General features: G+C 33.5%; 5 protein-coding genes and 1 pseudogene across 9 annotated transcripts; 1 reads left to right on the forward strand and 5 right to left on the reverse strand.

Annotated features, from left to right (window-relative positions):
• Nucleotides 1-11,975: 11,975 nt before the first annotated feature.
• Nucleotides 11,976-15,228, reverse strand: LOC129891850 (protein trichome birefringence-like 43). The gene is made up of 6 exons (XM_055967330.1): nucleotides 15,127-15,228; nucleotides 14,936-15,000; nucleotides 14,034-14,205; nucleotides 13,245-13,420; nucleotides 12,941-13,099; nucleotides 11,976-12,222 (listed from the first exon to the last, which is right to left on the reverse strand). Exons 1-6 carry the CDS (start codon nucleotides 15,226-15,228, stop codon nucleotides 11,976-11,978), a joined length of 921 nt encoding a protein of 306 aa, XP_055823305.1.
• Nucleotides 15,229-17,401: 2,173 nt separating this feature from the next.
• LOC129892498 (protein trichome birefringence-like 43) lies at nucleotides 17,402-19,863 on the reverse strand. Its single transcript, XM_055968079.1, has 5 exons — nucleotides 19,588-19,863; nucleotides 18,777-18,948; nucleotides 18,238-18,416; nucleotides 17,882-18,040; nucleotides 17,402-17,660 (listed from the first exon to the last, which is right to left on the reverse strand). Exons 1-5 carry the CDS (start codon nucleotides 19,851-19,853, stop codon nucleotides 17,402-17,404), a joined length of 1,035 nt encoding a protein of 344 aa, XP_055824054.1. The 5' UTR covers nucleotides 19,854-19,863.
• Nucleotides 19,864-22,087: 2,224 nt separating this feature from the next.
• Nucleotides 22,088-26,735, reverse strand: LOC129892088 (protein trichome birefringence-like 43). Its single transcript, XM_055967631.1, has 5 exons — nucleotides 26,285-26,735; nucleotides 24,261-24,432; nucleotides 23,212-23,390; nucleotides 22,627-22,785; nucleotides 22,088-22,517 (listed from the first exon to the last, which is right to left on the reverse strand). Exons 1-5 carry the CDS (start codon nucleotides 26,542-26,544, stop codon nucleotides 22,241-22,243), a joined length of 1,047 nt encoding a protein of 348 aa, XP_055823606.1. The 5' UTR covers nucleotides 26,545-26,735; the 3' UTR covers nucleotides 22,088-22,240.
• A 3,125-nt stretch (nucleotides 26,736-29,860) lies between these two features.
• Nucleotides 29,861-54,511, reverse strand: LOC129891774 (F-box/FBD/LRR-repeat protein At1g13570-like). 5 transcript variants are annotated; one of them, XM_055967259.1, is made up of 7 exons: nucleotides 54,226-54,511; nucleotides 53,831-53,901; nucleotides 50,460-50,602; nucleotides 32,900-32,981; nucleotides 30,700-31,526; nucleotides 30,437-30,601; nucleotides 29,861-30,334 (listed from the first exon to the last, which is right to left on the reverse strand). In XM_055967259.1, the coding sequence occupies exons 5-7, from the start codon at nucleotides 31,510-31,512 to the stop codon at nucleotides 30,023-30,025; spliced, it is 1,290 nt and encodes a 429-aa protein (XP_055823234.1). In that variant the 5' UTR covers nucleotides 31,513-31,526; nucleotides 32,900-32,981; nucleotides 50,460-50,602; nucleotides 53,831-53,901; nucleotides 54,226-54,511; the 3' UTR covers nucleotides 29,861-30,022. The 5 variants fall into 5 exon arrangements, with proteins under 5 accessions (XP_055823234.1, XP_055823232.1, XP_055823230.1 ...); XM_055967257.1 differs by lacking the exon at nucleotides 32,900-32,981 and having other exon boundaries at nucleotides 50,460-50,585; XM_055967255.1 differs by lacking the exon at nucleotides 32,900-32,981.
• On the reverse strand, nucleotides 40,214-41,455 carry LOC129891851 (uncharacterized). The gene is made up of 2 exons (XM_055967331.1): nucleotides 40,918-41,455; nucleotides 40,214-40,389 (listed from the first exon to the last, which is right to left on the reverse strand). Exons 1-2 carry the CDS (start codon nucleotides 41,453-41,455, stop codon nucleotides 40,214-40,216), a joined length of 714 nt encoding a protein of 237 aa, XP_055823306.1.
• A 639-nt stretch (nucleotides 54,512-55,150) lies between the features above and the next one.
• LOC129891852 (uncharacterized) lies at nucleotides 55,151-58,505 on the forward strand (annotated as a pseudogene).
• Nucleotides 58,506-58,869: the final 364 nt, after the last annotated feature.

Below are 58,869 nucleotides of genomic sequence, written 5' to 3' on the forward strand. Positions count from 1 at the left end.
TATTTAAGACGTATTTGGTTTCATTAAGATTTAACTGTTAAATTATAAATGATGATAGTGGATAATGGGGTGCAATGATAAAGACGATTAGTAGTAGTAGTGGATAAAATAGTGATGAACTATATGTCATGTCTTAATAAATCTTAAACAGACACATTAATATATAATATTATAATTTTATTATAATCTTAATTATTTAAATCTATTCGAAATCATTAAATGATTGTAAAATTTTAAAAAAACATATGTAATGATTAAGATTTAAATTTAAAAATAAATAATTAAATTTAATGATTAAAATCTAATTATTAAGATTAAGTTATTCATCAAGCGTAAGCGAATGAGCTCTAATGAATTGTTCAAGCTTTCAAAATATTCTTATTTCAAAGAATGTTTTTATCATAAGTAATATTTGAAAAAGTACTTTTAAAGAGTAGTCATTTATATTTGGTTAATTTATTTGAAAAGCATATTTTCAACATTATAATAATAATTTATTCTTGGCTAACGTTCCAAAAGTGCTCAAGAAGAAAAAAAAATACTCTTTTTCGTTTCTGGAAAACATTTTTTGTTGCTACTAAAACATATTTACCCCGCACCCCCACCCTAAAAGTTAGAACAAACACCTAAATTCTCTGGTTAAATAAATATTTGTTAATTATTTTTAGCATTTTTGACTTTCAATAAGTTTGGCCAAACAAATATCAACCTGAAAAGAACACAAATTATTGAAATAAATTCTTCATATTTATTGAATTCTCATTTATTTTTTTACTTGTTAAAATAATATTTAATTTTTCGAAACTATAAAATCTTGCCATGTTTACCCAAATATATCTTCATATTAAAGTAGATGATATATCCTTAAATTTTGCCTTTTAAAGTACTTGTGTGGACTGGAATTATGGTTAAGATGTTAATTTAGACACTGGACTTACAAGTAGATTAATCAGTACTTTTAGATAATGATATTTTATGCAATTATCATATTAATCATGTGCTGTTACTTATATCCATTAATTAATCAATCTTAATATATGTAACGTAAACCACATGCTGATTTTTGTGTCAATGGAGAACCTTGTTGCATGCTTATTTGCTACGTTCCCACGTTCTTGTATACACGGCTTGGCTCGTTCTTTAAGCCCTTCCACCTTCTTAATATTTGATATTTGCATCGATTAATCCTGATTCGTGTTATGTAAGATCCATTTGAGGGAAAACACTTCTTAACATAATTTTTTAAATACTTAAGGCTCAAAGTCAAAATCTCTAATCAAAGATAAATTAAAGAATTTTAGTCATTCCACCACAGTTCTTGTTGGTACCATTAATGGATTTGATTGCGGAGTTTAATGTTTGGCTGTGCCCTCTGTTACACTTACACTTACACATAAGTCCTTCATAATACATATATACTTGATCGATGGACTTTGATTAATATTTAAGTCAATTGTCATTGGCTCTCGATTACCATATGTAGATTCAAAGGCGAATTTAGAATCTTATATTTTATTTATTTATTTTTAGTTTGAGTATCAAATTACTAGGTTCTAATGTCTAAATTAATTTTTAAAAATTATGTTACATGAATTCTTTAAGACAAAATAATATGTTGTTTGATTTTAACTTGACACGAAATTTAAAAAAATAATATTTTTTTTGAATCTTGTGGTCTAACACTAAAGATATATGGAATGTATCAAAGTGTACGTCCTATAATTTTGTAGTATTAAATATGTTAGAAAAAAATTAAAATTAAAGAGTTGCTAAAAAGAGATGAAGACATTTTTTTTTGGAACTAAATGAAAAAAAATAGTAAGACAAACATATTAATGCCCCTGGAAGAGAAAACTGCCAACCAGATTTTGATTTTAAACGACAATAATTTGACGGAAAGAAAATTAAAATGTGAAAGTGAAAGACTATGTATATCGACGGGATGTGAGTCAAAGGTGTTATGTCTTGATACTGATACAAACAACAATAAGATTTATGATAAGAATATTTTAATGACAGAGTCAGGATTTTTAATAAGAGAATTTAAAATTTGAAAAAGTAGACACGCAAATTAGCTGAAGGGAGTTCGAAATTTACTATTTATATATAAAAAATTATTTTAATCATGTATAAATAGTATAATTTTTTAACGAAAAATATTCGGATGAACTCCTAGCCACAATGTGGCCCCGCCCCTCGTTGTGGTGCAGTGGTGAAACAGTTTCACCCTTAACTAAAAATCTGAAATTCAAGCCTTAGGTATGAAGAATATTATATTGAAAGCGTCATGCGATCTTTAATCTAAATATTAAAGTTTCAATGTGATAATTGAACATCGAATAAAATACCAAATAAAAATACAAATTGTCAACCGTTACTTTTAATGCTAAGTTGCCAAAACAATAATAGCCTTTAATAATTGGAGAAAGAATATTATGTGAAAGAATCGGTCAAACTCATTATAAGACGCATAAGTTTACGCGTTATGAAATAGTACGTTCATGTCAATTTTCTACTCATTACTGATGAGGAAATCCGCTAGCAAATATATACCATAATTTGATTTAGTATAAAATTTTAAAAATCTTTTAAATCTTTTTTATGATCTTAAGTATATCAAGATAATATTTATATTATTATAATTTAAAAAAAAATTATAATCTAAAACATATCATAATATCTATATTAGGGTGAAGCTAGAATTCAATGCACGGATTTGATCAAATCAATTAATTTTAGTTTAAATTTTGTATTTGTATTAAGAAGCTCATTAAATATTATAAAATTAAATTTAGAACCCGATAATATCATTTAATATTGCTATCCTAAAATTTAGAACCCATAAAATAAAAATCATGGCTCCACTTTTAATTTGTGTAGTTATAAAAATTTCTCATTAAACAAATATAAAAATATATTTTTTTTTTAAAAAAAGTCAAATAAAGTCGAACCAATAAAGTATTAGAATCTCTTCTAACATTATATTAATGTTGATTATGACATACATTGATTTTAAATATCGGTTTTACTTTTTGCTAATTTGGTCCAATTTTAAGTGGTCACATTAAGAAATTAAGAATGAAAATTTACATAAATGTACTACATTAAGAAAATATTTACTATTTATAGCAATAATATTTTTTTTACAGAATATTTATAATACAATTTTAATACATATTAGCGAGAATAATTTATAAAACTATATAATACAAGTTTTATTCATGAATAATTTATTTATCACATACTTTAATACACTTATAATACATTGTGTCAATTTCTTACCAAACAAGTATAATATATTTTAAAACACTTATAATACATTTATATTGCATGCATAATTCACTTTTAATACATAGTAGATATATCATAATATTGCTATATATTGCTATAAATGGTAATAAATAAAAAGTATCGCTAAAATCAGTAATTATTTATTTAAAAATATTTTTCCTAGTAATTTTTCCAATTAAGAATGTACTTATTGGTATTTTATATATATAAAATCGAACACTCTCAGATAAAGTAAAAATTAGGACGGACAATCAACTAACTTACTAAGATACTCATTTACGTACTAGTTAGAGCACTCCCCCCAAACCCACCCACCCCACCCCACCCCCAACATTACTGTACCTCTGCTCCAATTAAGCCATATTAAGTCGAAAAGATATAAATCGTAACTTATAGTCAAATAGACCTTATAACTAATGGTATTAAATGATTTTTTTAATCCTTATATCAAAACCTTAAAGAACAGTTAATATGAATTGGAAGTACTACGCTTCTGTCACAGTTTATTTGTTGTTCCATTTAACATGTATTATGGTAAATTTTGTTGAAGATAAAGGGAAGCTCAAGATATAGAATAGATTGAATAATTTGGTCCAGTCAATTTACAACTGGAGTTAGAGTCACACTAGGACTAAACTACTTATTTCGACTAGGCTACTACTTCTTGTACTAGATGAAGTCGACTAGGATTAGATTATTACGATTAGGAGTAGGACTCAAATTATAGCTAGTTTAGGACTCTACAATTCACTCCTATAAAAGGAGCATGTACTCTATAGTTTTAATTATCAGTACAATCCTTGATTTCTCTCATTCTTTTATTGAAATTTCTACGGATTTAAATCAGGAAGCACTTAATTTAAACGCGGCAATAAAATATTACATAATAACTTGGAATTATATTTTTTTCTCAAAATAAATTTAATAAACCAAAGGTTTTTTGTAAAAAAAAATATATGATGTTGTTAGACTGTCAAAAACACAATGTAACAACTAATTAATTTGATATAGAAAAATCGTGAGATAATAGAATATTGGTGAAAAGGGAATTAATGTCAAGATTGTTAATAAAAATAAATTTATAACTTATATGTAACCAGAAATTCCTTTTTAATACTAGAGAAACATTGGATAGAACATTCTATGGAGTGAAGAAAAGAAAACTAAAGCACTAAATTGATACATATGATTAAGACGCTATTTGGAGAAGCTATATATGTTTGTTGCTTTGTTAGTAAATAAATATTAGTTTAAGGAATTGTATATATTTTGTTTATGGAATAACAACATTATTAGAAAGCATAAACAATGCATTATTATTTTTTGGGGTATCCAGCTATTTATTTATCCAGCTGCACTTCTTTACTTGATCAAGAGAAAATTAACAGCCAAAATCAAATATAGTAAAAGTTCTAGTCGGATCATTATTTTAAGTAAGGCACCCATTAAGATCGTGCAGGATCGGCGATAAGTATGCTTCTATTCTCTATTAGAAATTTTAAATTCGATCTTTATACATAAGTATAGACGTACAAGAGAACATTTTAGCCTTTTTCTGAAAAGAAATTTTTGACGCTAATCAATTTAATTGTACTTAAGCATCAAGCAAATACCTGATACCAAGTGAAAAATAAAAAATATATATTAATTTAACTAACTAGAGCTAAAAAATTTCATTAAAATCATAAAAAGTGAACAAATTAATGTTATTTTCTTGAGAGATATTGGTACTTAAAAAGAAAAATATAGAAGTAGGATCCAAAGAATCACTTGATGATGATATCCTCTTCCATCTCAATTTACATATTATCACTAGCTAAGTCAGGGACATGTATTGTCCGCTTTTGGCCAAAGTCCGTATGTATTTATTAGGCTACGAGTGCACATATATACCATGTGAACTTGAGTTAAGCCTTATAAAGCTCATCATTTTCCTCTTTCACTCTGATGTAATGTGAAGGGGAGACTTGGAGTAACTGGTAAAGTTGTTGCCATGTGATCAGGAGGTCACAGGTTCAAATCTTAGAAACAGCCTCTGACAGAAATGCAAGGTAAGACTGCGTATAATAGACCCTTGTGGTCAGGTCCTTCCTCGGACTCCGCGCATAGCGGAAGCTTTAGTGCATCGAACTGCCCCTTTTACTCCGATATAATGTCATGTGCATTTTATATCCAAAACCTTATCAAACTAGCTAGAAACTTATCAATTATGCTTGACTTACCCTTGTCATCAGTCCGCCCTCCATCAAGAACGTCATACTCACACATATTTTGCAGAAGTCAAAAAAAGAGGCTGCTTGCCAGCAACCTGGCTCTGATACCAAATACAGAAGTCAAAAAAAGGGGTTGCCTGCCAGCAACCTTTTTTGACATTGTTTGCTGAAAATGCATATGCCTTTTTTAACATTGTTTGCTGCCAACAACTCTTACACGTTTTTGAAAACGCGTATATGCGTTTTCTTTCTCCTATATATAGAAGGCCTCTTGCCCTCATTCCAAATCATCCCAGAAAGAGAGAGTAAAAATACAAAGAGAGTTATACACCAAGATAAATATTGTAGTCTTGAGTGTCCTCTTTAGTAGTTGTTCCTTTTACAAGAGAGAAGTGTTGATTGTTGTTTTCTCCTTGAATTTGAGAACAGTGTACTCCATATTTTATAGTGAGATCTTTCTACCCCGTGGTTTTTCTCTTCTATCAATTAGAGGGGTTTTCACGTAAAATTCTCGTGTCCAATTTATTTTTATTATTTTTATCATATCAAACTTTAGTTGTGGTGCTTCGTCCCCCCAACAGTGGTATCAGAGCCCTTGGTTATTCTGTCTATTTTATGCGAAGATACTATTCGTGAATAGTAAATTTTCATGAATAGTAAAATTCGGTGAATAGTACTATTCACGTGAATAGTAAATTTCGTGACGGTACAGTTTGTCACGATTGTTCACAAAAATATTCAGAAATAATCTAGAAGGGTGTGAAGCAAATAACAATGGCGAGTACAACAAAGTTTGACGTTGAAAAGTTCAATGGGACTAATTTCTCATTGTGGAAAATGAAAATAAAAGCGATATTGAGAAAAGACAATTGCTTAGCTGCAATTGAAGGCAGGCCCACAGACTTTGTAGATGACAACAAGTGGAACGATATAGACAGCAACGCAGTTGCTGATCTACACTTGGCACTAGCTGATCAAGTGTTGTCTAGTGTAGTGGAAAAGCGGACGGCGAAGGAAATATAGGATACTCTTACAGGGTTGTATAAGGCCAAGTCTTTGCATAATAAAATCTTCTTTAAAAGAAGATTGTATACTCTTCGAATGACAGAGTCCATGTCAGTTACTGAACATATCAATACTTTGAATACTCTGTTTTCGCAACTTACAACAATGAGTTGCAAAATAGAAGGGACTGAACGTGCGGAGCTTCTACTTCAAAGTCTGCCTGATTCGTATGATCAATTCATCATCAACCTGATGAACAATACTGATAGTCTAGTTTTCGATGAAATTGCAGCCACTGTCTTGGAAGAAGAAAATCGGCGCAAAAATAAGAAAGACAGACAAGCAAGTTCGCAACAAGCTGAAGCTTTGATGATGGTGAGAGGAAGACCAACGGAACGTGGCCCCAGTGGGAGTCACAATCATGACAAATCTCAATCAAGAAGTAAGAAGAATATCAAGTGCTACAACTGTGGCAAGAAAGGGCACTACAAGAAAGATTGTCGGTTCAAGAAGAAGAGTGAACACCCTGAGCCATCAAATGCTCAAGGGAATATTGCATGTACCTCAGATAATGGCGATATTTTATGTAGTGAGGCAATATCAAAAAATGAAGGCATAAAATGTTTCGCTGATGTCTGGATCATGGACACAAGAGAAACATGGCACATGACTTCCAGGAGAGAATGGTTCCATCAATATAATCCTATCTCAGAAGGGTCTGTGTTCATGGAAAATGATCATGCTTTGGATGTTATTGGTATTGGGTCCATCAAAATAAAGATGTATGATGGCACGGTTCACACCATCCAGGAGGTACGATATGTAAAAGACTTGAAGAAGAATCTATTGTCTTTAGGACAACTAGATGATAATAGATGTTCGTATAAGACTCATGGTGGAGTCATGAGAATATCCAAAGGAGCGCTTGTAGTGATGAAAGCAGAAAAACCTGCTGCAAATCTATATGTGCTTAAAGATGAAACACACCAAGAAGGAGAAGCATCAACCGCGTCCGCAAGTTCATTTGAAAAATCAAAGATGATGTGGCATCATAAACTTGGCCATATGTCGGAACGAGGTTTGAAGATTCTTGCTGAGCAACAACTTCTTCCAGGGCTCAAAAAGGTTTCACTACCCTTTTGTGAGCATTGTGTTACCAGTAAGCAAAATAGACTGAAGTTTAGCAGTTCCTCTGCTAAAAGCAAGAAAATACTAGATCTGGTTCACTCTGATGTCTGGCAAGCACCGGTGGAGTCTCTAGGAGGAGCAAAATATTTCGTGTCATTTATCGACAATTACTCCAGGAAAAGTTGGGTGTATCCAATCAAAAGGAAGTCAGATATTTTTTTAGTTTTCAAAGAATTCAAAGCGCGGGTGGAACTTGAATCTGAGAAAAAGATCAAGTGTTTGAGGACAGATAATGGAGGAGAATACACTGGTGATGAATTTAATAACTTCTGTAAACAAGAAGGTATTAAACAACAGTTCACGGTGGCATATACTCCACAACAAAATGGAGTAGCAGAGCGGATGAACAGAACCTTGTTGGAACGGACAAGAGCTATGTTGGCAACTGCAGGGTTGGAAAAACCATTCTGGGCCGAAGCAGTCAAAACCGCCTGTTATGTGATCAATCGGTCACCATCAACCGCAATTGATCTGAAAACGCCAATGGAGATGTGGACAGGAAAACCAGCTAATTATTCTCGCTTACATATATTCGGAAGTCCTACTTATGTTATGTACAAAACCCAAGAAAAATCAAAATTGGATTCAAAATCTAGAGAATGCATTTTTTTAGGGTATGCTGATGGAGTCAAGGGGTATCGCTTGTGGGATCCCACAGCCCGCAAGGTGGTAATCAGCAAGGATGTTGTATTTGTTGAAAATAAGATACAAGCAAAAGAAGGTAGCACTTCAAAAGAAAAATCAGAGACTACTACAGTTGAAGTTGAAAAAATAGAAGAAGTTTCAATTTCTTCTGAAGTAGCACCAGAACACGAAGAACAAGGGCAAGCAGAGATCGAAACTCCAAAAGTTTGATGGTCAACTAGGGAGAGAAGAGAACCAGCTTGGCACTCAGATTATTCTATGGAGAGTAATATTGCATACTGTCTACTAACAGAAGATGGAGAGCCTTCAACTTTTCACGAGTCTATGAAAGGCCAAGAATCATCTCTGTGGGTGGCAGCAATGCAAGAAAAAATTGAAGCTCTTCATAAAAATAAAATATGGGATCTTATTCAATTACCACAAGGAAGGAAGGCCATTGGAAATAAATGGGTCTACAATATCAAACGCAATGGTAATGATCAAGTGGAGAAGTATCGTGCAAGATTGGTGGTGAAAGGATTCGCTCAGAAAGAAGGTATAGACTTCAATGAGATATTTTCTCCGGTGGTTCGACTCACAACAATTCGAGTGGTCCTGGCGATGTGTGCTACATTTGACTTGTACTTGGAGCAGTTAGATGTCAAAACTACATTTTTTTCATGGAGAGCTTGAAGAAGAAATTTATATGCTCCAACCAGAAGGTTTTGAAGAATAGGAAAAAGAGAACTTGGTTTGCAGGTTGAACAAATCTCTATATGGTCTCAAACAGGCGCCGAGATGTTAGTATAAGAGATTTGATTCCTTCATTATAAGCCTTGGATACAACAGACATAGTTCAGATCCTTGTGTTTATTACAAGAGATTTAGTGATGAAGATTTTATTATTTTGCTGTTGTATGTTGACGACATATTGGTAGCAGGCCCCAACAAAGATCATCTCACAAATTTAAAGGCACAGTTGGCTAGGGAGTTTGAAATGAAGGACTTGGGACCAACAAATAAGATTCTAGGGATGCAAATTCACCGAGACAGAAATAATAGGAAGATTTGGCTTTCTCAAAAGAACTACTTGAAGAAAATCTTGAGACACTTCAAGATGCAAGACTGTAAGTCAATTTCTACCCCACTTCCTATTAATTTCAAGTTATCCTTAAGTATGAGTCCTAGCAATGAAGCAGAGAGGATGGAGATGTCTCGAGTACCGTATGCATCAGCAGTGGGAAATTTAATGTTCGCCATGGTATGTACAAGACCTGACATTGCACAAGCAGTGGGAGTGGTTAGTCGATACATGGCTAATCCTGGTAGAGAGCATTGGAATACTGTTAAGAGGATCCTGAGATACATCAAGGGTACCTCAGATGTTACAATGTGTTATGGAGGATCAGACTTTACTGTTAAAGGTTATGTTGATTCAGATTATGTAGGTGATCTTGATAAAAGCAAGTCCACCACAGGTTATGTGTTTACTCTTGCTGGAGGAGCTGTAAGCTGAGTTTCAAAACTGTAATCTATCGTGGCTACATCTACGACGAAAGCAGAATATATAGCAGCTACACAAGCTAGCAAAGAGGCAATATGGATGCAGATGTTACTGGGGGAGCTCGGGCACAAATAAGAGAAGATTGCTCTGTTTTGTGACAGTCAGAGCGCTTTGCATCTTGCAAAGAATCCGACATTTCATTCAAGGACAAAGCACATACGAGTTCAGTATCACTTTGTTCGTGAGAAGGTGGAAGAAGGCAGTGTGGACATTCAGAAAATTCACACGAATGACAACCTAGCAGATATGTTTACAAAGCCGATCAACAGTAATAAGTTCATATGGTGTCGATCTTCTATTGGCCTAGCAGAAACGTAACCTTGCAGTAGTTGGGTAGAAAGGATGGTGTGAAGAGTTAATTGATTCTCAATTAAATCTTCAAGTGGGAGAATGTAGAAGTCAAAAAAAGGGGCTGTCTGCTAGCAACCTGGCTCTGATACCAAATGCAGAAGTCAAAAAAAGGGGTTGCCTGCCAGCAATCTTTTTTGACATTGTTTGCTGAAAACGCGTATGCCTTTTTTGACATTGTTTGCTGCCAACAACTCTTACACGTTTTTGAAAATGCGTATACGCGTTTTGTTTCTCCTATATATAGAAGGTCTCTTGCCCTCATTCCAAATCATCCCAGAAAGAGAGAGTAAGAATACAAAGAGAGTTATATACCAAGATAAATATTGTAGTCTTGAGTGTCCTCTTTAGTAGTTGTTCCTTTTACAAGAGAGAAGTGTTAATTGTTGTTTTCTCCTTGAATTTGAGAACAGTGTACTCCATATTTTATAGTGAGATCTTTCTACCCCGTGGTTTTTTCCTTCTATCAATTAGAGGGGTTTCCACGTAAAATTCTCGTGTCCAATTTATTTTCATTATTTTTATCATATCAAACTTTAGTTGTGGTGCTTCCTCCCCCAACATATTTAAGTTTCATGTATGCTCTAATTAACTAAAATCAAATAAAACTAAACGAAGAGAATAAATAGTTGAAAAAATTAGAAGCATATTCAAATTGATAATTCTCTAGAATGAGAACAAATATTAAAACTAAGAAGTTAAATTGCGACATTCAGTTTTCTTTCTTCATTTCCATGATTAAATATTTGCATGGGGAATATTATAAATGTTGCAAAGACGGCGCTGTTACTGACAAAAAAAAAACGCGCTTATAATTGCGAAAAGAAAAATTAGAGACAAGAAGGTTGGTACGAGAACGCGTTTGTCATAAAGTAATCTTGTTAATTAATTTAATTTTTAATTAATTAGTCAATTATTATAAAATATATTTCTATTTTTTGATTTATAAATCTATGAAAACGTTTTTCTCGATAGACGAAGATCTATCAAAACAATCTCTATCTCCACATATCTTATTTTTATCAAACTCAACTAGTAAAATCTCACTGATTATGTTGTTATATATTATAGTATTGATAAAGATTAAGATTCTATAGCATTCTAATAAAATAATAAGAGGTTAATTAAAAATTGTTCAATTTTAAAAACGATTGAGATACTGATAGAGACGACACTGATAAAGAAAACATTTTTTGAATTTATTAGCTGGCAAAAAATATAATGGCACTTTAAACTTGTCTACTTAGTTGACGTTGACCATCACTTCATAATAAATAAAATACAAATAAATAAATCTAGAAGGGGTCAAAATCAGATTCAAACTCTCCACTCAAATTGAGTTCAGATCTTTTTAAGGAAACAAATGAGAGGGTTAATTCTTCATTTTTTTAAGCACAAAATAAAGAAGAAAAAAGAATATTATTAGTACTAATTATAGAGTTTCATGTTAGCATACTATAGTTCTGTTTAAGAGTGGCAAATGGACGAGTTAAACTAAATTTAAATGAGTTAACAATAAAAGCATTTTATCAATTCAAATAATACCTTGTTGACATCGAAAAAATTTAACTTATAGTATTTTATTTTTGATAGGAAGTTAGCTCTTCGGGTCTCATTCATAACTTACTGATCGGACTAATTCAGATAGATATTTGTCGTTTATGGTCCACTATGGAACTAAAACTTTATGTGCATTTTCATGCGAAGTGTAAATTAAAATTAGAAAATGAAATGTATTAAAATTATGAAATAAGAAAATGATAAAGGAGTTGATTCCATGCATCAGGGACCCCAGGTAGACACCAATGGATACAATCCATGCTATTACTATAGATGGATTGATGACCGTCTGATCTGAACTGTGACAACCTCGTTATGTTGATCAGACGGACGAATAATTTTGACATAGTTTTCAAAACTTTTTCCAGCTCTATTTCTCCTGGATGTATATTTCCTGGACTTTTTGCTGGTCTTGTTTTTCCTTTACACCTGAATATTAAAAAAAAAAAAAAGATTTCAATTTCATGATATTAATATAATTACCATCTAAATGAAACAATAAATTAAGAGAGAATAGAAATTTTGGTTTCTATTGGTGAATTTTGCTTTTGTACATGTAATATACCTCTTTGTCTCAATTTACGTAATTGTATTTAACTGAGTGTCAAGTTGAGTTGTTTTTTTTTCTTCTAAAACTTGTGGTCTGGAACAAGCTATAGAAATTTTTGTAGCTATAGATCATCTCATTATTGGTAAAATGAGCAGTTTAAAATTAAATTGTTACTACTAAATATAGAAAAAAATATCAACTTTTTTTTAGATTGATAACAAGAAAAGTGTCACTTAAATTGCGACATGAAAAATATATATACCTCAACGTATTTAACTTTCAATTAAAAATATGTATTTTTGGACCCATCAGGTAGAAATATGTTACTTTGACTATTTATAATACTATATGACTGTCAAATTTGAAGTATCAATGCAAACTTATCGTAACACATGAGTAATTAAGTGTTGGATTGATTAATGATTATAGTTAATTTGTGAATATTCATAAACAAAGAATCAAAGGTGAACAATTCAACTAATTGAAAGTTTAATATGCTTAATTAGATATCGAGGACTAAACTTAGAACATATCAATAACCGAGGAACCAAAAATGCTATTAACCCACAAATTAAAAGGGAAAAAAATGATACTTACCCCTCATGATCAGGGGAAACTCCTTGAAAAAAGACTCTTGTTTTTGTGGAATTAAGATTAGAATCAGCCCATTTGGCCCATGTATTTAATCCTTTTTTGTAAAGTTCCATTCTATCCATATCTTTATACGTAATATTCCCTTCTTGAATCACATTCCAACTGAAAAAATAAAAATAAAAAATCATCTTGCATTAAATGGATAATAATTAATTAGTAGGACACATAATAATAATAAATATACTATATATTACATTAAAAAAAAGTTATGAAAAATGCTACTGTATATCATATGTATATATCTCACGTTTGTTTTTTCCCTTTGCGATCCCACCAATGCCATGTATTAAAAACCAACACATCCATTTCTTTCCAAATATTTCCAGAACTGATTGAATCAATCTTGAGTACCCTTGAGCCTTTTTGAGTGACAGTATCAACAATGAGTGGATTCCCAAGGTACAATAACCAAATATTGTATTCCTATAATAATATTGCAAGAGAATATGTTATGTAAAAAACAAAAAAAAAAAGTGGACAAAACATGAACATGTATAAAGAGGATTTAAGTTATATACGCTGACAATGAAAATAATTGTTATATTCTATTTGTGTATTTTAACATGTTATATGTAATTTGTGTTATTTTTTAAGTTGCTAATATCAATTTTTATGGACAAGTACATGTAATTATCTTTCAGGATAGTATCACTTTTATTCCATAATAAGTTATTGGTAAATTTTGCTTATGATATATGACTTAATTATTGACATATTTTTACCTTTAATTAATTAAAATGTGCGCATATGATCCTTTCATGTAGAAAAAAATGTGATATTACTGTCATGCCTGGAGTAATAATACAAACTTAACATAATAATTAAGTAGTATAAGTGGAGAAACGGTTAACAAGTACAGTAAATTTGTTAATATTTACAAGCAACCGAATTAAACGTTCACAATTCAATTAATTGAATATTTAATGTGTTAATTAGTCAGATATTATAAGGATCAAGTGCTTGTTTAGCATAACTTATTTAAAACAGTTTATAAATTAATTCTACGAAGTTAAACTTGAAAAATAATATGACTTACCAAGAGGGTGAATGTATAAAGCTTTCCAATTTTTTCTATACTATACTTGGCTTGTGGCAGTGCAACATGAAGGATGCATACAAGAGAAAACCATTGATTTTGACCAAGTGAATCCCCAACAAACAAGATCCGTTTCCCTTTGTATTTCAACACCAATTCCGTTCCATTGAATCTATAAGAATTAGAATATACAAAAGGAAAAAAAAAGATTAATGATTAATTCAAGAATATTGAAATCTTTAATTTAGGGTGTATTTGGTATGAAGGAAAAGATTTTTCTATAATATATTTTCTAAAAAAATAAGTAGTTTTATTTTTTGTTTTTTGGTATTTGATAAATAAATAGAAAGTATTATCTCAAAAGTTGTTATATATAATTTGACAAACATTAAGAGGGTGGAAGTGAGTTGGGGTTGTGGGAGCGGGATACTAGTGGGTTGGCTAGCACAGATACAAAATTAAGATTCGAAGCCTATGAATTCAGATTTCAGTCTTGAATTCTAATTATTAAATAATTTGTACAAATTTTAAATAATTTTTTTTAAAAAACAAATACATGGTTCTGCCGAACCCTTTCCTACATGCTAGCTCCGCCCCAGGCTAGAAGTGGATACTAGTGGAGGTATCAGGGTGGTAAGTGGGGCCAGGGGGAATGGGTATAGTGGTGGGGTGGAGGAAGACAATTAACATGAAATATCAATTATGAAATTTATTTTTTCTTTTTTTATCAGGAAAACTATTTTCTTAAATTTTTTTAAGAAAAATATTTTTCAAAACATTTTGATCAATAAACCAATGAAAAAATTGATTGTTTTTCCCGAAAATCATTTTCCTCCATACTAAAGACACCCTTAGTGGCCAATGAAACATTAATAAACAAACTAATTTAAAAAATGAATTACCTTGGCAAATTACATCCAAATGGCTGCCATCTATACTTGAAATAATCTTTATCAAGGCGTCCATTCTTTTGACAATCAAATGAATTCTCAATAAAAGGACAAGTTGATGAATTATAAAGAGAATATGATTCATCAAGAACCCAACTCCCTTTGTAAATATCACACCCCTTATTTGTTCCTACTAAACTTACCTCATTGAAGATGTTGGTTTTTGAATTCAAGAAAAGAGAAAGTGCATAGATGGTTAAAAATGTTGATACAATGGCAATGACAGATACAGAGTAACAAACCATGAGAAAAAAAGTTCAATTCTTTTAATTGTATAAATATTTTGATGTACCAATGAAGGAGTTCTGGTCTTTTGTATGTGTGCAATATATATAGTTGAAGATGAAATTCATTAGATGAATTTATGAAATGGATTCATGCATGTGTTCATTTTTATGTTGCATAAGTACTGATCATGATGATTAGTAGCTTATAGAAAATATTAATTTTCCTCTATATTATATTGTATTATATTGTGTTGTTAGATTAAATACGATGTTTGTTTTGATTGTTACTTAAGTTTTATAGTATATCGTGTCATTAAATTCATCGTTACGTAACGATCGATTTGATGTGATCAAATCGTTACGTTAGTTTATTTCTTCTCGTAATAATCCTATTTTATCATTTACTATACCTTTTTATGTAACTCTATCTCATACTCTACTTTTCTTATTGATTTGTCCTTCAAATTGCTTATGTATGACATTATGTAACGGATGACAAACGATATACAATCTCTCTAAATATTGTATTCATCGAAACAATACAATATAATGCAACACAACACAATATAATACATTATGAAATGATCTGTAACGACCATCCAAATAAGTATAAGCTAAACATTTTTCGTGTAAAATTTTACATGCTGATTTTTTGCTTTATCTATCAATTCAACGGATATTGACTACTTGATTTGGAAGCTACTAAACTTGTGTCATTAATTTCCAGTTCCACTCTTTGATTCAATAATATATGCTAATTATTGCTAATAAATTTTGGTTACTTTCTTCCCCTATCTTCATTCAACTTAAATTAGTTCATGCAAGGGTCTCGATTTCCATAGTTTAAAAATTAAGGTTCTAAAAGTTTCCATCGAAATACACAAGAAAAAATAATCATTTTTTAACATACGGAGAAGAAATTTGATTGGCAGTTCTGAAAGTATGGTGTATCTAATTTGCCAGGGCGAATTTAGAAGTTTGCTTATAGGTTCACGTGAAATTCAGTAATTTTCCTCTGAACGTTATATATATTGAAAAATCTACTAAATATCTATAAAGATTTAATTAAGTCGATGCAGGAAATCATAAATTTTAAAATTTGAATTCGCTTTTGTAGTTTGCAAGATTCCAATTCAAGTTTCAAAAAAGGGGAAATTTCATAGATAACTACTATAATAAACTTAGAGCCCGTTTGGATTGACTTAAAAAAAGTAACTTTTATGTATGAAGTGCTTTTAGAACTTTGAAGTGCTGAAAGTTATTTTTATAAATAAGCAGTTGAGTGTTTGGATAAAAGTGCTTATGATGTGAATTTTAGGGTTAAAAGAATAAAAAAAGGTAGTTTGGGAATTTAGTTAAAATACAAGGGATATAAAAGTAATTTCCATGGTCAAAGAAAATGACTTTAAGCACTTTGGAAAAAAAAAGTTAGGAATCCTAACTTTTCATTTTTGACTGACTTTAAGAACTTTATGGCTTAAAGTCAGCATTAGGCAAACACGTCCAAAAGCTAAAAGGGGGCTTTAAGTTGATTTTGACCAACTTAAAGCCAATCCAAACAGGCTCTTAGTTAGGCTCCTTAGCTATAGTTTGCATATTTATGGGTTGTAGGCTTGTAGCTATAGTTTAAGTTGTCTCATTTGTATAATTCACGGGTTTGTATAATCCGCGCGTTTGTATAATTCGCGGATAATTGAGCTATTTTTGTATAAACTTGAAATAACGAATTTATACAAACACAAACATCTGAACTTTAAAAAATTATATAAATTATATTTTATAAAATTACATTATACAAAAGTCATACAAATTTCAAATTATACAAACTTGAACCGTAATTTATGCTAAATGTTAGTAGTGAATTGTAAATTAGCTAAATTATAACTATGTAGACTAATTAACTAACGTATGTTTGCTTATTCGCCCAATTTTTCCTTCAAAAATCTCAAAACAGTTTGATGGGATTAGATAGTCATAGAGATGGGGGAATCATACTGTTGGACTTTGGCCCAATACTCTGAAATCATTAGTCGTGAAGTTTGGAAAGTTCAACTATATATTGGGCCAATTGTACCAACTTCATCTTATAATGCTGTTATGGGTTTTTCTTGGACGCAATAAACATTTTTCTCTATTTGAAATGCATGACAAGTAAAAGTGAACGAAAAGAATAATATAATTGGTGATTGATCTATATTTGATCAAGAATTGCACTTAATAGTACATTCCAAGTATCAGCAACACCAGCCACACACCAATGTGTGCAATCCATACTTTTGTGTCCACCAAATCCATAAACTGATGGATGACCATCTAATCTATACTGTGACAACTTTGTTACATTCAACAAATAAACTGATTTATTCATCCCTCTCAATACTTTCTCTAGCACAATTTCTCCAGGATGTGATCCGTGTGTACTCTCCGATGGTTTCGTTGCTCCGACACAACTGATTTATAGTAAAACAGTACTGTCAGTATATAAAACTTAAACACATATTTCTTATGTTTTAATTTGCTTAACGTAAATTATATTCTCTCTGTCTCAATTTATGTAGTATAGTTCAAATTTCGAGAGTCAGAGACATAAAATCTTTAATTTTTTTTAGTCTCAAAATCCAAAATATGTCATGTAAATTGAGACATAATAAGATTTGTGTTTAAAACTCACTTGTCATGGTCAGGAGATACTCCTTGGAAAAATATTTTGGTTTTTGTGGTGTCTACTTCAGTGTCCACCCATTTTGCCCAAGTATTCAATGCTTTCTCATATAGAATTAAACGAGTTGCGTCTTTGTATGTACACTTGCCATCTTGAACAAAACCCCAACTGCAAAAGCAACTATAATCAAAAGATTTTTTTATGTACTGACATTGTAAAAAAATTATTTATAAATTCATGTCACTTATAAGATAATGTTGAATAAATTTAATTTTATGACAAATATATATAGGTAATATGATTGATATAATAACTAATTAACCTGTTATCACATGTTAAAATACAAGCGATCGAAGAGTACTTACGGTTGTTTTCTACCGGTGTGAAACCACCAATGCCAAGTATTAAAGACGAGGACGTCCATTTCATTCCATTGAGCAGCTGCACTGAGAGAATCGAGCTCTAAAACTCGGGTTCCATTGTTATCTTTGAAAATGTCTATCAGAAAAACATCTCGAAATACTAAGTAGGAAGTGTTGTATTTCTGTGTAGAATAGGATACAAAAGTTTATTTATATACCATGGAAAGACCCATTTTGAATATGTATTTCAAGAATCAAACATTTGTTTGTTTATATACTAGACAAACAAATGAAATATGCTTGTTAAGTCTTTATTTATAAACATGACTATATTAAATAAACAAAATATTGAAAGAACTGTTTTTTTTTAAGGATTAATTCGAGTTGATACGTGGTTCAAATTTACCCAGGCTCTTAAATGGATTAATTTGCGCTATGTTTCAAATGACCTGTTAGTAAATATATCCTCAACCTAATTTATAAAGTTTAAATAAGTCGGTTTATATTTTCATAGGCTAAATTTAACGTTACAAAGAAAGTACCGGAAATGTGAAGAAAGAAGTGGCTCCATTCCTCTGGGAGATATGTTTAGCTTGTGGGTCAGCTGCATGAAGCATACAAGTTAGAGATTGCCATTGATCCAGACTTAGTGAATCTCCTACAAACATCATCCTCTTCCCCTTTAATTTGAGTTGAAAGTCAGTAGCATTGAACCTATATACAAATGAACACGTGACATTAAGGCACTGCAACAAAGGAAAATGATTTTTTCTAATAAAAGTAAGGAGAATAAGTTTTATGGTCGATATTTTATAAACGTGTCAAATAAGTGAGTTAAATTGAATTTGGACGGATCAAAATTGTCTGAGTTAATAAATGAGTGGTTATTGACCCCAATCAAAAGCTACTTGGACTGAAATGAACTAAAATACAGATCTTCTCTCGCCCCTTTACCCCCAACCAAACACTACCCTCACTCCCCGCCCTACGTCCCACCAAAAATTACCCCTCTTATCCCACCTTTGTCCTACCCGGCCCCCACCACCAAGCCCACCTCGACCTAGTCCACAACCACCCTTTTCTCATAAAATTCAAAACTTGAGAAGTAAGGGAATATCGATGGCCTTTGTTGTAGTGTTTTCCTTGGTTATATATAAATGTTTGAGACAAAATTTTTTGCTTACTCCCCAACATAAAAAAAATTGTAAGAAAAGACCATTTATTTTTCAGAAAAACTCAACACACCCTAATTAAGTGTTTCAACAAAAATAAATTAAAAAACAGCTAATTAAGTACATAAACAGAAAACATAAACTAAAAACGAGAACAACATAGATTAAAAAAAAAAAGTACCTAGGTAAATTGCACCCATTGGGCTGCCATCTATATTTGAGATAATCTCCATCTGGCCTTCCATTCCTTAAACAGTCAAATTGTTTTTCAATAAATGGACAAACAGATGAATTATAAAGAGGATAATCATCATCATAAACCCAATTCCCTTTGAATAGATCACAACCGCTCAATCCCAAATTGTTCACATCATTGATCAACTTTCCATCTACATTGTTCAACATGAAAACAAGAAATAATAATGCTAGAGAAAAACTATCCATCATTATAAGACAAGCCCCCCCAAAAAAGTTTCTTTTTGTTTGTGTCTATGTGAAACTTGGAAGGGTCCTATATATAAATATTTTTTAAAAAAATCAATGAGAAAAAGAGTAATAGTTTTCTTTAATTACTAGCCATTAAAAATATCCAAGAAGTCCAAATAATTTATCAAAGTCAAGAGATCAATTCAGACGGAATTAAGTTCCTAAGAGTCAAACTTGTCTTAATTAGATAATGTGAAACAATCTAAAGCTTTGATTAGAATTGAAGAGGAATAAATTGTGTCCATCTAATTTCTTTTACAGTTGTATATAAGAGTTAATTCTAAAAGCTTCTCCTCACGTGTCTAACATGTTGGAGGATAAAATTTATTAGGTTGGTTATTTAGCATATGTCGTAAGGTAAATTTTACCCAAATCTCATAGTGTTAAGAGCTAATTACATTATATTCCAACTTTTTTTAAATTATAAAAATTCCTTAAAATTTGTGGATTTCCAATACATCACCTCCATTCTCGATATATAGTTCCCCGATACATTACCTTAATTACTGTTACACTAAAAAGAAAAAAAAAGAAAATCAAATTAGAATCCCATAAAACACGCAATCACATTTTATCACATCTAATCAATCTCTACCAAAGCGTAACGATTTCAAAAAATTCAAAATTCACCATTGTTCAAGTAGATCGTCCAACATAATTTCAATTTCGATTAAAAAATTTTAAATTTTTTGAAGATACATCATGAATATATCGATTTTACTGAGACATTCAGGAGTTTGAGCGTCTAAAGTAAATTACGAATGACACAAAAGTGATGAAATCATTGTTGGGGACAATATTTCATTTATGAATCTGAAATCAGCAGTTGCAGGTGAATTAGAAATTGATGAATTGAAGGGAAAAATAGACATCAGATACATCGTAGAAGGTAATTCTGATACATAATTAAATACACCTAACACACCTAATACAAAGCTGATACATGAATTCTGATACATAACTATATGTATTATGTTAGATTTGTATTAGGTGTGTTTAGGTATGTATTCGATACATAACAGTGGGTGCTCTATGTATCAGGTACTAAAATATAATGAAAGTTGCCACACATAACTATAACAAGATTCATACTTATTTAGGTTTTGAAATAATTGGGGTTGTGTATCAACAATAACATTTGTACCAGATACATTATACACAAACAAAATGGTAATGTATATGATAATTGAAACATAAACATGATAAATAAATAAACACACAAATATCAATCAGATACATGAGAAATTTGAACCTTGGGTAAAGAAGGTTATTATAGTAACATCCTCGACTTTTTTCCCCCTTTTTTCTTTGAAGCTTTTGCAACTGGTGATTTCGCAGTTGAACAAGCATCCTTCCACAATTTTGAATCTATTTTCAGCAAAACCATCAATATTCGAATCAAACTCACAAGAACAATATCTACCATTTGAGGATCTAATTGAGTAAGGCCAATACTAAACGATGATAATGAATCCATATGTATTGTTAAATTGAGTTGAAGATCAGTAAATTGAAATTATTTTGATTCAAAATTCTGATATATTGAAAACAAAAAAGATGGTGAAGAAATTCTTCTACCTTTTTTAGAATTTGAAGTTGATGAAGTTAGGCGTGATTTTGGGAAAGTTAAGCGATGTGTATGGATAATTTGAGGGATGTATCTAAGGTTAGGAAAGAGAGTGAGGAAAAAAAGGATTTTTATAATTTTTTTAAATGGTAGAAAATTTTAGAGATTATGATAATTTAAGTTATGTACTATCTATTAAGTATATGTAGCAAGACAAGTGTAAATAGATATTTTTATTTCCATTTATTTTTGCATATACTTATACAAATACTGAATTTTGGTTCAATAAAATCATCAAAAAAAAAATTACCCAAATATTTTTTCTGCATTCTTTCATCATATCAGAACAATAGCTCGATCTATTTCATAGCCTTTCAATACAAATGATCTATAGTACAAAATGTTTGTACCTTAATGTAACCTTAATGTAGAAAGAACTATCAATTTCAGTACAAGGTACAAAATAATGTAGCAGAATATTTCCCAAAATTTAAGAGATTGTGAGATGAATTAGATTCTCTTAATGCCATTATATGCTGTATATGAGGGAATTTCTAATGAACCTAAATGATGTATAATATTCACTAACAAATATTGTTACACATGCCCTACTGTCAATCAAGAAGCATAAAATATAAAGAGATCTTTCATTTCTATGCCAAAGAACACAGTGCCACCTTCGTTATATATAATATAATAATTAACATATGATAATTGTATTAATGGACCATCACTAGATATGAAAATAGTAAAAATAAATGATTATTAATCTTTTGATTAATTATCCAAGAAGTGCACTTAAGAGTAAATTCCAAGTATCAACAACACCAGCCAAACACCAATGTGTACAATCCAAGTCCCTATGTCCACCATGCCCATAAACTGAAGGATGACCATCTGCTCTATACTGTGACAAATTTGTTATGTTCAATAAATAAACTGATTTATTCATGCCTTTCAATACTTTCTCTAGTACCAATTCTTCTTCATGAACTCCTATTGTGTTCTTCAATGGTAGCGTTACGCCTTGACACATGTTTGAACCTGAGCTCTCAGGGCTAATTTTGCAATTAAGTATCAATTGTCAGTGTATAAAACTTAGACGCGTATATATATTATTTCATGATAAATATCATAGTAATTAGTATAAATATTTTTTGAACTTACTTGTCATGGTCCGGAGAAATTCCTTGGAAAAATATTTTGGTTTTTGTGGTGTCTACTTCAGAATCTACCCATTTTGCCCATGTATTGAGTGCTTTCTCATATAGAATTAAACGAGGTGCATCTTTGTATGTAGAGTTGACATCTTGAACAAAATCCCAACTGCAATAGTAATCATAAAAATAATTTGTATGTAGAGGTGTATCTTTTTATTTTTTAATTTCTCATGTGTTACATTAAGTTAGCTTATGTTGTTACTCCATATTTGATATAGTAATACAATATAATAATAATGTAAGTATGTATAACATATAATTCACTTAAAAGGACCAAAAAGGCATATTTTAATTTCATAAAAAAAAATCAAAATTTATCAATAACTGAGGGACCAAAAATATAATATTATTATCCCAAATTCTTCAAGGATCTAACTTACATATAGTAACTGTATCATGTAACATTTAGCTAGTACTTGCTTTATATTTAGGTTATCAATCTTATTTATTAGGAAATATAGTTATTTTTTAGACGATCTGAATTATCTAAAAGCTTGAGAATCGTAAATGTGTGAGAGGAGGGAGAACTTACGGTTGTTTCCTTCCAGTATGAAGCCACCAATGCCAAGAATCAAATATGAGAACATCCATTTCTTTCCATTGAGATGCTGAACTGAGAGAATCCAGCTCTAAAATTCGACTCCCATTGTTCTCCGTTCTAATGTCTACCAGAAAAGCATTTCGGTACATCAAATACGACGTGTTGTACTTCTGCGACGACGTTTTCAAGATTTAAAATATACGTATAATTAGTGAAAAGGTTATAAATATGGCTTAGAAAAAAATCAACCAATATTAAGAATTGAACTAAAGTTTTAATCAAGAAAAAGAAGGAAACAACTTTTCAATTTAGAAAGTGCTACATATTTGATCTCAGTTTCAAAATACTCTCTCCGTCTTATTTTAGTTGTCAGGTATATTAAAAATAGTTGTCCTAAATTAGTTGTCAATTTAAATAATCAAGCAACAATTAATCACTTTTTTCTTCTCTACTCTTAGTAATTAAGTCATTTTGAAATGTGAAAAAAGTTATTACTACAATTCTACTCTATTACGTACTACAGTTTTCAGAAAGGCCATTTTAAAGTTACAAGACTACTTCTTGTTAAACTTTTGGTATTCCTTACCTATCATTTAATACTTAACACATCAATCAATGATATTTAATGTATATATTTAGCAATCCATTAATAGAGACTAATTCGCGTAATGATTGAAGAATATTTTTATCAGGGTTATATTAGTCAAATTGCATCTCTTATTAATTTTTCTTAAGGATTGTGCAATACCTTATCCTGAAAACTAAAATGGGACGGAAGGAGCATTTTTCATGTTTCACTCTCGGGAGTCAATTTGATTAATTATCAGAGCTGATTAAATTAATTCAATAGTTTAAAATAAAATTTTTTGATATTCAAAAAACTACAAGAAAAATACTATAAGTTCTTCTCATATCATATAGTGAAAACATGCATCTTAAATTAGTGTTAGTCAAAATTTATGTAATTTAACTTTCGTAAAATGTGACAAATATTTTGAGACGGAAGGAGTAATATTTTAAGAAGAAATAATATAATGTACCGGGAAAGTGAAGATAGAAGTGCCTCCAATCCTTTTGGAAATATATTTAGCTTGTGGATCAGCAGCATGAAGCATACAAGTTAGAGATTGCCATTGATTTAGGCTTATTGAATCTCCAACAAACATTATCTGCTTCCCCTTTAATTTCTTTTGAAATTCTGTAGCATTAAACCTACCAAAAAGAAATAACAAATTAATTAAGGACATACATACATATATTTAATTTAAGATCGGACGACAAGATTACGAAAAGTGAAGTTGTGTTTGAACACGAATTTCACATGAAAAAAGAAAAAACAAAACTTTGTAAGTGAAAAAAGAAATTGTTCAAACTTGAGAAACTTATTTTAAAAAAATTAACCAAAAAAATTGTTCTAATTTATAACCAAACAATATTTTTTGAAGAAAATAAATAAATAAAAGATTCTATGTTCAAATAGTCATATTACAAATTTCTAATAAGATCAAAGACTTCTAACAAAGTGCATCTTTTCCCCCAAGGAAAATTGGATGTTCTGTTCATTTGACATTTAAAAAATAAATCTTTTTTCCTTCTTAATTTCATTATCTTAATAAACAAATAATTAATTAAATCAAATAAAGCACAGACAATTGCACATGATAAGCCAGCTTGGAAAATCTTAAACTATATTAGAGTGTTGGATTTGCATACGTTGTTTTCTAGCTTTTGTCCAAAAGTCTTCTATCTGCCCAAGCCATTATATATGTGGCATGTGAAATGTGATGATTTCAGAATTTTTATCTAATAAAGAGAATCCCAAACTTGGAAATAAAGTCTCTTTAAAGTCTAAAGTCTAAAGTCTCATAACAAACTAGCCAGAAAATACAAACTAAAGAAAAAACCAAAAATAGAATGTCCACAAGTCTCATGATTTTTCTCAATTAAGAAATTATTTACTTATGATTAATCTTAGAAAAATGAGAGAAACTTTTTCAATAATAGTATTGGAAAGAAGACGTTTGACCATGATTTTTGTTTTCTAGAGTTCACGCATTTGGCTATAAAGTTTCAAAATTCAACTTGAAATTAAATTTCAGAATTTTCAAGATTTTGAAAAATAATAAAAAAAATGTTTTCATTTTTTTCATTCTAAATTGCTCACAAAAAATCAAAAATAATTCTAATATGTAATTATAATCAAACACAACTTCAATTTTCTAACATCGTGGGTAAGATGTATCTCTCGAGCATCCCATCCAACAATTAACTAAAAGCATGCACGTTATTATCCAATTAGCTGGCAATGATCCCCCAAAATTGATGACACCAAACACATTTGGTCCTACAATCTTGTGACTTTTCTTTTTAAAAAAATAATCTTTAAAATACATTTAAAAACAAATACTAGCAACATACCTCTATTTCATATTAACTGAATTTTTATTTTTTTTTCACGTGAATTTTTCAAAATTCAAGATAAATGTTTGAATTTTTTTTTATTCTTGTCCTTCATTTACATTTTTAGGTGATAAGTTCAAGAAAATTAATTGCATTTTATTTTGAATTATTTCTATTTTCAAGAATAATTTGACAATTACTAAAAGAGAAAAAATAGAAACTGATTTTCAATTTATGTCCTAATTTTTTTTTCACAAATTTAATTAATATGAAATAAAAAAAGTACGTCCTAATGGAGTAAGTAAAAAAATAAACACAAAACGGAGTAATTAATATTTTTTTCTCTTTTTTTTTTTTAAAAAAAATAATCAAGAAAGGCAAACAAACAGTCACGGGTTAAAACTTAATACGTTTCCACTCTAACATTGGAAGTTGTGCAGACAGCTACGTAGAAAACAAAGGCAATACATAAAACATAACCCCCTTCCCCCCTACACAAACCCTTCACTCTCCGATCTCATTTTAACTGTCGTTTTAGTTAAAAAAATTCTCATACCAACACTATACAATAATAACACAGTCAAGTGAAGTCTAAAAAAAATAAAAATATAAGTATATAGACCTTATAAGAAATGAAACCTATAATTGAAGAACACAAGGGTACCTGGGTAAATTGCACTCATTGGGCTGCCATCTATATTTAAGATAATCTTTATCTACCCTTCCATTCTTCAAACAATCAAATTGTTTTTCAATAAATGGACAAATAGATGAATTATAAAGAGGATAATCATCATCATAAACCCAATTCCCTTTGAATAGATCACAGCCATTGATTTCCAATTGGTTCACATCATTGATCATGAATTTCCCATATACATTATTGCTCAACAATATGGAAAGAAGAAGCAATAGAGAAAACATGGTTTTCTTTTTCTTATTCTTGAATTATTTCTGCTTACTTTTAAAAAAATGCGAGGAGAAAATAATATATGAAGTGAAGTGAAGGATATATATAAATGGGGTGATAGATTTTGAGAATATTATATATTAATTGCAATAATTAATGGGAAAGAGAAGAAAAGAGAGAATTAAAGAAACGCTGAGAATGTGATAAAGAAATTTAAGTATGAAAAAGAACGGTTCACGTGTTAATTAGAGTGACACTTTTACCAACCTATGGAATGGTTCGAGATTAAAGATATCTCGGATTTGAGTCTCTTAGAATAAAAATATTTTATTAGTAAAGTTATTCCTAGAAATGATTCTTATAATGTGTGAATTGAAATTCAATCGAGACTCAATATGAATATCGAAATAAAAAATCAAAAAGAAAAGAAAGAAATGATACTTTTGATCCAAATTAACACCTAATTTAGCACATAGACTAGTAGGTTTTTTGATGGAAAAAAAAGGGTAGCAGTTTTGTTTATTAATAACCAATTAAGAATATGTAACAAAGAAAGATGATGGGTAAAGGCGAAAAGAGTATGGAGTGAATTTAAAACTATTGTATCTAATTATTATGTAATTGGGTTGGAGATTATGTAAACAGAAAGTGCATGATATATGATGGACTATGATTTGTTAATAATTCTAATTATTGGAAGATTGAATTAGTTTTAAAAAATCCTTTCAAACACCAAAATATTTTGTGTAAGAACTTCAATAAGTTGTAAATCCTTTTGTTGTCTAATTAATTACCATATCTCAAATAATTGTGAAGTGTTTTTTTTCCCAATATATATTTCTACTACACGGAATTAAAGTACTTCTACAAATTACACTCGCATGTAAAAACACTCATTAGAGACTTGGGTGTGTTTGGTATTAATGAAAATGCTTTACAAGAAAACATTTTTATTAGAAAATATTTTTTCTCAAAAGTAAGTGATTTTCTTTTTTATTTTATGTTGGTTGGTAATTAGTTAAAAAAATAATTATCCCAAGAGCATTTAGGTATAATTTAGAAAATACTAGAACGCCAGATCAGACTCCCCCCTTTAACACGCACTGGCCTTTATCCTAACCCGACAAGAAATCCAATTTGAACCCAACATCGACCTGAGACACCACCTTGACTCGTGACCTGACCCCTGACCTCGACCTCAACCTCGATTTAAATTTGATCCTTGATCAAACTTTGTCCCAACGCTAACTCCGGAACCAAAAACTTACCCTAGCACCCGACTTGAGACCTAACGTTGACTCAAGACTTGAACCTAACCCTGATCCGAAATGATATCGTAGACCCGATTACTAGACAAAATTCGACTTTGAGCCCGAGATGGGGTTAGGATCGGGTGTATTTTCTGAGTCAGGATCAAGGTCGAGAGTCAGGTCTTGGATCAAGCTCGAAATTAGGATCTAATAGGAATTTGTTCCCATGTTCGGGTCGAGAGTCTTGTCCCATGTTAGAGTTGTGAGTCTGTCAGGGTCAGGGTCTTCTAGTCCTGGATTTGGGTCGAAAGTCGAATTTCGAGTCAGAATTGGAGTCGAATCTCAGGTCAGAATGAGAAGTCAGATCTTGAGTTGGATAGCAAAGTTGAAAAAGAGTTTAAATTACATGTTTTGTCATCAAGATAATTTTTAGAAGAGTTAAGATTTAAATGTTTTTAAAAAAATTAAACAAGAGAAATGAAAAACTTGCTTTTTATTCTTTGGTCAAAGTCACATGCCTTGTTTGGCTTCACATCCGCGACCGCAATCTGTCACATTCACCTTCTTGGTTAAATTTTAGCGGAATGATTCTAAAGATTTCCTAAATTTGGTCCGTTTAGTTCAAAGTTTTTTAATTATTAAGATAAATGAAACATTGTATATATAGTAATTAATCGTTAAATATTTTTTTTTTGTAAATTGATTTTTCAATTTTTTCATCCCCACACATCTAAAGAGAGTATCGTCACTTTCTTTGCCATATCAACGTCTAAGAGGTAGAGGCTATCAAATAGCCAAGCCCATATCATAATTAATACTACTGATAATTAAAAATGATAAATTTATATATAATTTTGTAAAGTAAAGAAGATGAAGGGTGAATATATATGGAGTAGAAAGGAAGTTTGTTTCGTTTTGAAATGACATTTTTATAATTAATGGCATGATGAGTCTTTTCTCAAACGAAAATGTCATAGATGAGTTAAACTTTTAACAGATAGCATAGATGAATCTTTTCTCAATGTTCGATGACATATTTGAGTTTTTTTCCCTTTCATATATGCAAACAAAATTTTCAAGATCCTTGGGGGCATATTAGAAGAGATGGGATTAGTCATGAAGATACATACGGCAAGATATGAGTGACTTTTGTGATGGACAAGATACATGAAGTGACACTGACATGGTTCAGATATGTGAAAAAGAGAAACACAAATACTCTAGTTAGGAGAGGCGAGAAGTTGATGATAATAGATTTAAGAAGAGGCAGAGATAAATCGATAAAGAATTATAGAGAAATGATATATTAGATATGACAGAACATACTTTCAGCTCATTGAGGACACAACCCTTGCTAGGAGAGAATAAAAGTCGAGAGTTGGAGTGACAATTCGTAGAAAATCCAACGATTTCTCTCTTTTCATTGGTAGATGATGGTTTTAGCCTAGAGAAACTATATGCTCCCTTACTAGTATTATTACTATTATATTAACATTATCTTATATTCTTTAAATTTATTATTATTTGTTATTTCTTTTATTTTGATTATTTTTATTAATTTTGATGTAAGTATTTTTTCTGTCTTCAACATTTTCATCATAACTTGTTTTACTCCCGTAACTTGAATAACTTTATTGTTCCAACAAAAAAAAAGTGACTTTGATAAAAAAATTAAACCGACTTTGATAGAATATCCCTGTAAATTGAATGACTTTATAGTTCTAAAAAAATAAAATTAACTTTGATGAAACATACCCATAAACTCAGCCCATCCAAGAAATTAACTCGTTATTGTTAAGTACTATTCCAGTACTCTAAAACCCCCAACAATGTCCAACTATTTACCTGATAGTTTGCTACAAGATATTCTGAGTGGAACAGCAAACGCAAACTCTAAATTCTTTGCACCCATGAACAAAGGCTTGTGTACAAAACTTCCCCTCATTCTAATGCATTTACTAATTTGACTGTTTGGCTAAGTCGTTAGTATGTCAATTTGTGGACTGATTCAGTTTCTCAGTCCCTCCAAAACTGAAGAAACAAAAACTTTGTGATAACTCATTCATGAACAGGAAGTAAATGTAGAAATCCTTCAACATGTAATTCCAGCAAACTAATCAAAACATCCATCCAAGTTATGCTTATGTTCCAAAATAGACGTTACAGCAAGGCAAAACAGAGAGCTATAATACCACATGAATGTTTCTTTCTCGCTTTTCAATTAAATCTTCTAGGCCAAAGATCAAGATCTGCTTAAATCTTTGAAGACTATTTCAGCTTCAGGTGACGCACGCGGAAAATTTGAGATCTCACTGAATATTTCTTCTCTTGTGTCAAGAGGTTCCTGATCTAGAAACTCTCGATTGATTAGCATTCTCTCTAACACGGGGGAGTTGGCTAACAAATGCTTGATAAACTGCAATTCAGACGTTCTTCCTATAAAGCATTCTAGCTTAACTTCCCCAAGGTGATCAAATGTCAGGTTTGACAAACTTTTGAGATCAAGGGATTCTTCGGTATCACTATCACTATCGCTATCATCATCATCAACAAACTAAGAACGATAACAAGAAGTCAACTCCCAGATATATGAGGATCCAAAAAGTACGACAAAAATCCACTAAATAAGAAAGAAAAGAGTCAAAGCACTAGAAACCTGCATTTCGAGATATTCCAAATATGGGAAGCTTCTTATCAAGCAAAGAGCATATGAGAGCTTATATGATTCCACCAGCAAAATGTCAGTCAGGCAAAATCGTTTGACATTGTTAAGATTAAAGGGAAGCCTTGTTGGTGCTTCATATCCTTCTCCAGCAACGAACTAAGAAAAAAATACATAAATTCAACATTAAGTCGGCCCAAAATATAATCCATCCCCTAAACTGCATAACAACAACGAAGTCATGGAGCAACATTTACCCCCAAATCACAGATGTCAAAGCTGAGGTGCTCGAGAGCAAAACAAGACTCAAAAATCTTTGCAAAATCAAGATTCTCTGCCTGCACACTGTCACCTACCAGAGATACGTTTACCAGACGAGGGACATTCTTTAGGCAGACAGAACTTATATCACCTATGAAACTGAACAATCTCAGCATAGGGGCATTAATTTCAATCCTGTCTAAATCTTTTGAGATAGACAGCAGCAATTGCTCAAGCAAGGGGCAATGAGATATTAAACTTTCCAGCAATTCAGAAGAAATTGAGATTCCACATAGTTCCAGGCTGATTAACTTATCAAATCCTTGAAAGGAAGATAAATGATCTATCGAGCAATAATGAAGATCTAGATGTCTCAGCTGCGAACATGTGAAAAGTGAAGAAGGCAATTTGTATAGCTTTCTAACTGGAAGGTGAAGAACAAGATGTTGAATGTGATTCCTGAGGAAAAATACGAAGTTGTCAATCTCAGGACAACTTTCTAGACGAACAACATCGAGGGTAAACTCAGTAATGGGTCCTTCATGAAGAGTCAAAAGCTGGTAGATGATCTCCCTAAATCTAACTGTAGGGTTTAGTAAATGCTTTGTTGTTTTCCAAAGAGATCTATCAAGAGTTAACCCTGTAAGTCTACACCAGTGATATCTCCATTCCTTTGATAAAACACTTGTCCTCACAGCATCTTTACAAGGCAAAAGCATCAGAATGACATCGATTACATTATGGGGAAGGTTGCTAAGGACGTCAGGCATTAAACTTCGGCAATGCTCTATTCCCTTAGGAGGCATCATAGACCACTAAGAACCTGTATAAAATAAACAACAATACGAGGTAAGGAATCTCCAAGTTACATGGACAATACTGAAATAATTTCCAAACTATTTGAACGGAACTACTATTCACACTGTCAAATCAAACACAAGACCACAAGGATCACTTATAACAATAATAACCAAGAACCTGCAGAAAATTAATAATAATATGAACTATCTGGATAAGATAAAAAGATGCATCGTAATTGAAATCATCAACTGCCTCCTATTAATATAAATGTTATATTTAACTTGACTTGAGATACCAAGTGGCATACAAAGAAGTTTTAGTAAGTGGAATATTTAAAGAAGTGAATATGCACAACAAATCATCATAACACATCATAGAAGAACACACAATTCAAATTATACTCGAGAAACTATCTAGGATAGAAATGACTTAATTGACCATAAAAAAAAACAGATAAACCCCAAATTATTACATAGAAAAAGGTAGGGGTGTGGCCATTCCGGACCCTGCGCTTTGTGCATCAGGCTTCCTTTTGTTCCATAGAACTCACCCCACAGAGAAAAACAATGGATGTTTTCAACTCATAAAATCTGCTCATTTAAGTATTAAAACAAACATAAGAAGCAGTTTTTTTGCTACATATCAATCAGTAGCTTTAATATACAAATTTGCAAACCCTAAAGAATATATATAACCTAAGCATAACACTAATCCCAAAAGGAAAAATAATGATTTTTTCTACCTCCACGAGATAGTGGTAAGATCTACGTACACTTTACCCTCCCCAAACTCTACTTAGTGGGATTTCACTGGATATGTTGTTGAGTATTTCAGTTGTAAGGCACTATTTGGACACTTCAAGTTTTCAATCTCAATCTAGGGTAAAAAATTTGTCTTTCAACTCTTTAGAGGGAGAGGGAGATTGGGGGAATGCATTATGTATTCGTAGAAAAAGGGCATACTTGGACAAATACAAAGTTCACCATGCGCCCAAAGATATTCAGATTCTAATATCTTTCACTTTTGACTGTCTAGGCAAATACAATAACCATTACACCAAAAACCAATTCTTATTTCTTTTTCAATTTTTCTCTCCGTGTTACTACTTTACAGACTATAGAATCGCAAGCACACCATAATTTAGAGAAAAGAAGAAAGGGAGGTATTTTAGTCTGTCTGGAGACATCTGGTTAAAAATTGATGTGACGTTTGAACAAAAAAGTGTTCTTCTATTTTTCCTATATAAATATTGCTTCTATTTTAGCAGCAGCACTTTGAAAGTGTTGTAAACCAGTTATATCATAGGGCTTATACCATTTTAATGGGATCTACAAAACAAGCTCCCAAAATCATATCTAAACAAATAAAATTTAAAAAGAGCTAACGAAAATAAACCTTCAAGAGTCTCGATTTAGTGCAGATGATTAATCAAAATGCTCAAATATTGCTCCAACCAAATTCAATACCTCCGCATAATCTAAAGAGGGAATAAGGATAAAAAAAACATCATGATATTACTGCCCACTTTAAAAAGAAAACTAAGATAGGAACATTCAATTAAGAACATTCATACTAAATGAGTCATATCTCATCATTTAGACAACTGAAAACTCCAAAGTGTTTGCATCTTTCAAATCAAGAAGTTCATTGAACAAACAAGCTATTAGTCAATACTCTAGGTGTTTTTTTTGCATTCCAAACTATATGAACAGAACTTCTATTCACATTGTCAAATCAACAGAAGAACAGAAGGAGCACTTATAACAATAATCACCAAGAACCTGCAGAAAATTAATAATAATAGAAAGCATGGAATCCCCAAACTATCTGGCATTGCAATTGAAATCAACCATCTCCTACTAATATATCTGCTATTACGGATAATTTAACTTGACTTGAGATACTAAGTGGCGTACACAAAAGTTTAAGTGTTGTCAATAATTAAAGATGTGAACAAGTGCAACAAATCATTTGAACACATCATATAAGAAAACAAAATTCAAATCATACACAAGAAACCATCCAGGATCAAATAGACGTAATTGACAATAAATATTATATAACCTCAAATTGTTTCAATGAATAGACTGCCAGACTCTGCGCTTTATGCATTGGCTTTCTTTTGTTTCATAGAACTCAACCCACAATGAGAAATAATGGATATTTTCAAGTAGTTCCAATTTGCTTCTACTAAGATTATTAACACATAAAATCTGCTCATTTTAAGTAATAAATTAAACATAACAAGCTGTTTTTTGCTAGATTTAGAACACCAAATTAGTATATTTACTAGTATTAATATTTGCAAACCCTAAAGAACCTATATAACTGCAGCATCACACTAACCCCAAAAGAAAAGGCAAGGATTTCTTCTAAATGATAGTAAATTTCAAATACCATTTATAAGTGCTTTTGTAGGGCGCTATTTGGATTCTTCAAGTCTTCAATCTCAATCTAGTGTAAGAATTTGGCTTTCAACTCTTAAGAGGGAGAGAGAAACAGGAGAAATACAGTATTTGATGGATCAAAGGGTAACTTCAGCTATACAGCAGAAAGGGCTAACTAAACTGTTAGGTTTGGATTATGAGGTGCAGTACAAAAAGGGAGCTGAAAATAAGGTTGCAGTTGCATTTTCTAGACAACAGGAAGAAGTTCCAGATGTGGAAGCTCATAACACTGGCCACTTTGGAACTATCAGTGTCTCTATTCCAATATGGATGCAAGAAGTGCTGCAAGCTAATGATCAAAATGCACTGGACATCATAGCTCATATCTCAATAGATAACTCTGGTCCTAGTATATGGCATTTTTTTCTCTTCTGGAGTTTTGAGAAGGGTAAAATCTACATTGGAGCGACTGGTAATTTGAGAGAACAGCTAGTGGACAAATTTCATAGTTCCACAGTGGGGGGTCACTCAGGTCAGTTGGGCACCCTAAAGAGGCTATTTCTATTGTTTTACTGGCATGTTATGAAAATGATGGTGGTACAATTTGTGGCTAGTTGTGATGTTTGTCAAAGGAACAAAGATGAGAATGTAGCTTATTGGGGCACCTCCAGCTCCTTCCTATTCCTAATCAGGCATGGAGCCACATTAGTATGGATTTCATAGAGGGGAAGGATGTTATCCTTGTTTTGGTGGATAGGTTTACCAAATATGCTCATTTCATAGCATTATTACACCCTTTTTCTGCAGCTGATGTAGCAGAGGTATTTTGGAACAGGATCCATAGCCTACATGGTCTGCCTGAGTCTATTGTGACTGACAGAGATAGGATCTTCCTTAGCAACTTCTGGCAATCCCTATTCAGGTTGTTGGGGATTCAACTTCATTAAGTACTGCTTATCACCCTCAAAGTGATGGGCAAACTGAGAGGGTCAACAGATGTGTGGAAAATTACATGTCTACTATGAAATGTTCCATCCTTACTAATAGTGGTCCAGTGGGATTTTTTTCTCCCATGAGAGGGATTCAGACAGAGGGGTCCTCTCTCTCCATTTCTCTTCATCCTTGCTCTGGAGGGTCTTAGTTTCATGCTTGAGAAAGCCAAACAGAGACGGTGGTTGGAGGGTTTTAGGGCAGGAATCAACAGTGAGACTCCTGTGTCCATCTCACACCTATCATTTGCAGATGACACTTATTTTTTGTGGTGTTGAAAAACCTCAAGTTCTCTACCTTTACCTCACCCTCATGATTTTTGAAGTATTGTCTGGCCTTCATATTAACATGTTGAAAGTGTTATTTATCTTGTAAATGTGGTGCCAAATTTGGTGGAGCTAGCTGATATTATGGGGTGCAGTATTGGCAATTTCCCAACAATCTATTTGCGACTACCTTTGAGAGCCAAACACAAAGCAACTGAAATATGGAATGGGGTTATTGAGAAATGTGTGAAAAGACTAGCTACATGGCAAAAGCGGTACCTTTCTCTAGGAGGAAGATTGACTCTAATAAACAGTGTTTTGGATAGCATCTCAACAGATTCATGCCTCTCTTCCCAATCCCCGACAAAGTCTTGAAGCGTCTAGATAAAATCACGAGAGACTTTTCATGGGAAGGCAACTGTGAATCTCACAAATTACACTTTGTGAAGTGGCCTTGGTGTCAAAGATCTTGCTATACAGAGCAAGTGTATGCTTATGAAGTAGCATTGGAGGTTCATTCAGAAGGAAGCTAGTTTGTGGAAAAAAGTAATTGTGGCTAAGCATGGCAGTAACACTCAATGGTGTACAAAACAATCCACACTTACCTAGGGAACTGGATTATAAAAGGCCATTTAATACCTTGTGGGGTGACTTTTTCAAACAAACTCACTTTGAGGTAGGGAATGGGAACCATATCAAATTCTGGCTAGACAAGTGGATAGGAGATTCCACTTTGAAAGAAGCCTTCCTAATTATTCTATTGCTCAGCACAGGGATGACAACTCGTGGAATCTGAACCTAAGAAGAAATTTGCAAGATTGGGAACTTGAAGAGTTATTGAATCTACTCAAAAGCTTGAAGAACTGCAACATTAACGTTCAGAGCAGTGATAAGTTAAAATGGAGCTTCAACAAAAAGGGGTTTATACATAGTCAAGGTAGGATATGAACAATTGTGCTCCAATAAGATGATTGATCTATGGCCCTGGAAATTAGTCTGGAAGCCTAAACTCCCCCCCTCCCCCCCCCAAAGTCTCATGTTTTACTTGGACAGCCTTAAAAGAAGTATGCCTCACTCAAAAAAATCTTATGGGAAGAAGATTTCAACTGGTTAATAGGTGTTACATGTGTCTCATAACATCAGAAAGCATCAACCACCTTTGCAACACACTTTTGGAACATGTTCCTAGCCCTTTTTGGTATAAACTGGTCTATGCCCTACAATATCAGAGATGCTTACACTAGTTGGAGCTCTATGGAAGTTGGAAATCCATCAGAAAATCTGGATCATGACCCGAACCTGTATTTTTGGTGTATTTGGAATGAAAGAAACAGGAGATTTTTTGATGGAGTTTCAACTCCAAATTGTAAGCTTAACGTTAGTTGTTTGGTTAACCTTTTTAGCTGGGCTAACTCTTCCCCGGTAAATAACTTAGATCACTACTTAGATTTTGTCAGCTCCTTGGCTCTATAAATTTTTGTTCTTACTGAGCTAGCAACCAACTGATGTGTTTATCAAGGGTATCAACAATCGGGACTTTCCATACACTAGTTTGCAGTGGCTTTTAACATAGTTTGTACTGTACAGACATGGTTGGGTTTTACAATATGTTAATATAGAGACTTTACAAACGGGTAGCTTAAACAGTTTGTTAATATATAGACTTTGTTGGCTTTTAACATATTAAAGGAGTGAAAAGAATGAAAGAGAGAAAAGAAAGAAAAAAAGAAAAAAAAAGGTAAGTTTCTCGACAAAAGAGAGGTGTCATGTCACCTTGACTGTAATGACCTCTTTATATATATATATATATATATATTTATTTATTTTTATTTTATTTTTGATGATTGTGGTGTTCGGGCCAGCTTTCGCGCACCTCGACTAATTCGCGGGATACTTACCACCTCCCACCAACAACAGGTACGTCCACCAAGGCTATGACAGATAGGAAGAATCACCTAGTGTTTTTATGTCTCTGTTGGAAATTGAACCTGAGACCTCATTGTTCTCAACCATTTCATTGACCACTAGGCCACACCCTTGAGTGCAACTCTCTCTCTATATATAATTAGCAACTTAAATTATAAAAGATAAACCTAATGTAGAAACTTAACTGAATTCACCTTTGCAAATCAAAAAACATGACACCATTGGATTTTTCTTTTGTTTGGTGTAAAAGAAGGCGGCCCACAGTCCAATTTCCCGTAAAGGTAATTAAAGACAACCTATACAAATTGTTAGAACACGAATGAGTATATACAATCCTATTTAGAGTAGGAATAGAAATAAAAATATTAATAAGAATAGAAATAGTAAATAATATCCTACTTGGTAAAGGATTGTATTATAGTGTCTATAAATAGGGTCTGTATAATAATGTAGATATACAATTCAATAATACTTTTCCCCCATATTTCTCACATGGTATCAGAGCCTCTACGATCCTGGTAGAGAATCAAAGAGCTTCCGCTGCCGGCGGGCAGCTATTACCCATATATGCCGCCCATCTGACAATGATTATGTAAGCAAAAGTAAACCCCGTATATCTTTCTGGTGAATATTTTCTCATATCTGATTTGTGTAGCACCGTGCATCATTTTGGTGACTACTTTTTCATATCTTATTTGTGTAGCACTGTGCCATCTTTCCGGTGACTACTTTCTCATATCCGATTTGTGTAGCATAGTGCCGTTTTTCTGGTGACTATTTCATATCTGATTTGCGTAGCACTGTGCCATCTTTTCGGTGACTACTTTCTTATTTGTGTAGAGTCGTGCCATCATTTCCACCCTACACACATAATTTTTATTTTCTAATAGGGTCGTGCCATCATTCCAATCCTACCCATATCATTCTCTTTCTCAGTAGGGTCATGTCATCATTCCGACCCTATTCATATAATTTTATTTCTCAGATTGTGACAACTTTCAACCATCAAATCTAATAATCCAGCCCATGAGCATGTTCCGGCTAATTTTGCGACGACTTTCTTGTTTAAGATCTACTCATCTCTTGATTTCGAGATGTTCCATATATTTTATACCATATTTCAAGCACTTTCCAGTGACCATTGCATTGTTTCCCAGAGATCTGAGTTTTCCTACAGTGTTTTCTTTCTGTTTCAGTTTTACTTTTGCCAAAAAAAAGAAGGTATAATCAGATATTTGGGCTGGATTACAGTGATATTCTCTCCCATGGCTAAAAAAATATATGTCCACCTTTTTCTATCTATAGTTGTCGTTCTCCCTTGGCCTTTTATTCAATTGAACATTAAGAATGTTTTTCTCCACAATGATCTCTTGGAAGAAGTCTATATAGAGCAACCACCTGATTTTGTTGCTCGAGGAGAGTTTGGTAGCCTTGTATGTCGATTGTGTAAGTCACTCTATGGTTTGAAACAGTCTTCTCAATCTTGGTTTGGGAAGTTCAACACTGCAATTCAGGAATTTATCACTCTGTATTTTATCGACATTATGCCCCAAATCCAGTATTTCATGAAAAGACCAATCACATTAAGATTGATTGACATTATGCATCAAATACAGTATTTCATGAGAAGACTAAGCACATTGAGATTGACTAGCAATTTTGTGAAGTCGAGTAATCAACTTGCAGATATCTCACTAAGCCCCCCATCGTCCTCGTATTAATTATATTTGTAACAAGCTAGGGATATATGACTTGTATGCACTATCTTGAGGGCGAGTGTAAGAATAGGAATGGATATATACAATCCTACTTAGAATAGGAATAGAAAAAGGAATATTAATAGGAAGAGAAATAGTAAATAGTATCCTACTTGGTAAAGAATTATATTGTAGTGTCTATAAATAGGATCTGTATAATAATGTAGATACACAATTCAATAATATTTTCCCTCCATATTTCTCACACAAATGAAAATAACTGTCTTAAATAAAATCTCCCTATATATTAAAGCCACGCATAGAAAAGGCAATACCTCTTGATAGTCATCAATTGTATTTTTCTTTTATAACTTTTTTGACATTTTTTATTTTCTCATTTTATTTTCTAATTAAAGAACTAACCTATTTATGAAGTTTCATTAAATTTTGTAACAACCATACTAATTCATTGTGTAAGTTAAAATATTAATTAGTAATTATTGTACATACTGATCTGCAACCAAATCAGTAATAAAATGAAAAATAATGGAGAAATATCACAAGAATACTTTGGAATTTTGTACTATTCATTGCTCATGTATGCCTCTTAGCTATGGGGAATTTTTATTTCCTTCTTCTGAGAGGAGAGGATTTCTCTTTGTGTATGTTTCTGTCTTTATTAATTGACATTTTGGTGCTTTTTTCCCCTTTTATTAATATTATGTTGACAAAAAAGAAAAGAAAATTGCATTTGCTTTTTTAAAAAACTGGTAACTTTAGTCTATATATCCACAGGTGTACTACAACAGAAGTGTAGTTCCCCTTCAAAAGTGTTACAACTTACAAAGGAATACAACCTTAATATGAACTGCTGCCTATAAACAATCTAGCACATCAAAGATGTCTTCTGTCCTAGTTAATATATCTTGTTTACACCAAAAATAAAGAAGAGCTAAGCAATTCAGTTTGATCTTCAAGCTAAGCAATTCAGTTTGATCTTCTGCAAGTTGTTCTGCACATTCTCAAAACTCTTTTTGTTTCTCTCTTTCCAAATTGTCCACCAACATGCTGGGACAAGTTTCTATCTCTTCTCCTTATGTGAAGCATTGCCATCTCTATTCCAGCTGCTTAGAACTCATCTAATGCTCCCTGTTTTCACCCATCTTATCCCCTTTAGACAGATGAACATTCTCCATAATTGTTCTATCCATGTACAATGCAAAAAAAGATGGTTAATTGTCTCTACATGCTCTCCACATAAGGTACATCTAGAGGTCAACTGAAGGCCTCTTTTGTTTAAATTTTCATGAGTCCAAACTGCTTCTTTTGTCAACAACCACATGAAGCAATTTACTTTGTAGGGTGCCTTTCGTTTCCAGATCATCTTCCATGGCCAATCTGTCTCCTGTCCTGCATTCTTGTTGAGTTCCTTATAAATAGAATTTACTCAGAATTGACGTCATTCTTCCAAATCAGCAAGTCCTTTTCAGCGAGGTTGCTAAATGAGCCTACTGAATGTTGAAAATCTGCCACTTTGTCTGTCTCCCAGTCATGAAGGTTCCTCCTTAGGAACAAATTCCATCCTTGTCCAGTCCACATGTAGCCACAGTGGCCTGTTGCTATTGACATAAAATAAACAATTCAGGATGCAATTGTTTCATAGGGACTGCCCCATTCCATTTGTCCTCCCAAAAGGATGTCTTTAAACCATCTCCCACTTCTACCCTGGTTCTATGATAGAGTACTGGCTATAAATTTCTGATTGCCCTCTAAACAGTGCATTTATATGGAGTACTTACCGTTTTCGTCATCCACTTATCTTCCATACCATATTTTGTTGTCATGACCTCTTTCCAGAGCATGTTGTCTTCATTTGCAAACTTCCACAACCGTTTCATCACTAGGCTCTGATTTTGTTTCCTCAGGTTTCTAATCCTGTACTCTTACTCAACCAGTTCCTCCCATTTAACTAGATGGAACTTCTTCTATTTTCACTGCCTTGCCAAAGGAAATTCCTTCCAAGGTGCATCAATGTTATTAGATACATTGGCCGGCATAGGAAAGACAGACTCACAGACATCATATAAGAGGGTAATGCATCCATCACACTGTTGATTAAAGTCAATCTTCCTCCCAAGGACAAATACTGGCTCTTCCAGTTAGTCTCTTTTCACATTTCTCCAGGACCTTATTCCATATGCCTTTGGATTTGCTTTTAGCTCCCAAAGGCATGCCTAGAAAAGTAGTTGAAAGCTCCCCAACCTTGCCTCTTAGTTTACTGAACAAATCATCTATATTAAGCACACTGTTGATAGGATAGATGAAGCTTTTTCCCCAGTTTATGTGGAGATCAGAGACAACTTCAAAAATGACAAAAATAACCCTCAATATCAGAATTTGTTTTGCCACCACAGTGTCATCTGCATATTGTAGATGAGTTATCTCCAAATTAGATAGGTCTCCTGCTTGGAACCCCTTGATCCACCCCTTCCCCTTTGCTGTATTAATAATGTTACTCACTCCTTCCATAGCTAAGATGAACAAAAATGGGGAAAGAGGGTCTCCCTGTCTCAGGCCTCTCTGAGAAGAGAAGAAGCCAGTGGGTACTCTATTAACGAGTATAGAGAACCTGACAGTGCCAATACAATGCCTTATCCATCTAATCCACCTGGCCCCAAACCCCATTTTTTCCCACACTTGGATGAGAAAGTCCCAGTACAGAAAGTTATAAGCTTTCTGTATATCCAACTTGCATACAATTCCTGGCTTATTGCTCCTCTGTCTGGACTATATACATTCATTGTCTATCAAAACAACATCCATCTTTGGCCTGCCCTTGATAAAGGTCGTCTGATGTCTATCCACTAGATTATGTATCACCTTCTTAAGTCTTTCTGCTAGGAGCTTTGCAATGATCTTGTCTGTTACACCCCGTACTTTGGTACCTTGGAACGCTTCTTAAGCTTCTTAAGTTTCTGGGAAGGCTCTTAAGTTTCTTAGAAGTCGTCATGTGAGTCGGATAATCTATAACGCTATCAAATAATCCTAAGGAAAGGAGAAGGAGATACTCCATAAGAGAGAAGATTGGAAATAGGGTTATAAGAATCCGGAAGAAGTTGGAGGTTAAGTAGTGAGTCGTAGGACTCGACTTACTTGTGAAAGCTATTACTTGGGACATTTTACATACTAAGCTACTTGAGTACACGTCGAGCTTAAGTAGCAAGGAATACATAGGCTCTTGAAGTGAGACGAGATTACAAGCTCACGAAAGAGAAATAAGGAAACGACGCGCCTACTCGAAGCAAGTAGGTGATGCACCTACTTAGGGTCAAGTAGGTCACACACCTACTTGAGGTGGACCCCACTGCCACGTGGCAGCATATGGGAGGCTGCATGGCGTGAGGTGGCACCCTAGGGGGCTGCCACGTGTCACCTCCTAAGAAAGGGTATATATGTGTGTTAGGATGAGTAATCTCTCATTTCAGCATCTATTCCTTAGCCAAATTTTGAGAGAAAACTAGAGGAGCTAGAGAGACTAGCTACGGGTTCCCTCCAATTCAAGGTAAGGCCCCGATTCTCGCTCCATAAATTAATTATTTAAGGTATCCTACGGTGATATAGCGGTGTTTAACAACGTAAAATCTCATTTTGGGGCAGCAAGGAAGAGATACAAACAGTCCGTTAATTTTCAGCATGTTAAGAGAACTTCCGAGACAAGTTTTAGCAAGTTTTAACAAGGTATGGCTTGGTTCTCTCCTCCCACGTTTTGGTAAGGGTTTGGACATGATATGAAGGTGTTAATAATGTAAAGTTATGGTTTGGAGAAGCACAAAATGGATAGCAAACAGCCACAACATTTCAGCCGCAATTACGGAACTTCCGAGGTGAGTTTTGGCAAGCTTTGGCCAATTTCGGGTAAGGTAAGACATTTTCCTTCAATTTGGGGTTTATGGTGTTATGAAGTGTGTTACATGTTGTGTAAGTGGCTGAAATATGAAAATCCCATAAATATACTTGACGTTCGAAACAAACTAAATTGGAGTCGCTATAGTTAAATTGTAGTCGAAGCAAGGTGTTGTGCTTGTGGTGTGCTGCTGCAGGTGTGTGGTGGTGTGTTGCAGGGCCTAAAAGTATTCTAAAAGAGGTGTGGGGGCTGCTGGTTTCAGCCACACGACCCCTCGTTTCGTACAATTAAAGGTTTTGCGAAATAAGGACTAGAAACCCTATTTTGGTATCGTAATTTTCAGCAAGTGGTTTGGAGCTTATGTTGTGTAATGTTTCCATGTTTTAGTTGTATATGAGCTGCAGGTTGTTGTTGTTGGTTGGCTGTAGTGATTAGGGATCTAATTGGAAATTCGGATAGGGCATGTTATAGGGGAGGTGTTGCCTGATTTCCGTTAACTCCTTAACTAACTAAGGAACTAGTCGAGAAGGCGAGCGAGGAGATGAGTTTTATGAATACTCGTATGTAACTTAAGACGCTGGAAAGTCGAGGGTTGTTGATGCTCGTATTTCTTTCATGTTAAATAGGTTCAAGAGACGACGAGGCGAACATGTTAAGAGTAATCCGTAAGAGGTATGTAAAGCTAAAGTTTCCTTCTTTTAGCATGTTTTTGGCATAAGTATGTAAGGCTTATACTTTCTTTTGGCATGTCTTCGGCATAAGTGTATTAAGCTTATTCTATCTCTTGGCATGTTTTGGGCACAAATATGTAAAGCTAATCTTCCTTGTTGACATGGTTTTTATGAAGCAAGTATATGACTTTTATATGATTCCAAGGAAGTTCCTGTTCGTAGAGCCGCTAGGATGGCCAACTTCTTGATTTTTCAAAAGATATTTGTTATGCCTTGATATGTGTATATGATTCCCAAAAGTTCTATTTTGATATAACCCATAGTAACTTTCAAAAGGTACTTGATATGACTCTTGTCTAGATTTTGAATGATAGCTCATTTTGATTATTCCATCGAGTCTCAAATATGATTTAAATTGCATATAGTTTCTCAATACTCCACTCGTGGATGCCTCAATGCTTCCTTCACTGAGCCCGGGCCAGGATTTGCTATCATGCGTACTTCTCTGCATTGTTCGCCATGCCCCGACGTGAGGGGGCAGGTACGACCTGTACATGGGATTTGTGGAGTTATGATGTGCCATGTACACATATGATATGATATGACCATCTGATATGATATGATCAGTTACGAAGCTATTCCCTATTCTGGAGTTATGATGTGCTGTGGCGCCGGTGACGGGGCGGCGACCACGGTTTGTTCACTGAGTCCCATAATGGGGCCGAATATTGCATATATTTTTCTGCATACCAAATTTTTGGTTATGATAAGCATTTTGATATTTCTGGATACTTTGCTCATTTTTGCACATTCTGCTCTGGTAATGACTTTACTTATTACAGTCCATGCTTTACATACTTGGTACATTTTCCGTACTGACCCCCTTTCTTTGGGGGGGCTGTGTTACATGCCCGCAGGTACAGACGCTCGGTTTGCTGATCCGCTCGCCTAGGACATCCACCCTGTTGGTTGGCAGTGCTCCTTTGTTCGGAGCCCTATTTTGGCACTAACTTTTCTGTTGTATATCTATACGTAATGGTTAAGGGTACAACGGGGCCCTGTTCCGTCATATGATTATGCTATCGTTTTGTAGAGGTCTGTAGACTTGTGTGGTGGGTTCTGTATATGTGTTTTGGGCTTGTGTTCAGCGATGGCCTTAACGGCCTCCGTGTGCTACATCTATTTTTGTGCGCCCTTTAGCGACCCCTTTTTCGATTTCTACTTTTGTTTATTCTACTAACACGCTAAGTGGGGCTAAGGGTACGTATGGGTGCCCAACTCGGGCACCAGTCACGGCCTACGGAGTTGGGTCGTGACATTGTCCCCCCCTCCTAATAAGACTAATGGGGCTAAAGTCTTTTAGTTCCTCAGCACCCACCTTCTTTGGCATCAAGGCTACATACTCTTTTCAAAGAAACATCTCTCATGAAAGTTTTGAATTGCTCCAACCAAGTCTGAGTTGATGACATCCTAACATTGCTTGAAGGATTCCATTGAATAACCATCTGGTTCATTTAATGTTTCTAGGATTTCTTGAGGTTCAAAAGAAGCCTCCAACATGGACTATTCTCTGCATTGATCAGCAATTCACCATTTTCACCATTTCTAATTGGTGTTCTCCACCTCTCTGTTTCTGCATACAAGTTCTCATAAAAGTCCACTATTTCCTTTTTGATCTCCTCTGGATCCTTATTCATCACCTCTCCCACTTTTAGCCAGTCTATTGTATTTGCTCTCCTGTGTGCATTTGCAATTTTGTGGAAGAACTTGGTATTTCTATTCCCTTCTCTAAGCCATGTTACCCTGGACCTTTGTCTAAAAGTTGTCTCTTCTTTCTTTGCAATTTCTTCAAATTCATTAATGAGTGTCATTTTGGATACTATTTCCTCTTCTTTCATATTCTATGCTCTTGAATTTCCTCCAAGTCTGCCAATTGTGCCATCACAATCTATTTCTGAATCCGCAAGTTTCCCTGAGTAGATTTACTCCACTCTTTTAGTTTAGTCTTCAATGCCTTCGACTTGGAAACCAGTACAAAATCAGGGCTGCCAATGCTAGGAAAAGACTCCCACCAGGTCTTGATCTTCTCTTTGAATCCTTCTATTTGAAGCCACCAATTCTCAAATTTGAAGTAAGAATTGGAAGCTTTCCAGTCACCACACAGTAGCATGATAGGGGAGTGATCTGATGTAATCCTCTACAAGACTGTTTGTTTGACATTGCTGAAGCAATTATCCAGTTCTATCAATCTGGCTGCAATATCTTGCCTATCCCTTTTTTCCATGTATATTTACCCCCTTGTAGTTCCAAGTCCCTCAACTCCATGTCCTCTATGAACTCAGAGAAATCTGTCATTGATTTATTAATTCTGGGGCATCTCTTCTTCTCTGATCGATATCTAGTGGTGTTGAAGTCCCCATATAAGACCCAAGGCCCTGAGCATAGACCCCTAGCAGCACCTAGCTCACCCCAAGTATCCTCTCTTTCCACTCTACTATTTGGGTCATAGCCTCCTGTTAAGTGCCAATTCAGGTCTTGGCTCTTCCCAGTGAATCTAAAAGAGACAGAATACATCCTCACACTGCTTTCTACACCTTCCCAGATCCTTTTATCCGACATAATCACTATACCCCTCTATTTCCACTAGCATCCAGTTGTACAAAATTAACCCATCTACTTCCCCATACATCCTTTATTATGTCAGTGATATCCCCTCTCAACTTAGTTTCTTAGAGACAAACAATGTCAGCCTTCTAAGATCCCTGACTCTTCCCCTCTTTCTACTACAGTTTAACCCTCTCATATTCCAGGATATGATTTTCAGATTTATTGATCCTTTATAGGTCGATATCCCCCCTTACTTCTAGACCTATAACTCCAGAACTTATTGTCAATTTCTAGCCTTCTCAATTTTGTTGATCCCCTCTTCTTCACTGTGACTTACATATCTCTGTTGTGTTGCTTATTGTTGTCTATCTTCATAAAGAGCTCCTTTGCCTTCTTCTCACACCCTTTAAAGTCCACCACAAATCTTGTACTTAGCTTGAATATATACTCTTGAATCCATTCTGTAATGTTATCTAGTAGTTCATTCTCCTATGCTGCTCATTCTCAATGGGATTGGTTCTTCTACGATGTGATTCACTACATCAAATCGATTGTTTGCTTGCACGACTGAAAGCTCGCCCTCATCACCTTGTGTCGACCCTATTGTTGTTGATTTATCTGTAGGATTGTCAATTTGGTCACTCAAATTACCTTTCTCCCCTTAGAACATCTCCATCGCTGAACTTATAGTATTTAGTTGATAGATGTTAGCTTGAATTTCTATTTCCATCGTTATGTCCTCCTCCTGCGTTTTTTTAATTGTGTCTTGGGCTATGGAAATATTTGGGATCTTTTACCCAGCCAGCCACAGCCCATAATTCCCCTTCATTAAACCTCCACTTGTCCCTTTATTTGAATTTTCCTTACTTTCTGGTGCATCCATGTGACTGGTCTCTCCAAAAGTTGTGTCTTTCATCAAAGTATGTCTTTGATTAACCACTGGTCCAAAAGCCCTGACCTCTATTTTTTCTCTCTACTCTAAAGGTGTCGGAGCTTCTACCCATATCGGGATTGTGAAACCTATGCCTCCGCCAGCCACTTCTATCTCCAGCAGAATCGACTTTCCGTCTCCTTTCCTTAATTCTTGCCCAGTGCAGATAGTTCTTCAGAGAAGTTTCCTCCTCTGTCTCACAGTAACCACCACACTGATCTCAGATCTATTTGAAGGTGTTTTGTGACCAGACATAATGGTAACCCTAGAATTCTTATCCACATCCAATCATTGGTGATTTCTTCTGGCCAACATCCCGTGGCTGCGCTCCACCATTCAAGTATCAGATTCATCTTCCGGATCCAAGTTCCATTCAGTATGTGTTCGGCGATTTTCTTGGAAGGGAGTTTGAAGAGAAACATGTCATTCACCGCAAATAGATTGATGTTGCCTGCTACATTCCAGGTGTTGCTAGCCCATCTTCTGACGTCATTTAGAGCGGGGGTTTCCTGTGCTGAGAATCTTCCCACAAGGCACCTACTCAAGAGAGACTTTTCCGAGACGGTGGTGTCTCCAGTGATGCTAATGTTGCTCTTTTTTGTCAGTAAATGAGCCTTCTTTGATGCCTCTGTTTCCATCTGTTTGAGTTGCAGACTTCTTTGAAAGACGCTGTTAGCTTGCTTGTTGTTGCTATTCGGTGTGGTTGTTCCTCCTCTGTTGTAGATATGAATTTTGCTATTTTGTGTGCTATATTACTCCATCCTTCTTTGTAATAGCATTCCGATGTAATAATTATGGACTTTTTCTGACCTTGAAGTGCAATGAAACTAATGTATCTCCCATTTTCGTGATCTTTTGTCTTCCATATTGTGAGCTCTTTCCCCTGTGTTTTTGAAGCGTCAATAAAGAGTGATACCAACCATTTTAGAGTTATGTGATTGACTCTAACTCTCCTCATTAAATTCCTGCTGCGCTCGATCCACTCGTACCATGTTTCTGCTCCTGAATGACATTTAGTGGTCTCATACGATTTGAAACCAGCATTATAGTAAATGATGTTTCCCCCTAGTGCATTAACTCCGGTCATCTCCCGGAAAAGGACCCCCCAAAAAAGAAAGAAAAACAAAAGCTGGCTAAAGACAGTCTAAAAAAAAATTTCCTCAAAAAATATCATACGAAGTCATAGCTGGTAGCTCCAGAACTCATGAATTAATCCACAACAACAACAACAACGATCTCTCTTTTTGCGAATCTCGGGATGATGATAATCTCACATGGTAATCATTAGAAGATGAAATTCTATGGGCGTTCTAAAATGCAGGAAATTTTAGTTGTATGACTCTCCCATATGCATCAGCAGGTTTCAAACGCATCTACGATTGCAAAACAGACAATCATCGCTGGTATTTTCCTCATAAGAAGCATGCATTACTATGAGTAAGGAGCAAGTTTTCCACCTCTTAAAATTTCTTGGTAATGTTTAAATATCATAAAGAAAATTGCATTTGTTGCACAATACTTTATAAACTAAACTCAAAGATTCTAGCTGCTAGACTGCAAAAGGTCTAGATTATTATAAGGTAATGCTCAAGATGGTTTTATTCCTCAAAGGAAGATTGGTGACAACATTATATTAGCTCATGAGTTGGTGCATACTTATTCCAGGAAATATATATCCCCAATATGCATGATTAAAGTAGACCTTCAAAATCATGAATTAGATTTCCTAGACAATTTATTGGTTGGGTCCTTGAATGTGTGAAAATAGTGAATTATACTATTTTGGTTAATGGAGAATCATCGACTAAGGCAAGGAGACCCATAACTCCTTTTCTATTTGCCATAGGTCTGGAATATCAGAGCAAAAGTCTGAATCAGCTAACACAAGGCAAAGAGTTCCACTTTCATCCTAAATGTTCTAGAATGAGGATAACACATCTATGCTTTGCATATGACATACTATTGTTCTCCAGAGGAGAACTACTATCTGCCAAGGCATTTCAACACTGTTTCCAGCAATTCTCTTCAGCTTCTGGACTCCAAGCTAACATTGCTAAGAGTTCATTATATTGTGAAGGGGTGAATTAATCTGAGAGAGACAGAATGCTATAGTATCTGGGCTATTCCTATGGAGAACTACATTTCAAATACTTGGGGATACCACTTTCTACTAAATAGCTTTCAGATACTTGAGGATACTACCTAGAATTGGAGGACTGGATCTTACAAATCTACTAATTTGGAATCAAACAGCTATAGGAAAAACTTGTTGGGAGAATAGTCATAAACATGACAAATTATGGATCAAATGGATCCATGAGTATTATCTCAAAGGTCAACCTTTTAAAGTTGTTCTTGTACCACAACAAGCTTGTTGGATGGCAAGGAAGGTATTTGAAGCAAGGACTACACTAGCTCTTATAAGGAGTGCTAATCAGACAGACATATTACTCACTGCTAGGTGATACGCCCAACGCACCTTGGAAGTGCCTTATGTTCAAGAACGGTGCAAGGCCCAAACCAAAGTTCACCAAGTGGCTTCGACTTCAAGAGAAACTGATGACTGCTGATACATTAAGTAAATGTTCACTATGCACAGGATGGGTCTCATGATCATTTATTTAGAGAATGTGTAATTGGAAACCAACTGTGGAGCAGATGAAAGCAATGGATTCAGGCTCAACCCCATGGAGTAACTGGACAGAATCAATACACTCAGGAGAGCTAAGCGGAAGTCACAAAAGGCTCAGATATTAAGGATGTTATATGCTGAGTATATTCATGGCATTTGGATAGAGAGAAATATGAAAATCTTTGAGCAGAAAAGCAGAGAATGGGGAAGTCTAGCCACAGAAATTGCTATTGTTTCATATAAAAACAAATTAAAAAAGATCTAACAAAATAAAACTTCAATAGTCTCTCCTTTACTGCTGATGAATAATCAAAATGCTCAAATATTGATCCGACAAAATTCAAAAAAACACCTTGATATTACAGCCTATTTTTAAAAAAACTAATAGGAACATTCAATTAAGAACACTCATACTAAATGAGTCGGATCTCATCATTTGGGCAACTGAAAACTCCAAAGTGTTTGCACTTATCAAATCAAGAAGTTTATTGAATAAACACATACGAACAAACAAACGAATATCTTATGTGCATAAAAATTTAGATGAAAAACTCAGTAAGTGAACCCATTCAAGATTAATCAAATCTCACAAAAATGGACAAAACAAATAAAACATGAAGACTTTATCAAAACAAATAAAACATGAAGACTTTATCACTACAAATCAAGAACATTGGATAACAGAGATACAATTTTTTAATTAAAGTAATTATAGTATGTTTCACGAATATTGAACAATGCGTATTAGAGCAAACACAATATTGTAGCAGCAAAAATATTGTGATGCAAAAAGATTACATAAAGCATTATAAAAAAAGATAAAATAAAAGCAATAAGGAAAGAAAGGTTTATGTGGCAATACTAGGCTCATACTACTTCTAAAGATGAGCAAAAAAGATTTGGCATTTTTCCACGTTAAGTATGTGAAGAAACCTATGTAGTACCTGGAAATATTTAGGCATCAACAGTGGAAGGCCATTCCAGTTCGGTAGCATCGTAAGCTTCCTCAGTAGTCACCTGAGCTTTGTTCTTGACCTTCCTCGGGGAGTCGTCCCCATGCCATTGGAGAACTGCAGGTTAGCCGCATCTAACGTACGCCAATAGAGAAAAGGGGCAAGAAAAAAAATCCTTGTTAGGATTATCTGGGGAAGGGAAAAGCTTTGGGTGCCAATGGAGAATGATCTCTAGTGGAGAACCACGGCTAGGACCCAATTTTTTTACAATAGCCCGCAACTTTTACCCAAAAATATAAATCCTTTTAATTTTAACCTAACGATTTATTTAATTTTTGCCACATGCTTGATGGAAGCAGTGGGGCCACTATTGATCCTTCTGGCGATGCATCTGATTCTGAAGAGGCAACAGAGTTACAGTCTCAATGTTCCACTATGATGATGTTACAGGATTGCAACACTTTTGGAATTAAAGGATGAACCAATTGAGGGAGAAAAGATTATGCACTTAATTGACAAGAAGTTTGTTGAGCAATTAGAAGCTGGTTTTTTTTTGCTAGATTTAGAACATCAAATCAATAGCTTTACTAGTAAAAAATTTGCAAACCGTAAAGAAACTATATAACTGCAGCATAACACTAACCCCTAAGAAAAAGTAATGATTTATTTCTAAATGGTAGTATATTTCAAATACCTTTTATGAATGCTTCAGTTATAGGGCACTATTTGGACTCTTCAAGTCTCAATCTAAGGTAAGCAATTTGTCTTTCAACTCTTCAGAGGGAGAGATGAATTGGGGAAGTGCATTATATATTTGTAGAGAAAGTGGTTTTATACTTTGCCAAATACATAAGCGCCCTTTAAACAAAAACTCTAGTTTTCATTTTGATACCTCAACTAAGACATGTTCCTATTTGACATTCCAAGTTTTATGTATTTGGCCAAGTACAAAATCACTTTCTCTACAAATATATATTGAACTTCCTCAATATTTCTCTCCCTCTAAAGTGTTCAAAGCCAAATTGCTTACCCTACATTGAGATTGAAAACTTGAAGAGTTCAAATTGCCCAACAGAAGCTAGCACTTATAAAAAGTATTTGGAATTTATAACCATTTAAAAAAAGATCGTTCTTTTTCTTTTTGGGGTTAGTGTTATGCAGCAAACTGCGGTTATATAGGCTTTTTACACTACAACATAAGAGACATTTAGTACCAATAGATTTTCCTTTAGCGGCAATATTTATTGTTGCTAAATAAGTTAATGTCATTGCATTCAAAATCGTTAAAGCATTTAACAACATTTATATAGAGGTTTGTTATAAATACTCATATTTATTATTGCCGCAAAATACTTTATTTGTTGTAATGTTAAGGTTTGCAAATTTTAATACTAGTAAAGGTATTGATTTGACATTCTAAATCTAGCAAAAAACAACTTCTTATGTATAATTTGTTACTTAAAATGAGCAGCTTTTATGTGTTGACTATCTTAGTGGAAGCAAACAGGAACTACTTGAAAATATCCATTGTTTTTCTTTGTGGGTTGAGTTCTATGAAACAAAGGGAAACGCGATGCACAAAATGCAGGGTCCAGGGAAGAGTTGTACCCTAAGGGGTGTGATGTAACAAGCTATTCCATAAAACAATTTGAGGTCTATCCAATATTTATGCCCAATTATGTCATTCTGATCCTCGATGGTTTCTTGAGTATGATTTGAATTGTGTTTTCTTGTATGATGTGCTAAAATGATTTGTTTCACTTATTCACTTCTTTAAGTATTGACACCACTTACTGAACTTCTGTGTAACATTTGGTATCTCAAGTCAAGTCAAGTTAAATATTAATATAACATAGATATCAATAGGAGATAGTTGATGGTTTCAATTAAAATGCACCTTTATTTCTTATCCAGATAGTTGAGGATTCCATGCTTCATATTATTATTAATTTTTCTGCAGGTTCTTGGTGATTATTGTTATAAGTGCTCCTTTTGTTCTTGTGTTGATTTGACAATGTGAATAGAAGTTTTGTCCACTATAAAAAAAAAAGCAATGAAAATAGGATTCCTTTTACAATAATAAAGTCATATAGAGAAAAGTTATTCCGGATCATCACCAGATTGTTTTGATATTGAAGGAGGAACTAAGTAAGGAGATGAATTTTCAACCCCCCAAGTAAATGAATTGAAAATGTATTTGACAACAAAATATGGTTTCAAGGGAAGGAGATAAAAAGATAGTTTGAAAAAGGGAGCATATATCTCTACTTATTATACCTTAAAGGAAAGAAAAATCAACAATAGAAATGGGATTCCTCCTAAAATAATGAAGTCATATAGAGAAAAAATAATTTGAACCATCACTGGATTGTTTTGACATTGAAGGAGGAATCAAATTAGGAGATTTATTATACCTTATTTTCCTATCCCTTTTACTTCCATTTTCCTCTTTCCTTTACTTTTTTCCTTCTTTCCAAAACAGAGGCAGTGGTGGCTTGCTCAAAATGTATTTGACAACAAACTATGGTTTTAAATAAGTACTTGTACACTCAGGATCGTGAGAAAAGAGAAAGAAACGGGCAGCTTTAACAGTTTGTTAATACAGAGACTTGGTGAGCTTTTAATATAGCGATGGAATGAAAGAGAGATAAAAAAGTAGTTTTATTGGCCAAAGACAGGTGTCAAGTCACCTTGTCTTTAATGACCTCTCTATATATTATTAGCACGTTAAAATATAAAACATAAACCTAATGTAGAAATTTAACTGAATTCATCTTTGCAAATCAACATACACAACTTCGTTGGATTTTTCTTTTGTTTGGAGTAAAAGAAGGCGTCCCACAGTCCAATTTCCTGAAGAGGTTATCAAAGACAATCTATACAAATGAAAGAAATTGTCTAAAATTAAATCTCTCTATATGTTTAAGTCATGCATAGACAAGGTGATACTGGTACCTCTTAAATCAACATACATGACAATTCTATTTTTCTATCTCAACAGAATCAATACACTCTAAAGATCCTCAGGAGAGCTGAGGGGATGACACAAAAGGCTCTGATATGTAGGATGTTGTACACTGAGTATATTCATGGTATTTGGATAGAGAGAAATATCAAAATCTTTGACCAGAAAAGCAGAGAATGGGGAAGTCTAGCCAGAGAAATTGCCACTGTTTGTTGTTTCAGAGCTTAAATTCTAGTTATTTTAGCTCTGTAGTACTTAGTTTTGCTGAGTTTAAAGCTTATGATAGCAGAGTGTGTTCTCCTATGGTTTTGCAAATGCTTCACATTTAGTGATTAATACAAAGTTCAGTTACCCAAAAAATAAAAAATGTGAAGTATCATACGGTCCTCGGGCTTACTTTACACCAGAAGTTTCCCACAGATGGTTGAATTGCTCTCCACTACGATTTCTTATCTATAACAATGTAAACTGAAAGAAAAGAAATCAGAAGTTACTCTAAAATGACATGTGAGAATAAAAGTAATACAAGAATAACTCAAATTTTTTCTTTATCCAATTTTTCTCTCTCTCTGTTACTTCATTGCAGACTTATATAATCACAAACACTTTATAGTCTTTTTGGAGACATCCGGTTAAAACTCCAAAATGTTTGCACTTTTCAAATCAAATAGAATCCAGAAGTTTATTGAACAAACAGACGACAAGCAAATCGTAAACTTGTCAATTCTAAAGATGAGCAAAAAAGATGGAGCTTTTTTCCACTATAAGTATGTGAAGAAAGCTATATAGTACCTGGAAATAGTTAAGCCACTCCAGTTCGGTATCATCGTAAGCTTCCTCCGTCGTCATCCTTCCTTGGTCATCGGAGAAATGCGCAGGTTAGCCGCACCCAGAGTGCCCCAAAAGAGAAAGGGGCAAGATATATATGGCAATTGGCCTGCTTTTTTTTTAAAAAAGGTATTAAAATGTGGTGAATGAGAAATCAGATTGGATATTTACTTCGGACTAAAATAGATTGGGCTCAAATGAGCTCAAAATCAGGTTAGGTAATGATCCACTTGATTTCAACGATTGTTAGAATTTTGTAAACTTTACCTAAATCCCATAATGGAAAAGTCTAATTACTATACATCCCTCATTGTATTAAAATTACCCGATATTTCCTTTTTTTTCAACTTTTCTGATACATTAGATTTGTATCTGATACATCAATTATCTAATGAGTAATTAATGAAGATCATCTATTTATGAATAGTATCTTAATATAAGGAATGATTGGTTCTTTAAATCAATTATTGATCTAATTAATGGGATTAATTTGGTTAAAAAAAGAACGATTGTGTAGTTGAAGATTTAAGCCAAAAAAAACAGAGCATAAATTCAAACCAACTTCGAATTCAATTTTTTTTCAGTTTGGGTGATACATAAGTTATGTATCTGATACATCAATTGTTAAAAAATCAATTGTTATGTCCATGAAGATTCAAGCCAAAAAACAGAGCGTCGTCTCGAATGGAAAAAACAGAGCATCAATTCATACCGAAGTTGATTTCAATTATTTTTCCACTTTTGTTGATAAATAAGTTATGTATCTGATACATAACTTTAGCTATAGAATAGTTAATGCACATCAGCTATTTATGGATAAAAGATTGCCTCTTTATATCAATTACTGATCTATTAAAGAAGGCGACAGTTATGTACATGAATTTTGAAGCCAAAAGTCAGAGCATCGACTCCAAGGAAAACAACAGAGCATCAATTCAAAGCAAACTTCGCGTTTCATCAATTAATCGATATGAATATCCCGATACTACTGAGACATTCTGGAGTTTGGCAATCCGATATTACTTATGAACAATACAAAAGTGATGGAATCGTTGTCGGTGACAATGTATCTTACTCAAATCTAAAAGCAGCAATCGCTGCTGAATTGAGTGTGGATGAATCAGAGAAAAAAATTGAAATCTGATACATAGTTGAAGGTAACTCGTCGCCAATATATATTCGTAATGATATGGGTGTTAATCTTTACATAGAGTTGAAGAAGAAAGAGTCTGGTTTCGTGAATTATCCCCTGTGCATATCAAGCTTTGATATAAAAAGATGTGAGATAAAATCATTCGACAGTACATCTGGAGCAATCGTTTATGCCGAATCAAATGCGAATGAGTCCCACATTTTTGGTTTAGAAGAATCTGATAATGTTGCAAATTGTTATATAGCAGAATTGGAGTTGACGAACTACATAGATGATACAAATGGTGCGGAAGTGAAGGAGAATCAATTCTATAAGGATAAAGCAACTCTAGTTGATGTAATGGCCAAATACAAAATCAATAATGAATTTAATTTCAAGGTTAAAAGATCCGACAGTAAAAGGTATGCGCATATTCTGCATTTGGAAATTTTGATGTTGGATAGTATCCAACTGTATGTATCAGATACATATTAATGTGTGTATCTGATACATTCTTAAAATAAAATAATTTTTCTTGTCATGATACATCAAAACTCCATTTCTGTAACTCAAGTAAAAAATAATAATAATGTTGTCAGTATGTATCAGATTCATAATACTCTATGTATCAGATATTTTTTTTTTAATAATACATACAATGAAGCATGTATCAAGTACATGGGTTGACACACTTCCTATCAGTATGTCACTTTATTTGTTGATATTATAAATGAAAAAATATTGGTATGATACATGTCATTTTTTTTTATACAAATGCAGTTATGTGTTAGTATGCCTTTCAAACGGCTGTTGTTGGAGAATGAAAGCTTCATGTTGGAAAAAATCCGATTTATTCAAAGTTAGATATTTCAATAGTGAACATTCATGTGCACTGAGAGATAGAATTTTCAACAAAGCTCATGCTACAAAGGCTTTTGTTAGTGCATTCACAGCCCCTAAATTGGTTAATCATAAGAGAATTGTCACCTCTAATGATATACGAGAGGATATTAAATCAGCGTATGGAATTGATATTACCTATCAACAGGCATGGCGTTCAAAAGAGCATGCTTTGCAGATGTTAAGGGGAAAACCTGCTGATGGATATAGACAGCTGCCTGTATACATACATATTCTAAAAACCGTATATCCAAATTCGTACATAAGTATGCACAAGTCATCAACTGATGAGTTCATGTATTTGTTCATAGCGTTAAGGCCCTTGATGAGGGGGTTTCAGTTTTGTCGACCAGTAGTTGTTGTTGACGGTGCACATCTTGATGGACCTTATAAAGGGACGTTTGTATCAGCTAGCACACTTAATGGGGCAGGTATTACTTTCTTATACTGTTTCTTATTGAATAACAGTGTATCATCTCATTTTTCACGTTTGTTGTGATTCTGATGAATTCTAATAACTATTGTATCGCTATTATTGATTTATTAGGTTGCATATTGCCGTTGGCGTATGGTATTGTTGATACGGAAAATGATTCATCATGGACGTGGTTTTTTCAAAATTTCAAGAATGCATTTGGTGAGAAGGACAATATGTGTGTTGTATCAGATAGGAACGAAAGCATAATCAAGAGTGTAAGCATGGTATTTCCCAATGTTCCTCATTTTGCATGCATATGGCATATATGGAAAAATGTGTGTACTAAATACAGAAGGAGCAAAGCTGTACTAAGTGACATCTTCTATTCAATGGCCAAGGCATACCGAAAAGATGAAGTCGATAAATTAATGGCCAAAGTTGAAAGAATCGATCAACGGGTGGCACAATATTTAAAAAATGCAGGATACGAAAAGTGGTCAAGGGTTCATGCCACTGTCAACAGGGGTAGAATGATGACTTCTAACATCGCAGAATGTATCAATAGATGTCTTGTTGAAGCACGAGAGCTGCCTATAATTGACATTTTGGAGCAAACGAGAATGTTATTTGGTTCTTAGAACTGCAAAAATAGGGAAATAGCCTCTTATACAAAACATACTTTGGGTAGAAAATTCGAAGATATCCTAGTTTCAAACACGATTAAGTGTTCGAGAATGAAGGTACACGATACACACTTTTTGACACATATATACTGATACATCAATTCTGGTATATGATACATACTTTCTGATACATATATATTGTTAGATCAGTTCTGATACATCATTTCTGTAATTGATACATACTTTTTGATACATATATGTGAAATTTATTTCTTGGTGGCTGATGATTCATCAGTTATGTATAACATGTGCTAATTAAATAATGAAACTTCAATTATGATACATAAGTTCTACATTTGATACATAAGTTCTAATACATATATGTAAAGATTATTTTCCTTCAAGCTGATGATTAATCAGTTATGCATAACATGTTCTAAATATATACTGATATATCAATTCGGATACATCAAATGTGTAGTTGATACATAAGTACTGACACATATAAACATAACATGTTTAAAATACATACTGATACATCAGTTCTGATACATCATTTCTGTAATTGATACATACTTTCTGATACATATATGTGAAATTTATTTCTTGCTGGCTATTGATTCATCTGTTATGTATATTATGTGATAATTATTACCCTTTTACATCAGTTCTGATACATAGTTGTGTATGTGAGGAAGCAGTGCTGATACATATATTTGAAATATAATTCCTGTAGGTTGTTGCTTCATCAGAGTATCTTTATTCTGTTTACGAATTAGGTATAAGATACATTGTGTGTCTAGAGAGAAAAACATGCACTTGTGGTAGATTTCAACTAGACGAGATACCATATCCACATGCAATTGCAGTGTTGAAGAGCAAGAACATTAATGACCTGCACCCATATTGTTCTGATTACTACAAACCAGATGCGTTGGCAAATACTTATGAATTATCAATGGTTCCAATGCCAGATAAGAAAGTCTGGACTGCTCCTAAGGAAATTTTGGAAGAATTTGTCTTGCCGCCAATATACAAAAGGATGCCAGGAAGACCAAAGAAAGGGAGAAAAAAGTTCGCTAGTGAGAAGATAACAAGTAGCACAAATTCTTGTGGACGTTGTGGCCACGAAGGCCACAACAGAAAGACTTGTAACTTCATTCCTAAATAGATATGATGTTTGTGGTATCTCGGTATACATTCTAATTGAATCATATAATAACATCTATTATTATATTTTATATTTGAGTTTGACACGTGACATAAATATAAAAATCTTTTTTCAGTTGATATGTATCAAGATTAGAACATTTTATTGCTACAATTTTTTTAAAAATAAAATACAGGACGTCCATCGGTTCGCCTTGACTTGGATTAATGAAATCTCACATGATTTATTTTTTGGATCGTTATTTTCCCAAACATAAACATTCTTGTCTTTTCGACAACCATAATTACACAAGAGTTGTGGGTGATACATAAGATCTTATTTGATATAGGTTGTAGATTATCATATGCAGTAAATCTTTATAAAT

This window comes from Solanum dulcamara, chromosome 6, assembly GCF_947179165.1.
Source record: "Solanum dulcamara chromosome 6, daSolDulc1.2, whole genome shotgun sequence".
Lineage (NCBI taxonomy): Eukaryota > Viridiplantae > Streptophyta > Magnoliopsida > Solanales > Solanaceae > Solanum > Solanum dulcamara.

Bases quoted from the DNA above. Each gene is read 5' to 3' on its own strand.
- LOC129891850 (XM_055967330.1), bottom strand. From the start codon at position 15,228: ATGGTTTGTTACTCTGTATCTGTCATTGCCATTGTATCAACATTTTTA. The intron at 15,001-15,126 runs GTAAGTTTAGTA...GATTGTCAAAAG, and splicing joins AAACCAACATCTTCAATGAG to AATGGACGCCTTGATAAAGA. The intron at 13,421-14,033 runs GTAAGTCATATT...ATATTATTATAG, and splicing joins TTTATACATTCACCCTCTTG to GAATACAATATTTGGTTATT.
- LOC129892498 (XM_055968079.1), bottom strand. From the start codon at position 19,853: ATGATGGATAGTTTTTCTCTAGCATTATTATTTCTTGTTTTCATGTTG. The intron at 18,949-19,587 runs GTACTTTTTTTT...ATTTGTATATAG, and splicing joins AATGGGTGCAATTTACCTAG to GTTCAATGCTACTGACTTTC. The intron at 18,041-18,237 runs GTAAGTACTCTT...TTGCTTTTGCAG, and splicing joins CACACCGGTAGAAAACAACC to TTGGGGTTTTGTTCAAGATG.
- LOC129892088 (XM_055967631.1), bottom strand. From the start codon at position 26,544: ATGTTTTCTCTATTGCTTCTTCTTTCCATATTGTTGAGCAATAATGTA. The intron at 23,391-24,260 runs GTACATTATATT...ACGTCGTCGCAG, and splicing joins CTTCTATCTTCACTTTCCCG to AAGTACAACACGTCGTATTT. The intron at 22,786-23,211 runs GTAAGTTCTCCC...TTACTATTGCAG, and splicing joins CATACTGGAAGGAAACAACC to TTGGGATTTTGTTCAAGATG.
- LOC129891774 (XM_055967258.1), bottom strand. From the start codon at position 31,512: ATGATGCCTCCTAAGGGAATAGAGCATTGCCGAAGTTTAATGCCTGAC. The intron at 30,602-30,699 runs GTAAATGTTGCT...TTTTTTTCTTAG, and splicing joins TTGACATCTGTGATTTGGGG to TTCGTTGCTGGAGAAGGATA. The intron at 30,335-30,436 runs GTTTCTAGTGCT...TATCGTTCTTAG, and splicing joins TGGAATATCTCGAAATGCAG to TTTGTTGATGATGATGATAG.
- LOC129891851 (XM_055967331.1), bottom strand. From the start codon at position 41,455: ATGGGGTTTGGGGCCAGGTGGATTAGATGGATAAGGCATTGTATTGGC. The intron at 40,390-40,917 runs GTATTTGTCCTT...TTATGTCAATAG, and splicing joins GAGACTAACTGGAAGAGCCA to CAACAGGCCACTGTGGCTAC.